The 71,569-nt window shown below is 41.5% G+C and overlaps 2 protein-coding genes and 2 long non-coding RNA genes across 6 annotated transcripts in view; 2 read left to right on the forward strand and 2 right to left on the reverse strand.

The window, feature by feature from the left end:
* The first annotated feature begins 20,998 nt into the window (after positions 1-20,998).
* Positions 20,999-43,660, forward strand: FRG1 (FSHD region gene 1). The gene is made up of 9 exons (XM_065545791.2): positions 20,999-21,225; positions 23,351-23,421; positions 32,310-32,435; positions 33,228-33,285; positions 35,188-35,302; positions 37,584-37,688; positions 40,879-40,970; positions 42,279-42,389; positions 43,550-43,660. The coding sequence occupies exons 1-9, from the start codon at positions 21,164-21,166 to the stop codon at positions 43,584-43,586; spliced, it is 777 nt and encodes a 258-aa protein (XP_065401863.1). The 5' UTR covers positions 20,999-21,163; the 3' UTR covers positions 43,587-43,660.
* On the reverse strand, positions 36,184-56,949 carry LOC135971052 (uncharacterized). 2 transcript variants are annotated; one of them, XR_010587116.2, is made up of 3 exons: positions 54,508-56,949; positions 53,172-53,267; positions 36,184-36,760 (listed from the first exon to the last, which is right to left on the reverse strand). It is a non-coding gene; the product is annotated as an uncharacterized lncRNA (long non-coding RNA). The 2 variants fall into 2 exon arrangements; XR_010587115.2 differs by lacking the exon at positions 36,184-36,760 and adding an exon at positions 46,044-52,352.
* Positions 56,950-66,802: 9,853 nt separating this feature from the next.
* Positions 66,803-70,726, forward strand: LOC135971053 (uncharacterized). Its single transcript, XR_010587117.2, has 4 exons — positions 66,803-67,931; positions 68,032-68,621; positions 69,137-69,253; positions 70,009-70,726. It is a non-coding gene; the product is annotated as an uncharacterized lncRNA (long non-coding RNA).
* LOC102125060 (tubulin beta-8 chain-like) overlaps positions 69,825-71,569 on the reverse strand; it is a 2,432-nt gene continuing 687 nt past the window's right edge. Inside the window, exons 3-5 of one of the 2 annotated variants that reach the window (XM_065545793.1) lie at positions 71,533-71,569; positions 70,023-71,046; positions 69,825-69,991 (exon numbers count right to left, since the gene is read on the reverse strand). The exon at positions 71,533-71,569 is cut by the window's right edge and continues 74 nt beyond it. In XM_065545793.1, coding sequence (XP_065401865.1) covers positions 69,967-69,991; positions 70,023-71,046; positions 71,533-71,569 — 1,086 coding nt within the window. In that variant the 3' untranslated portion in view covers positions 69,825-69,966. Of the gene's footprint in view, positions 71,047-71,532 lie in introns of both variants that reach the window. The other variant, XM_065545792.2, reaches the window with a different exon arrangement.

Raw genomic sequence — 71,569 nt, forward strand, 5'->3', positions numbered from 1 at the left:
CATGACATGAGTTTGGGAGTATTCTCTCTTCTATTTTTTCTAAAGAGTTTAAGAAGTTTTGGTGTTAGTCCTTCTTTGAATGATTGGCAAAAGTTGCCCATGAAAGCATCTGCACCTGGGCTTTTCTTTGTTGGGAAATTTTTGATTACGATTAAATCTCTTTTCTTGCTTTTGGTCTGTTCTATTTCTTTTTTGTTCCATCTTGGTAGATTGTATCTTTCTAAGAATTTATCCATTTCTTCTAGGTTATCCAATTTGTTGGCATATAATTGCTTAATTGTCTTTTATAATCATTTGTATTCCTGTACATTTGTTATAATGTCTCCATTTTCATTTCTGAATATATTTACTTGAGTCTCTCTTTTGTTCTTAGTGTAGCTAAAGGTTTGTTATTTTTGTTTGTATTTCCAAAAATTCAACTCTAGCTTTGTTGATTTTTCTACTGTTTTTTATTTTATAGTTATTTTATTTATATTCTAATCTTTATTATTTACTTCATTATGCTAACTTTGGGTTTAGTTAGTTCTTCTTTTTCTAATTGCTTATCTTCATTATTCTAATTGTAAAGTTAGGTTGTTTGATTGAGATCTTTCTTATTTTTCAAAGTGATAATTATCACTACAACATTTCCCTCTTAGCACTTCTTTTGCTGTATCCCGTAAGTTTTGTTGACTTCTATTTTCATTTTTGTTTGTCTCGAGATATTTTTAAAATTCCCTTTTGATTTCTTCTTTTACTCAATGGTTGTTCAAGGGTGCATTGTTTAGTTTCTGCATTTTTGTAAATGTTTCTGTTTTCTTTGTTATTAATTTCTAATTTTATTCCATTGTGGTCTGAGAGGATACTTGGCATTATATCAAACTTCTTAAATTTGTAGGATGCCTTATGACCTAAGATTTCATCTATCTCAGAGAATGTTCTGTGTGCACTTGAGAAGAATGTATATTCTGCTGCTGTTGGATGGAAAGTTCTGTATATGTCAGTGTTTAATCTACCTTGTTGTTCAAGTCAGCTGTTTCCTCTTTTTATTCCTGCCTAGATGTTCTATCCATTATTGAATTTGGAGTACTGAAGTTGCCTGCTATTATTTTATTGTTACTGATTTCTCCCCTTAGCTTTGTTGATATTAACTTTTTATATTTAGGTGTTCTAATGTTGGTTGGATATATATTTACAATCTTCCTGTTGAACTTTTATCATTATATAATGACCTTCTTAGTCTCCAGTGACAGTTTTTGATTTCAAGTCTATTCTTTCCGATCTAAGTATAGACACCCTTGATCTTTGTGGTTACCATGTGCACAGAGCATCTTTTCCCATCCCTTCACTTTAAGCCTCTATGTATCTTTATATCCAAAGTGACTCCCTTATAAAAACGTACTGATGAGTATCTTTTATGCATTGTGCCACTCTGTGTCTTTTAGATAGTTTATTCCCTTCACATGTAAAGTCATTGTTGATAGGTAAGGAGTGACTGTTGCATTTTGTTAATTGTTTTCCAGATGTTTTGCAGTTCCTTTTTTTTTTTTCCCCTCTCTTGCTGTCTCCTTTTGTGGTTTGGTTTCATTTATTTTTCTTCACATTTTGTGTATCTCCTATAAATTTTTCATTTGTGGTTGTGAATTAACATCTTCTATAAAAAGCTGTCTTAATGTTATCAGCTTTTTTTGGTATCATTTTCTCTGTCTTCCCTCCTCAGACATATTTGCAAATACTCTGTTTTTCAAGACATGAGTAAATAGGGCTGTGGTTAGAGTTATCAATAGGAAAAAAAAATCCTCTGAGTCTTTTGATAAGTTAGAAAATAATGATAGACTGTGGTAGAATGTCATGTATTTCAATTTCTGTCATCTATGTTACTCTGCAATACATTTTCTATGTGTATTAGTCAATGTTATATGTTTATAAGGTAAATCCATAAAGCATACATTCCAGAATGTCCTAACTTAGGTCCTTAAGAGATATGCTCCTTATAGCCTTCTTGGCACTCCTGAAGTGTTAAATATTTCAATTGAAGAAGGTTGCATATGGTTTCTGAGATGAAGTCTAGACAGGTTAGGATTATTTTTTGTTCCCTTTGCCCACACAGCACCCACTGTCCCCTCCCTTTGTTATTAGCCATTATCTGATACCCCAGACAAAGCCACCTTCTGTCCTTCAGTTTTGGGGTGGGGGGCTGATTTCACCCCCAGTTTCAGGAATAAGCACAGGACAGCTACTAACAAGTGTGTTGTTCACTCAAGGAAGAAACCCAGCTAAGGGAGGAAGGGGGGCTGAAATGTAGCCTGTGTGCTCTTCTCCAAACCACATGCCCCGATACAGGGCTGCATCTAACTGGAGAAAGGGGAGCCATTTTCTAATACTTGCAAAGGCACTATGTGGACAGTGGAAACCCTGGATGAGCTCATGACACAGGCCCAGCCAATGAATATACTTCAAATCCTGGCACAGATCAGACTACAGATGGACATGAACTCCAAGCCTCACACCCAAAGTCAATCTCTAGTCTCTTACTGAAACTATTAGAAATGTTTCTGTTTTTGCTTTATTCTGGGGCTGTGGAACTAAGGAAATGTAAACTGAGGAGTGATGATGGCCACATTGCAGCAAAAAGGGAAAACTTGTCTGAGAATAAAGTCAATGGGGAAGAAAAAAGCAAGGAAGCTGAGAGGAGCCAAGTCCTGAGTCCCTACGCTCAGCCATTCTGAAGCTACACCCTGGATTTTTCCATTATATGAGTCCACAAATTAATTTTTTTTTGGCTTAGACCAGTGTGAGTTTGAATTCTATTATTTATAAGCAAAGGCGTCCTACCATATTATCTTAGCAGAATTTTCATAAACAAGATATATATTGATCAACAAAATTCCCAAATGTTTCAAGTTCACTCCAAAGAGTGAGGGGAAAAAAGAAAGAAGCAAGAGAAAATGGTTACTTATCATCTATAGTAGTCAAGGAAGCTACAGAAGCATCAAGCAAAAGCAGCAGAAGTTAGCTTTGTACTCACACAAACCCTGCTCTGAAGTACTCTGCCTAGTGGCCCACAGCAGAAGCTACATATATAAAAAGATAGCTACACTTCTGAAAAGATAGAAAAGGAATTACCACTTACCCTGGGAACCCTAACAGGGGAATATGTCCCATTGGTTTGAGGTAGTTAAGTCCATTTTCAAAGCTGTAGTAATTCCGAAAACAAGAACATACTTATTTTACTTTGATCACACAATGCCTAGTTATATTAAAAGCAAAGAGACATTCAATAAATACCTTTTATGGGACTAAAAACAGACAACTTAGGAGAGAATTAACTATCAATGCATTATTTTCAAAGGTAAAGAAAAAAGAAATTATTCTGAATACACAAAACTATTTATCAAATATCATGGTAAATTATCATTATATACTAGGTTACTTAATAAATTTCCAGAGATGATTGGAAACAGTTTCCACAGAAGATTTTGTTTCACCCCAAGAAGAAGTTTCACAAAAAGTTAGTTACCTATCTCCATTGTTACTAGTGCCAACTAATCCTATCATTCTGAGTCAAATTAAAAATAACGTCCACACTTTTCTCCAGTGAGATCACAGAGAATGCCTAAGTGGAATGTGTTTTAATGTGAGGGGATAATTGGTTTACATTTTTCACTGAAAATAATAAATAAATTCCAGACAACTTAAGTAAATAGGAATTCAATGAAAGGATATTGAATTGTTCACACAATCATTGACAATGCTGGAGAAGCAAGGTAAGAACTGAGGGAAACTCCGCACAGCCAAGTTCATCCTACAGCAGCAGATCTTGGGACGTCACCACTAGGATGTTGCCATTTGACACTCGTCACCATGTAGCTGGGCTCTGCTGAACCTAGGCACCTGCTGCCACATTCCTGGACCTGGGTGTCTGCTCAGTTGCTCAGAATCATCTCTGATTCTTTCAGGTCTTTTGCATCATTTCATCAGGTTCCAAGTTCTAATAAAGACACCTTAGTTGACTGGGCCTAGATATATGCCCACACTTGATTGGCCAAGAAACTGGAGAAAGGATCATGCACTCCCTTTCAGCTTTTGTAATGGAAGGTGAGGCCTGCCCTCATATGTCGCTTGGGGTTCAAAAAACTAGTAAGGGTGTTTTGTTGAAATGAAACCCAAAACTATAGCTATCCATTTATAGCACCTTATTAGTACAGGAAGAAACCATGAGACAAAATGTATAAAAGTGCATGAGAGGTCTAAACATATGAGGGGGTTTCTGAGGAGAGAAAGATCATATTTGATTGGTGCTGTGGTTTCCCGGTGCCTCCTCCGAGATTCAGCATTGGCAACGTGACCGTGTTGAGGTGAGGCCTACAGGAAGTGATGAGGCCATCAGGACTCCTACCTCAGGAGCAGGTTTAGGAGCCCTCATGAAACGGCTTCATCCCTCTTGCCCTCCCGTCTTCCACCATGTGAGGACACAGTGTTCCTTGACTTTGGAGGATGCAGCACCAAGACACCATCCTGAAAGGAGAGAACAGCCCTTACCAGACATCGGACCTGCCAGCGCCTTGATCTTGGACTTCCTAGTCTCCAGAACTGTGAGGGATAAATGTCTGGTTTTCATAAATTGCATAGGCTGTGTTATTTTGTTGTAAGAGCATAAATTGACTAAGAAAATTGGGGATTAGAAAAAGCTATATGAAGCAGCATTTGAGAAGGACCTGATAGATTAGATCCCTACAAACAGAAATAGAGAGATGGTTTCAGATCACCCAGGTGAAGGGAATAACATAGCCATGTTCAGTCTGAATGCAAAATGGAGATAGTGAAAAAGTACATAGGATTCCACCACCAGTGGGAGGACAGAACTGCAGTGTGGCAGCAATCTGTAAATTTAAATGTGTATCACTCATTCACATTTATTTAGAGTCTAGTGTGTTCTATGCTCTGAAATCAAGCAAAGAAAATCTGATTTGAGTAAGTCCAAGACTTTGCCTTTGTGATAGTCAAAATAACGACTCCATAAAGATGTTCGAGTCCCTGGAATCTGTGACCATGTTACTTTACTTGGGGCAAAAGGGACTTTGGAGATGTGATTAACCCTTGATTTAGGGGGATTATCCTTGATTGTCTTGGGGGCCAATCTAATTACATGTGTCTATAAAATCAGAGACTCTTTCCTAACTGCGGTCAGAAGGTGACATGACTACAGAACAGTGGTCACAGCTGTCCCACATCACTGGCTTTGAAGATGGAGGGATGGTCCCATGATCTAAGGAATGGGAACTGCATCTAAAAGTTGGAAAAGGCAAGGAAATGGATTCTTTCTAGAGCCTCCAGAAAGCAATACAGCCCTGACAACACCTTGACTTAAGCCCAGTAAGACCATGGTCAGAGGTTTGCCCTACAGAACTATAGAATCATAAGTCTTTGATGTAAGCCACAAAGTTGTGGTAATTTGTTATGGCAGCAATAGAAAATTAATTTTAAGGAGTTTATTATTTGGAAGATAGGCAGACCAGAAAATCCAAATTATAATATAATTCGATTAAAACTTGTGGAGATTTGGGCCAGGTGTTTTAGAAAATAATTGAGTATTAACAAGACTAACAGAAGAAATTGTCTAAAATTTACACACTAAGTACATCATATTTTTCTAATGATCACGTTGATAGAGCAACTTAGAATCCATGGTTTTGACAAACCAAGAGGGGTGTGTGTGTGTGTGTGTGTGTGTGTGTGTGTGTATTATATGGAATAGCCCCATGGGCACGGGCAGCCCTGGGCCACAGGGTCGCACTGCACTAGCAGCCCGCCAGCACCCCACCTCACCCGCCTACCCTGAGCTGACTTGTCTGCTAAATAAACCTGTCAACCTGTCTGGTTTAACTTAGAAGGGCCTGGACACAACAAGCCTGAGGGCTGTGACTGGGGGAGGAGAGAGCACAGACAGAGCTCCTCCTCCTTCCACCACTGCCCACCAACTGAAAACCACCAACTGAAGTTTGCTTAGATTCTCAGCCTACACATTGTTCTCAGGAAAACTCATGCAATACTTTGGCCCCCACTCCAATCTCTTGAATAAAATATTCTACGAGTCTGCTTTTTGACCTGCAACTTATCTTACTAAATTCCAGGAAGCTCATGTAAGAGAAAATCACCATGTAATACAAGATTTTCAGTGTGATCATCATTGCTACTTTTGACTAGAAATTACCCAGTAAATGTACTGTGAACTGCTTTGTGACTATGCTGATTTATTTAGTCTTTCTGATCCTTGGTGTGATTGTCTCAAACATATGAGTATCACCAATTTTATAAAGTTGCTCTTAAAATTAAATGAGAGAAAAATAATCCTCCTTCTCCATATAGTGAACACTTACAAAATTATAGGCATTGTGTCCAGGATTTTACATACTTACCTGATAGAAGTCTCCTAACAACCCTCTCTATTCAATTACAAGCATTTTGTCATGATTTTTACACATGTACCTTATGGAAGCCTCGTAACAATCACATCTTTTATAGATGAGCAAACTGAGGCTCAGACGAGTTAAAAACACATTCACCGTCAAATCATAATGAGTGATGGAACTGGGATTCAAATCCAGTTCTCTCTGATGCCAGAAATGGTACAATTTAACGAGGACCAAGTTACGCCTAGAATATGGAGGGATCAAAACACGTGGATTCCCTTTCCTACCCCATCATGTGTGAATTTCAATGGCTTTCACTGCCTCGGAGCAATCCTAAACTCCCTCCCAGGTTGCCTTGTAGTGGCCCCCTTATTCATGGGGATGATTAGGAATCTGCATTTTTGGACCACAAGCATCTAGAAAGAGTTGTGTTGATCAAGAAATAAAATTTCCTAGGCCATAAGTTGCTGTGAATTGTCTAGCTTCTCTGCAAAAAAATAAAGGGGCTATTCCATGTAAAAAAATCACAGGATCCACTGAATTTGTGCAGAAAGACTTAGAACTATACTGCAGGAGCATCTTATGACAGCTGCCCGGAAGACCAGCCGAAACACACAAGGCAGGAGCACTTCCAGTGGCCAGGTGTGGTGGTTCTTGCCTGTCATCCCTGCAGTGTGGGAGGCCAAGGCAGGTGAGTCACTTGAGGCCAGGGGTTTGAGACCAACCTGGGCAACACAGTGAGACCTTGTCCCTACAAAAAATCATTTTTTATTATTAAAATCAAGAAGAGTACCTCTAACTCCCTGCCGTTGCTTTAGGATAGAGAGCTCTGGTCTAGAATTCAAGATACGAAGTTGTGAGCCCCAGTGTGGCTACTTAAGTTTAAATACAAGAGCTGTCAGACATTTCCTCTACAGCAATGAAATCTGTAGCATCCGTTATGTATTTTGAAAACTTTGTTTTCAGTCAGCCTCTGGGAGGAAGAAGAGGGCCCAGAACTGGGCATTGGGGTAGGGAGGGGAAAGAAACCGGCTGGATGCAGCAGAGAAAGAAGAAGGGTGGGGACGTGAGACAGAGCCAGTCCTCCTTGGGGAGCCTGGGCCTAGGAAAGCGAACTGGGGGAAGAAGGGAGGCGCCCCAGGCTGTGGATGCCCCTCGGGGAACCCTGGTTCAGCAACGGCCGGAGGAGCTCCTGAGGCCGAGCGGTATCTGTGGCCTCCTACCTTTGGGCTCTTCTGGTCGCCAGGGCGCTGCCAGTCACGGCTCCGGAATCGGACTGGGTGGGCACCAACGCAGTGGAGCCTGGCACTACTCCCACCTGCACCTCATGGATCTCAGAGCTGCAGGAAGGCTCTGCCCACCGCACCCCAGCTGGCCCCGCTTGGGGCTGACATGGGACCAGCGTGTTCTGGGCGTCTCTGCTCCTCTCTGCTGGGGCCTGTGCCTTTGCTGGCCGCCCACTCACAGATGTCAGAGCCACAGGATGGCCCCGCAGAACCCCCCGCCGGCCCTGCCAGGGGCTGGCTTTGGTGCACATGCGACAGGTCAGCGTGGTCCCCATGGGGCACCTCCGCTCTTCTCGGGCAGCTCGGGCCTTCGCTTGCCCCCACGGCTGCAGAGCTAGCACCTGCCGCCTCTCCCCAGCAAAGGCAACCAAATGCCACCACCTTGAGGCACCCACTGAAGGCACTAACTGAAGGCCACCCACTGAAGGCCGGTTGCCAACCAGCTCGCGTCCAGCTTAAGGAAGAACCAGTCAGGCTTTGAGTTCCCTCCGCGCGCTGCCGCTGCGTTTGTGATGTGGGAGTCCAGGCACCGACTCACAAAGCCGCGCCCCCAGCGACCCCGCCCCACCTTTCATTTATTGGTAGCTGGTAGCAACTTTCAGGTTTCCTCACTGAGAATTATGAATATGAATTATGATGAAATTGCTGTATCCTAATGTACCTCATGCACTATCTGACAGTCAAACACCCCCCTTCCCCCATGGCCTCTGAGCTTTTTGGAAACTAGAAAGAAGACACATTTCTGCAGGTGCTTTCAGAAAAAAATATTGCCATGACCTAAGGTTACTCTGTGATGTAAAGTCATATTTCATATGTCAGCACATACTCATATTTATATTCATAATTCAAAATGCAAGTATTCGATCAGATTCACAGGACTAACAAAGGAAATTTTCTAAAATTTATACACTCAGTACATTATATTTTTCTAATGATCACTTTAATAGAGCAACTTAGAATCTATGGTTTCAACAAATGAAGAGGCTGATGTAAAAAAAAACCACCACCTAACACAAGATTTTCCATATGATCATCATTGCTACTTTTCACTAGCACTTATCCAGTCAATATATTGTGAACTGCTTTGTGACTATGGTGATTTATTTAAACTTACTGATCGTTTGTTTATCTCAAAAATATGAATAATACCAATTTTATAAACTTGTTCTAAAAATTAAATGAGAGAAAAATAATCTTCCTTCTCCATATATTGATCAATTACAAAATTAATGGCATTGTGTCTAGATTTTTATACACTTACCTTATTGAAGCCTCATCACAATCCCATCTTTTAAATTACAGGCATTATTCCCAGATTTTTACACACTTACCTTATGCAAGCCTCATAACAACCCCATCTTTTATAGATGAGCAAACTGAGGCTCAGACGAGTTAAAAACACATTTACCATCACGTCATAATGAGTGATGGGACTGGATTCCAATCCAGTTCTCTCTGACACCAAAGGTGGTGCAACGTAATGACGACCAACTTATATCCAGCACATGCAGGGATCAAACCATGTGGACTCCCTTTCACTACCCTCTTACAAGTGAATTTCAGTGGTTTCCAGTGCCTCAGAACAATCCTAAACTCGCTCCCAGGTTACCTTGCAATGGATCACTTCTTGGGGATGATTAGGAATCTGCATTTTTGGACCACGAGCATCATAAAGAGTTGTGTTCATCAAGAAATAAAATTTCCTAGGCCATAAGTTACTGTGAATTGTCTAGCTTCTCTGCAAAAAATAAAGGGGCTAGTCTCTTTATTTTTTATTATTCCACTATTCACAATAGCCTAGAATCAACCTAAGTATCCTAGAAGACTGGGTTTAATCTGGGGATTACTGATGTTTTCACTGCGGTCAGTGTGGTAGATTATATTACCATTCTCCCATTATTTGGTCTTCCTGCTGCAGTGGCCCTGTCTCCTAGAAGATTATACATTTCTGTCCTATTGAAGGAAGGGTCAGATTTAGACATGTGACCTGTTCGGCCAGTGAAATGTAAGTAGAAGTGGCATGTGTAACTTGTAAGCAGAAAATTTCCCTTTTCAAGGATCTGGGAGCCATCACTTTCCAGTGTAATCCTCCAGAAAGATAACACCTTATTTCCCAGTCTCCATGAGAGAGTAAGAGCCTAATCTTGCTCCAAGTTGTAAAAATTACCTTATATCATAAAGATAAAAGGAAGTTTATTTTTCCTTTTAGAAAAGACAGTTAGCAAAAACAGGTGGCCTATGATTGCCCCCTTACCCTCACTTTCAAAACTACCACTGCCCTTTGTATCAGGGGAGTTGAGTTCAGAATAGGTTCCGGCCTCTCTCCCCTGTTGCAATAGCTTGAGTAATATCTTCCTTACTTGTTTAACTTTTTCCAGTGCAATTTTTTCTTTGACTCTTTCCTCCCTCTCTAAAACTTACATTGAAATTTTAGTAGGATTTTCAAGGCAGCCAAACTTGACCTTGAATATATAAAAGAACCCTTTAGGATTAAAAAACCCATGTTCTCTTCCATAAGTTATTTCTTCAGATTATTGCCTTATTAAAAGTTTCTAGTTCTTATTTTTGCATTGAAAAGGAGAATGATGATTTTTAAATAAGTTCCTACTCACTTTCAATTTCTACTATCACAGTTTTATTGCTTTTCATGGCAATAGATTCCTCTGGTTCAACAAGAAGGCCAGAACAAGGAAATACAGAAACATCTCAATATATCTCAAAAAGTTATTTAACATGGACAGTGCCGTTTAATATTTTTAACATCCCTATCAAATGGATGCTATTATTATCCCCCTTTTACAGGATATTAAAACTTACATACTGTAAGTAACCAGTTGAAAGTCATATAGCATGGAAGATACAATAAGCATACAAAGAAGCAATGGCATTAGAAGTGGAGGAGAGTGAAGGATTAAAAGGCTAAACTTAGTCTGGTTAAGAAAAAAAGAAAACTGGGAGGTGGCAAACTTGTTGGAAAAGGGAAGGATTGGGGCAGAATAAGGTAGTGTAGATCTCTCCAGTTATTATGTCCCTATGAACACATCTGTATGAACAACTATCCACATATGAAATTACCTTTACAAGAGCTAATGAACCCTGAATACATGAGTGAGTCTATGAAGCCCCTTTGGACTGCAAAGATCAGTAAAACCATCCTTGGACAGTAAGGGAACCAATACTCTGTGATTGTGATACTCCTCCCCCAGGACATTATGGTATTATATGCAGAAAGTCCTCCTGAACTCACAGTTTTTACACTGAATAAAGTGCGCAGAAGTTGAATATTTTTTTTCCACCATACTGAGTCCCTTCATAGTAGACTCACTCCTGCAGCGGCCCACAAGCAGCACCATGAGTGTCAACAGAGTTGATCCACCTGGGGCATGCTAGGGACATAGAGAGGGGTTGGGTTAGCGATACCCATTATGTGAAACTTAGCAGTGGCTAGCCATTCCTACCAGAGGAAACATTACACCAGAGAGGTGGTTTATGGGCACCACGCTGTGGGAAACATGATACACACACTGTCCAGATTTGATGGCCTGACTTGTTCTCCCCCACAGCCAAGAGCCTTTCTGTGGCTCACCCATGGGCCCATCCAGTTACATTGAATCAGTGGTGAAGTTCCATTGCAAGACTTATGTCTAACGTTTGCTTTGGGCACCTCCTAATGATAAAATGGAATATAATGGAAATCCATACAGAATTTCTAAACAAACCCATGGAGAAACAGTCAAAAACAAACCCAGACTGAGAAGACTGAAATAAATATTTAATTCATCAATGTGTAGACAGATATACATCTACAAAAAATAAGAATAGCTTAGGAAAAACTACCTCACCAAATGGAGAAAACAAGGTGTCAGCAACTGAACCTAAAGACATGTAAATGAATGCTGTGGCAAGACAAAAAATTTCAAATAGCTCTTTTTAAAAAACATCTGTGGACTTCAACACAGTACAGAGAAACAATAGGGAAATTTATAAGAAATTCAACAAAGAATTTAAAGGGAAAAAATCAAATGGATGCCAGCCTTAGTGAAAGAGTGAGACTCTGTCTCAATAAAAAAGAAGAAGAAAGAAAAGTTCATGACCTGATGGTTTTCACTGACAAATTCTACAAAACATTTTTAAAACATGCACAAATTATTTACAAAAAAATGAAAAAGACCCCAAATAGCCAAATAAATCTTAAGCAACAAGAGCAATGCTAGAGGTATTACACTATCTAATTTCAAAATATATTACAAAGCTATCCTAACTAAAACAGCATGGTATTGGCATAAAAACAGGCATATAGACCAGTGGAACAGAAATAGAGAGCCCAGGCATAAATCCACACATTTACAGGCAACTTATTTTTGACAAAGGTACAAACATACAATAGGGAAAAGACAGTCTTTTCAATAAATGGTGCTGGGAAAAGTGAATAGCCACATACAAAAGAATGAAAGTAGACCCCTATCTCTCATCATATACAAAAATCAACTCAAAATAAATTAAACATTTAAATGTAAGACCCCAAACTATGAAACTAGTAGAAGAAAACATAGGTGAAATGTTATATGTCATTTGTCTGGACAAGGACTTTTTAGAAAAGACATCAAAAGACATGCACAAAAAAAAAGCAAAAATAAACAAATGGGATTACACCAAATAAAAACTTCTGCACTGCACAGGAAACAATCACCAAAGTGAAGAGACAACCTACAAAATGGGAGAAAATATCTGCAAACTATTCACTTGATAAGGGGTTAATATCCCAAATTTATAGAAAACTCAAACAACTCAATAGCAAAAATACAAATAATTGGATTAGAAAATAGTCAAGAGAGCTGAATAGACATTTCTCCAAATAAGACATAAAAATCACCAACAAGTATATGAAAAAATGCTCATCATCACTAATAATCAGAGAAATGCGAGTCAAACCCACAGTGCGATATCATCTCACCCTGCTTAGAATGCCTTTTACGGAAAAGTCAAAAAATAACAAATGCTGGCAAGGATGTGAAAAAAGGGGAATGTTCATACACTGTTGGTGGAAATGTAAATTAGAGCAATTGTTATGGAAAACAATATAACTTTTAAAAACAGTAAAAATAGACTGACCACATAATCCAGCAATCCCACTACTGGGTATATATTCAAAGAAAATTAAATCAGTATGTCAAAGAGATTTCTGCACTCTCATGTTTATTACAGCACTATTCACAATAGCCTAGAATCAACCTAAGTGTCCATCAATGAATGAATGAATACAGAAAATGTGACATATTTGCTGTATTTGGCCATTCTTGCATTGCTATAAAGAAATAACTGAGATTGGGTGATTTATAAGAAAAGAGACTTAATTGGCTCCTGGTTCTGTGGGCTGTACAGGAAGCATAGTGCCAACATCTGCTTCTGGGGAGGCCTCTGGAAGCTTGAGAACTCGTTCACTATCATGAGGACAGCACCAAGCCATAAGGGATCCACCTCCATGACCCAAACACCTCCTGCCAGGCCCCATCTCTAACAGTGGGGATTACAATATAACATGAGATATGGGTGAGGACAAATATCCAAACTATATCATGTGCACATTTGACCATAAAAAAAGGATAAAATTGTGTCACTTGTGACAACATGAATGAGCATAGAGGACATTGTGGTAAGTGAAATAAGCTAACCACAGAAAGACAAATAGCACATGATCTCATTAATATGTGAAATCTAAAAACACTGATCTAATAGAAATAGAGAGCAGAAGAGTGGTTTCCGGACTGGGAAAGATAGGGAGGAGAGTTTTTAACAATGTGTCATGCATCAAAATACCACATTGTACCCCATCAACATGTGAAATTACCATGTGTCTACTTGAAAAAAAAAATAGAAAAAAGAAAATGGAAGAATCAAGATACTGGGGCACTCGAAGAGACAGAAGAGAAAGTGAATTGGCAGTAAGGAAGAGAGTCTGAAAGAGCAGGTCACAGAGTGGAACATTAGAGTTTATAACATTAGAAATCAATTTTTAAGTTATTGAAAAGTTAAGTTTACAGCCATGAAAGTGAGTAGCTCAACTGAAGTGAAAGTTAAAGTCAATGAAAGATTAAATTAGAAAATATATTACTTGGCATTTAGTAGTTACTTCAGAAATATTAATAAATCTTAAGAAAAGTAAGAACACCAAAGCATTCATAGTGGGCCATTATCATTATACAAATTTATGTGGTAATATTTTATTCTTTCTAGTGAAGGAAGTAATTCAACAGTCTTGATTACAGGTTGGAAAATGATTTCTCCAGCTGTTACCCACTGACCACATTCATTGTATTTGAATTGCTTGAGCAACTTGTTTCAGGAGAAAATGGAAATCTCAGCCTTGTCTAGAATAACCTGGGTTATCTGTTTCTATAGGATCTCTGTGACTTTTGTTTTCTTTGTTATTTGTAATTCTGTTAGTTGTAGATTACTGATAGTAATGCAAATACTCTCTATAGATATGCAAATGATTGATTTTGGTGGAAGTATAATGAATTTTCCTTTTTCCACCTTCCATCAAGAAGTCAGTTTTGAACCTATCAAGCAAATTTATTTCAGTGTTCCTTAGTACCTAGGTATGTGTGGCTCTTTTAATTTTCCATAAAACTCATTATAACATCTTACTGGCTCCCTCATTAAATAAATGAGTTAAACAAAAATCTTAGACAAGTGTTCATTTTATATTTGTAAGTCATAATTTACCCTATTTTAAGCAATTTTCCTTTAACATTCTTAAAAATACAGATTCCTATGTCCCATGCTAGACGTACTGAATCAAAATCTCAGGCATAAGGCACAAGAATTTGCATTGTTAGTAAGCTTTTCAAGTGATTTTTAGGTATACTAAATTGTATTAATCATTACCATTCTATTACTCATTCATTTTTTTATTTTTATGTATTTATTTTTTTATTTTTTTGAGACAGAGTCTCGCTTTGTCGCCCAGGCTGGAGTTTAGTGGCCGGATCTCAGCTCACTGCAAGCTCCGCCTCCCAGGTTCCCACCATTCTCCTGCCTCAGTCTCCCGAGTAGCTGGGACTACAAGCACTGCCACCACGCCCGGCTAATTTTTTGTATTTTTAGCAGAGACCGGGTTTCACCGTGTTAGTCAGGGTGGTCTCGATCTCCTGACCTCGTGATCCGCCCACCTTGGCCTCCCAACATAATATTTAATTAAATTGCATAACTACAAGAACAAGAACAAACGGTGTAAATATATTTAGGAATGAACACAGGTTCCTCTTAGAAAATATACAATTTCTGTAACGGAAAGAGAAATGTACAGGCATTAAAAGTAACTCAAAGGCTTTCAGTTTGCAGTGGACATCAGTCAGTAAGTTGTACAGGGGTACCAGAAAGTGCTGACTGCAAATCAATTAAATGGAGGTCAGTTAAGGCAGCATCCCCTGTATCTTAATTTGTAAAGTGAATGTTCTCAAACTGGGTTCACCTTTGCTGTAAAGGACTAGATGATAAATATTTTAGGCTTTGCAAACCATACGGTCTCTACAGCAACCATTCAGCTCTACCATTGTAGCAGGAAAGCACCATAGATCCATGGATGTGCTCCAATAAAACTTTATTTATTAAAACAGGCAGCTGGTCTGAGGGCCATGTATATATCTTGCTGTTTTCATACAGTTTTCTAGGTTGGTAGTTCCCTGCCTTTTTAACCATCAAGGATTACTTTTAATCCTCTCTTCTGATTTTATATTTCAAAAGCCTTAAGAAAAACCCACAAAATATATTTATTTTGTAAATTGGGGGGAATTCTTATTTTGTTAATAATTAATCAATGATATATAAAGGTTACCCATTAGATCAGTATGAAATAATCAACATTACTAACTCTAATGACTTAGTTCTGGATAGAAATAAAAAGTGTTCAACTATATATATAACTTAAAACCTGTATAGCTTTTTCTGGTGTAAATATATAACTTTTCGAGATTTTTCAAGTATTAAATACAACTTTTGGGAATCCCCACACCTGGCTCCCCATGATGACATTCAAAAATTCCTCAGGATTCTGGGAATCTTAGAATGAAAGTCACTGCTCTGTAGGAATGAATGAACAAATGAATGAATGAATGAATAAGTGAGAAAGGGAAAGAAGAAGAAACAGTGTGTCTACTAATTGTAAATTAATCATCAATGAAAGTTTATTTTATTAATAAATTTGTCAACTTCGGGTTGCCACATCTAACAAGATCACACCTCTAGTCAAATTTTATTTTAGTTCTTTGACTATACTATTAATATCATCCTGAAATACTCAAAACTTCTGCCTTAATTCTGTGAATAATTCACATATTAATCACCCTATACACTACTTAATGAACAGAATGGTGCTTGGAATAAAGATAATTACAGGGCTAAAAGGTTTTTCTCTGGAGGCAGGGCATAGAATTTTGTTGTTTGACTGGAATAAAACAAAATTAATCAATATTTTCTGCAACCAGTGGCTTTTGACTTAGTTGTCTATTAATATCTATCAATCACTATAACCTCAGTCCTATTTCCTCCATTCTTCTTTTTGCTATCATAAAAATTTGTCCATTCTTTTCCTGTTAGATCTGTATGTTTCTCCTCTTTTCTTTTCATCCAAACAACCAGGCATCAACTTAGTACAGATAGTGCAATTGATCCGAATCCTACAGAACTCACTGTTTCCATTTACATAACTTACATAATTGTCAAGAGGAAATCACTCTCAAATTTTTTAATTCAAATTTTTAATTTTAATTTAATCATATTTTATTCATTTATTAATTTATTTTGAAAATAATTTTAACTTATGTTTTACATTCAGGGGTACATGTGCCAGTTTCTTACATCTCATAATGCTGAGTTTTGGGGTATGAATGATCCCATCATCCAGATGCTGATTTGATACGGTTTGACTCTGTGTCCCCACCTAAATCTCATGTTGAATTGCAATTCCCAATGTAGGGGGAATGACCCGGTGGGAGGTGATTAGCACATGAGGGCAGATTTCCCCCTTGCTGTTCTCATGATAGTACGTGAGTTCTCGTGAGATATGATGGTTTAAACATATGGCACATCCCCCTGGCTCACTTGCTCTTCTGCCACCGTGGTAGAACGTGCCTTGCTTTCCCCTTCACCTTCCGCCATGATTGTAAGTTTCCTGAAGCCTCCCAGCCATGCTTCCTGTACAGCCTGTGGAACTGTGAGTCAGTTAAACCTCTTTTCTTTATAAATTACCCAGTCTCAGGTAGTTCTATATAGCAGTGTGAGCACAGATTAATACATGAGCATAGTACCCAATAGTTTGTCAAACCTTGCCTTCCTCCTTCTCCCCTCCAGTAGTCCCAGTGTCTATTCTTTCCATCTTTATGTCCATGAGTACCCAGTGTTTAGCTCCCACTTATAAGTGAGATCATGTGGTATTTCGTTTTATGTTCCTGCATTAATTCACTTAGGATAATAGCCTTTGTCCGCATCCATGTTGCTTCAAAGGACATGATTTCGTTATTTTTATGGCTGCATAGTATTCCATGGTGTATGAAATGGTTTGGAAGGTGGCCCCTATAAATCTCATGGTGAAATGTAATCCTCATTGTTGGAGGTGGAGCCTGGTAGGAGGTGTTTGGGTCATGGGGGTGGATCTCTCATGGCCTGATGCCATCCTTGTGATGGTGAATTCTTTCAAGCTCTGGTTGTGTAAGGGTGTGTGGTACTTACCCCCCCCTCCCATTCTCTCATGCTCCTGCTCTGGCCATGTGATGTGCCTACTCCCTCTTTGCCTTCCATCATGAGTAAAAGCTCCCTGGGGCCTCCACAGGTGCCATGCAGATGCCATCACCATGCTTCCTGTACAGCCTGCAAAGCTGTGAGCCGATTAAATCTCTTTTCCTTATAAATTACCCAGCCTCAGTTATTTCTTCATAGCAATGCAAGAATGGCCTAATAATACAGTGTAGATGTACCACATTTTATTGATCCAATCCACTGTTGATGGGCACCTAGGCTGACTCCATGTCTTTGCTATTGTGAATAGTGCTGCGATGAACATGAAAGTGCATATGTCTTTTTGGTAGAATAACTGATTTTCTTTGGGTTATACACCAGTAATGGAATTGTTGGCTTGAATGGTAATTCTATTTTAAATTCTTTGAGAAATTTCCAAACTGCTTTCGACAGTGGCTGAGCTAATTTACATTCGCACATACTATGTGTAAATGTTCCCTTTTCTCCACAGCCTCCCAAGATCTGTTGTTGTTTGATTTTTTAATAGTAGCTATTCTGACTGGTGTAAGACGGTATGTCGTTTTGGTTTTGATTTGCATTTCTCTGATGATTAGTGATGTTAAGCCTAATCTTTGCTGCCATAAAACTGGAAAAATACAGTGTCACTTGTCAAAATAAATTGTTTTACTTTGCTTTAAAAATAATCAATTGAGTAGTATATTTCTTCCAGCAAAATTAAGAAGTAAACATTTAGAAATGTATAGTACCTTGCTGTTAAGTCTTTGCACAAGTATACCAATCGAACATAAAGGCCACCTTAAACTTTCATTTGAAATGAAAGACAATTTTTAAGAGGTTAAGGGCTAGTAATTTGTTAAAGTCCTGAAGTTAAATTAGCTCAAGTAAATGCAAAGAATTTCCTTTAATTAAAGCCTTTTAAACGAACACTTTAAAGCATAGTTGGTTTCTCCCTCAAATCTTGTCCGAAGCCACTGTTTACAACTCAGTGTATCAAAGGTTTCAGACATGATTATGAAGCTTCCTCAACTTACAATGTGCTATTTGCGACCTTAGATGGCTATCATTCTGGCTTTTCTGCCTTTTGGCAACAATAAGCACACGCCTCCCATTTCTCCCCCACCCTGACTTACCCCTCTTTTCATTTAATACATACTTTTTCTGAGTGTTCTTACACATCTTTAACTGTAAATATGACAAAAGCACACAGTATAGTACATGTGCCACATGTACAAATGTTGTATCTAGTCATACAATTTTCCTTTTAAAAAAGAAATATTTTATTTTCAAAAAGCAAAGACTCTAGGAACCTTTTCTAGCTGCCAGTCATAAAAACATAAATTCCTGGTTAGCTTCCCAAATTTGCCTGACAATAAGAACCACTTGTGATATATGTCAAACACATGTATTCTGAGTCTCATCCATGATCTCCTGAATCAGAATATCCAGGTGAGAGGCCTGGGACTACACATTTTAAACAAACGTCCACAGTGATTATTATGATTAGTAAAGCCTGAAAAAAATTTCACTAAGATCTTTATGACTGAATAACCTCACAAACATAGGAAAGTTACTGGAAAAAAATATGAGAATTTCAGAATTCTGCCTTTGCCGAAAGTTGTCTGTTCCCTCCTCCTCTACTTATCAAGACCTGACTGCTTATGTAACTCCCCAAAACCACCAACACCTGGGAAGGGTTGAATATGATTTTAATGAAGAAGAAAAGCTGATGTTTAATTTCAAAACTGACAGAATAGAACGGAGAGGCATGAATTTATCTTGATTCTAACACAAAGCATTGTATGAGTCTACACACGAAATTGGTTTCATTTTTATTTTTTGTAAGTTTTCACCAAACTCTGTGCATATACAGAGGCTGAGCAAGAAAGAAAGAAACCCAGAAATATGGCATATTCCATCCCTTATTTATTTCCCCATGCGAGCAGCCAGGGCTTCTTCACCTAGTCGCTGCATCAAGCTCTCTGTCTACTTCTCTATCAGAAATGGAGCTTCCCCAAAGACTGCCTCAATGTCAGTTACCCAAAGGCCTTTTTTTCCATCTTGTGCTCCTAAACTTCTACGATATTAAATATTACCCTTTCTGGAAATTCTCCTGAGCTTTGATTTCTAAAATTTTACTCTAACTCTGTTTCACTTCTTCTTTTATAGACTCTCTTTTCTCTATCCCTTTACTGTAGACATGTTGTATGGCTTTGTTCTTGACTTTCTGATCTCTCCACATTCATTCCCCCAGAGCATGTATCCATTTTCTTGGTGTCGGCCTTCCTGTCTGATTATAACCATCAAGTAACGATGTTGGTGATGAGGATAGCTAACATCTCCTAGGCATTTTCCATGTAGGTTATAATAAACACCCTATATAATTCGTACCATCTAATTCTTCAACCCTAAATGATACTATTACTAACCACAATATAAGAGATGAGGAAGTTGATATTTTCATCAAAACCCTGGAAATCCAACGTGAAGAGCCCCTGTGTGTCTCCTTGCTAATGCCTCCGGGCATCACGGCATGTGGATTGCCGTGGAGTGGGGATTAGGAAGCGCAGCACTGTGAAAACACCGGAAAATACGTTATGATAGCGGGTAAGGACGCTCATCTCTGCACACTGTGACGGTTTTGTTTCTGAGTCAGGTTTGAGATGGGCCAGTCCTGAGTCGATGGTGCCACCAGGGATCACGAGTTTAATAAGATCTTCGTGGATGCTTGGAACCCAACTGGTCTCTGTTTTCTACTTTAGGGCAAGAGCCACAGCTTGAGTGGGGTGGTTCTGGCGTCACATACGCGATTAATAATACCCACCGCTGCAGAGGAATCACCGTGGACGACGCCTCGTTTTACCCCATGCTCTTGCGATTGATCCCTCTCACCTGTTTACTGATTTCAAATTCTTCAGCGACCAAAGGACCCCGACTTGCCCTCTCCATCCAGGTTCCCATCACTCTGCTTTACAGGCCTGGCCTGCTCGCTGCTCCTCACACCAGCGCTGCACGGCTCCCTCCACGCCTCCGCCCTGTTTCCTACATCAGACAGCACTTGCTTCCTCCATCTCCGTCAGGCAAAAGCCTGCCCAGCGTTCAAGACCCTCCTCAGATGCCGCCTCCACGATTAGGCTTCTCCTGACCCCTGGGCCTGTAACACGCGCCACCATAACTCTCCACCTCAGCCCACATTCCCACAGCACTCGCGACGTCCGCGGCCCGCAACGTGGCGCTTAATTCTATTTTAGGGTATTTCCTGCTTGTTTCCTGCACACACCGTCGCGCTACGCACAGCCCCGAGTGACGCGCGCACGAGTGGCCCGTGCTTTCAGCCGCGCCGCCGCAGGACAGCTGGGGTAGCCGGAGCCGCTTCCCGCCCCCGCGGAGACCGTTGCCGGCGCGCCAGCCCGCAGCGCCTCAGGCGGGCTTTCCTCCCCTCGGGAGGCGCGAATCCTCAGGGGCTCCTCGAGAGGGCGCCAGGGAGCAGCTGCGCGCGGACAGTTTTTGGCCCTCTGCGGCCGCCGTAGTTTCCCCGGCAGAAACCCGGAAGTGGAGTTCTCAGCCATTCACCGTTCGGGTGAAGACGGAGGCGGGCTCTGGAGAAACGTACGCTGTCAGGTAGTGTTTGCTTCGCCTCCACTTCTGTTCTTCCCCGCCCAGGTGCTGCTCGGGGTCGCATACTCGTCCTCAGCCGGCTTCAGCCTCTCCGCGCAGAAGTCTCCCGGAGCCATGGCCGAGTACTCCTACGTGAAGTCTACCAAACTCGTGCTCAAGGGAACCAAGGCGAAGAGGTGGGTCCGGCAGCTTGGGCGGGGGCCTCCTGCGTTCTTTTCGGACGCACTCCAGTCCCGCGAGTCCGGTGGAAGCCGTGGCGCGGAGGGCCGGTTTTGTGGCCTCCCAGGCTTCGCCCTGGCCCCTGTCCGAGCTGGACGGAGGCCGGGCCGCGGTTCCCGGCGCCTGTGCAGAGAGGGGCAGCCTCCCGCGCGGACGGCCCTGGAAACAGGGCAGACGGCGGGTGACCCGTGGCCCCTACCCAAGAGTCTGGGTCTCCAGGCCTCTGCCTCGTGGGTCTGCATTAGTCTGATGTCGTAGTTCGTGATAATAACTTCCTTTATTAGAGATTATTATTTTTCTCCATTGTCTCTTTTCTTCCCAGAAAAGTTCTTGGTTAGTTTTTTCTAACCTAATATGTAGAGTGAAACGAGGATGAATCACACAGTGGTTGAGGTGTATATGGGCTTTGATAGGGATATGGGCTCGAACCTGCACTCTGTCATTTACTAATTTTGTGATTTGTTGGCAAATTGGTTAATATGTCTAAACTTCCATTTACTCATTAAAAGATCAAATATCTTTGAACCTCCGTTTACACATTTATACTTTCAGACGATTGTTTATACTTTTAGAAGACTGTGAGGATTAAATGAGAGAACATACATATAGTAAACAAATTGAGCCAAATGTGAGGAGGTGGTCGTAGTGGTAATTTATTAGCTTTTTAGGGAAAAATACCTGTGCACTCATATCCCCGCATCTTTTTTAACTGGCAAATTTGCCCGAGGTTGACTGTACATACAAATGTTGAGCATTTCTCTCTGGTCTCTGTGATAAACAGAGGTTTTGACATTTTTAAGCGAAATGGAAAGAAGGTATCAAGGAGTGAGTTGAAGCCACTGCCCTTGAGAACCCTGTCTGGGAGTCTGGCCTCATGAAGATGCCAGAATAAATGGCAGGTTTATCCGGAATGAATGTGAGATTTTTACTCTGTGAATTTCCTGGGAGGAGAGGAGAGGTATTTTCTGAAAACTTTATGATGAAAATACAGACAAAAGTGTCTTAAGATTGTCGTAATAATCATAATTAATGCTTATGTAGCACTTCCAATGCGCCAAGAAATTGTAGGCACATTTTTTTTCAAATCGCCCTTGTTTTTTTCTTTTTTTATTGAGATGTAATTCATAATTATAAAATTCACCCTTTTGTACAGTCAGTGGTTTTTAGTATATATTCAAGAGGTTCACCACTGTCTAGTTGCTCAGCATTTTCGTCATCCCAGAAGGAAACCTCCTCCCCATTAAAGCAGTCACATCCCATCCTCCCCTTCTCCTAGTCCTTGGCAACCTCTAATCTGCTGACTATGTGAAATTGCCTATTCTGAATATTTCCTAAGAAATCATGCAACATGTGGCCTTTTGTATCTGGCTCCTTTCACTTACGACATTCTTGAGGTTCATCATTGTTGTAGCACTTGTTCCTTGTTATGGCTGTGTAGTATTCCATTGTGTGGATGTAACACAGTTTGTTCATCCATTCATCAGTTGATGAACATTTGGGTTGTTTCTAGTTTTTGGCTGTTGTGACTAATGTTAGTGTGAATATTCTTATGTAAGTATTTTTGGGGGTGTATGTTTTCATTTCCCTTGGGTATACATACTTAGGAGTCAAATTGCTGGGTTGTATGTTAACTCTAACTTTTTGAGGAACCCTAAACTGTTTTCTGCGGATGCTGCACCATTTTACATTTGCACCAGCAATGTATGAAGGTACATATTACCTCCTAATCCTCACAGTAACCTTAAGAGTTAGTTTAAGTTATTATCCTAATTTTCTAAGTGGGGAAACAGTCTCAGAGAGATTCAGTACCTTTTCCAAAAATCACCGAGCTAAGAAGTTACAGAATCAGGATTTAAAATCTGGCCGTGTGGCTCTGCAATCTGCTTTGAACTCTAAAGTAATATGTATAAAGCCTGAAGCAACCTCTCAGTACTGTATTTAAGAGGGCATAGCAATGTAAGTCATCCTAAATCAGTAATTTATAAATGAAACAGTTTAGAAGACTTCCAGGTTTCAATCTTATATTTATTTATCATACAAATCAATATACCTAAACTCATCTGTATAAATTATGTCCGGTAGTAAGAAGAAAAAGAGCAAAGATAAGAAGAGAAAAAGAGAAGAAGATGAAGAAACCCAGCTTGATATTGTTGGTGAGTCAGTTTTCAGTACTCTATTCTGAAAAAAGTTAACATTTCTTGAGATCTCATTGAAAATATTTTCCTAGTTAGAAATTTATGACATATTCATATTTGTCTTAAAGTGCTTAAATATTACCTACAGTTGTAAATTCCATTTATTCTTTAGCACAGTAGATGGTACTGATGCCTTTACTTCATTATCAGAATAAAGCACAGGAGAGAATTATAACTCTCTGACTTAGTAGGCATCATTAGACTGCTTAATAGCCGGAGATTCTGATGCATAATTTTAAAGGCCTAATGTAAATGTTTTTCAACCAAATAATATTTTACAAGTTATTTTCTTTGAACATGTATACATTTTAATTGTAGAAGTCAGTTGTCTCTTAAAGGAAGTATCTTCACAGGAAAAAAATCGTTATTTTGTGAATTCTGAAGTTAATGAAAATTTTAAATACAACAGCAGGGTAGCCTGTAAATGATGCTAGAAATAAACTGACCCAACCACACTTAACCAGCCTGTTTTCTGTTTAGTTCTTTGTATACTTTTTTTTTCTCTTTTAAACCTTGGCAAGTTGCATTTTGAATCTTCATAAATTATGGTAACTTAAAAAATTTATAAAAATATGGAATGGTATAAAGCCAGTGTTCTGGAAGAATCATTGCTTTTGAAATGGCAAATCAATTCTAAAATTAGGGTAAATGTCTAGGGTAGATATGTAGATGTGGAATTGCTGTGTCAAAGGATAGGTGAATGTTTAACTATATAAGAAACTGCCCCAAATTTTCTAAAGTGGTTATGCCATTTTACCCTCCCACCAAGAATGAATTAGTGCTCCAGTTACATCCTTGCCAAGAGTTGATGGTGTTATCAGTCTTTTCTCTCAGTCTGAGTTCTACCTTTTCGGTTTCTTAATGGTGGTTTTTGGATGAGTAGAAGCTTTTATTTTTATTTATTTATTTATTTCTTTTTTTGAGACGGGGTCTCACTCTGTCACCCAGGCTGTAGTGCGGTGGCTCAATCTCGGTTTACTGCAAGCTCCACCTCCCAGGTTCACGCCATTATCCTGCCTCAGCCTCCCGAGTAGCTGGGACTACAGGCACCCGCCACCACACCTGGGTAATTTTTTGTATTTTTAGTAGAGACTAGGTTTCACCATGTTAGCCAGAATGGTCAGAAGCTTTTAATTTTTATAAAGTTCAGTTTATTTTTTTTCCTTTTATGGTTACTGCCTTATCTCTTTGATCTAAGAGATCTTTGCTTACCCAAAGTCAGGAAAATATTCTGCATTTTCTTTTAGAAGCATCATAGTTTTAGTTTTTACATTAAATCTGTCATTCATCTCAAATTAATTTTTGGCATGGTGTGAGTTCGGTTTCAAGATTTACTTTTTTTTTTTTTTTTTAACATCTTGATAGCCAGTTGTTACAGTACCACTGTTGTTTCCTTTTTCCGTTAATCCACTTTGGTATCTTCATAAAAAAATCAATTAACTTTCTATGTATTGGTCTATTTCTGGACTCTGTTCTGTTGATACGTTTGTCTGTTTTTCTGTTGATATATTTCTCTTTATTGCTATAATTTCATGAAGTCTTGAGATCTGGTAGTGTGAGTCCTGCAACTTTGTACTTACTAACTATTAATTTCTACAGTGAAACCTGTTGGATTTTCTCGGAGAATTGTATTGAGTCCAGATCATTTGGGGGAGAAGCAACATCTTAATATTGGGCCTCAATATTTCATAATTTTCAATGTAGCAGTCTTGCATGCCTATTTAAAAATTTATTCTTAAGTATTTTATAATTTTACACTACTGTCAATAGAACTTTTGAATTTGATTTTCCAGTTGTTTGCTGTCAGTATGTAGATATACAATTGATTTTTGTATGGTGACTTTGTAGTCTGATAAGTCTGTTTCACTTATTACTTCTAGAGGTTTGTTTATATAGAAAACTAAGAAATTTGCAATGTTTCCTGTGACTATCGTTTTACCTCTTTCTTTCTAATCCTTATGTCTTGTCTTTCTTTTTTCTGGTTTATTATACTGTCCAGGACTTCCATAGTGTTGAACAGAAGTCATGAAATTGGGCATAATTGCGTTGTTCCCAAGCTTAGGCAGAAAGCTTTCAGTAGTCAACCATATGGTATGATGTCTGTAGGATCTGCAGAGAAAACCTTTATCAAAATGAGGACATTCTTTTTAAACTTTGATTCTTGGGAGTTTTTATCATAATGGTGTTTAATGCTGTCAAATGCCTCTTTCTGTATCTGTTGAGATGATTATACAGCTTTCTTCTTTCTGCCAATGAATTACATTGGTTTCATTTTCAACTTTTAAAGTAACTTTACATCCCTGGGGTAGACCCCACGTGGTTGTGGTGCCTTGTCCTTCGGGATTTTGCTAGATATGATTTTTTTTTTTTAAGCTTTCTTCATTGGTGTTGATGGGAGATATTGACTTCTGTTTCCTTTTCTTGTAATGTCTTTATTTGATTTTGGTGTCAAGGTGATATTGGGTGTCATAAAATGAGATGGGAAGTGCTCTCTCCTTCCCTGTTTTTGGAAATACCTATGTAAGATGGGTATGATTTCTTCTTTACATGTTTGATAGAATTCACTAGTGAAGTCATCTGAACCTAGAGGGTTTTATTTGGTTTGGTTTTAGTTTTTTGTGGGAAAATTAAAAATTTTTAAGAGAGATTTTCAGATTTTTCTGTTGTGTCAGTTTTGGTAATTTGTGTCTTAAGAAAATTTCATCTAAGTTGTTGGATTTATTGGCAGAAAATTCTTCAGAATACTCCTTTAATATCCTTTTAATGTCTGTAGAATCTAATCTGTATTGCAGTCTCTTCATATTGGTAATTTATATTTTTGCCATTTTTTCCTGGATCAGTCAGTCTAGCTGCAGGTTTATCAATTTGTTTATCTTATAAGATCATTTATCATTAATGATCTTTCAGTACAGGGGTATTCAGTCTTTTGACTTCCCGGGGCCACAATGGAGGAAGAAGAATTGTCTTGGACCACACATAAAATACACTAACGATAAGCTGATGAGCCAAAAAAAAAAAAAGGCAAAAACATCTCATAATGTTTCAAGAAAGTTTATGAATTTGTGTTGGGCTGCATTCAGAGCTGGCCTGGGCCACATGCAGCCCTCAGGTTGGACAAGCTTGTTTCTGTATTACTTATTTTCCCTTTTTTTCATTTTCTATTTAATTTTCAATCTTTTTTTTTTCCTCCATTTAACCTATTTTCAGTTTACTTTGCTCTTGTTTTATAGCTTCTTAAGAAGGGAGTTAGAGCTCTTCATTCCACTTTAGTTTTAGTTATAGTCAACACATTTTGTTTTCATTTTCATTCCATTCAAAATATTATCTAGTTTCCCTTGTGATTTTTCTTTTCATGGACCCATGAGTTACTTAAAAGTGTATTGTTTTTAATTTCTACTACATGGAGGTATTATAGATATGTTATTATTGCTGATTTCTAATTCATTCGTAGTATGGTTGGAGAACATACTTTCTTAGTAAATTTCCATGTGCACTTGAAAAGAATGTGTATTCTGCAGATGTTGGTTCAGGGTTTTTTTTTTTTTTTGGAGATGGAGTCTCGCTCTGTTGCCCAGCAGGCTGGAGTGCCGTGGCGCAATCTCAGCCCACTGCATCCTCCGCCTCCCAGGTTCAAGTGATTCTACCTTAGCCTCCAGAGTAGCTGGAATTATAGGCACCTGCCACCAGGCCTGGCTAATTCTTTTTATATTTTTAATAGAGACGGGGTTTCATCACATTGGCCAAGCTAGTCTCAAGCTCCTGATCTCAGGTGATCCGCCTGCCTCGGCCTCCCAAAGTTGTAGGATTACAGGCGTGAGCCACGGTGCCTGGCCGGTTCAGTGTTCTTTAGATGTCAGTTATCCCGTGATTAGCCACATCTTCTGTGTCCTTACTGACTTTACTAATCCTACAATGTATTGAAAGTTATGTTAAAATCTCCAACTGTAATTCTAGATCTGTCTACTTGAGCAGTTTTTGCTTAAAGTATTTTGAAGCTCTCATGTGTACACATTTAGAATTAAGTCTTCCTTATAAATTCAGTCTTTCATTTTCGTAATATTTTAACCTTTATTTCTGTTAAATGTCTTGATGCCTAGTTAAATTATTTGACCACCCTTTTGCTTCTGTCAAGCCTGGGGCTTTGTTTGTTTGTACTTATTTATTAGGGTTTTGCCTGTAGACTTAGACTGTGACTCTTACTCTAGGAAAGGTCCATCCTCATGGGCCTCAACAACATGTGCTTCGTGTACTTGGTGAGTTCTCTCCACTCTGCTGTGTCCCAAATTTGTGTGATCTCTGGTGTCTCCAGTCAGCCCTCAGCAGTGCCAGCCGCTCTGCAGAGGCCTTGTGGAGCCTGCCTTCTGCATGCGCTCCCCCCAGCCCTTGGCCACAGACGTGCAGAGAACTTTTGCATACTCTTTTGAGGCCTCACCTCTGTGTAGTTCCCTCTTCTCCAGTACCTTATTCTATAAACTCCCAACATTTTAGCACTGCGAGATTCTCAGCTCAGTGACATTGCCTCATTCTTGGAGGTCTCTGCCTCTCCGTGTGGTCAAGAAACTGCCATTGGGCAGAAAACAGAAGTGTGTGTGAGATTTGCCTCCTGTGTTTTCCTGTTCTCAGATGTCACAGTCCTGTTCTGCCTGTGTTCCAATCCCTGAAAACAGTTTTCTCAAATGTTCTATCCAGTTTCAGTTTTCTCGTTGGTCATGGTGGGAGGGCAAGTCCATCTTGGCTGGAAGAGGAAGTCTTTCTGCGTCTTTTTCTCTTTGTCCTTCCACCTTCTTTTGCATTGTGGATTTTTCTAAACTTAACATGTAAGTAAGCATGTGCCTATTTGTGAAGGGAAAGAAAACCTTTTAATTTTTTAAAGTTGTTCTATTGGTTCCTCACAAGGATCTGAAGGGATTAGTAAATAGGATGAAAGAAATTATGTCTTCCACATGGAGAAAACCAAGTGTGACATTAATAAAAACGAGCATGTCTGTAAGCAAAGAGTTTCACTGAGCTCTGCTAGATTAAGAAGCAACTGGACTTATAACATCGTAGTTTGCAAAACACATATATTTTATTTACCCAGGAACTAAAGCTAAGTAAACTAAGGGTTAATAGAAGGTCTGTGAAGGGTACTTAGACTACAGTGAGATTGGGGAAGAAAATTCCGTTTCCAAATCTAAGATACATCATTCGTTTGTGCCGAGCACATAATGAAGGTAGAGATTTAAGGGGGCTCTCAGCACAGAAGTCCTGGATTAGTCAGAAGGTGAGGGGAGCTGTCACACGGCCTTGATGCTGGAGTGAGGGTGCCCTGGTCATGTCTCATCAGCCATGACACTGGTGCATCAAGCCTTTGTTTGTTTTTTTTTCTTTTTTTTTTTTTTTTGGTTTTTTTTTTTTTGAGACAGGCTCTTGCTTTGTTGCTCAGGCTGGAGTGCAGTGACGTGATCATGGCTCAGTGCACCCTCGACCTCACGGGCTCACGCAGTCCTCTCACCTCAGACTCCTGAGTAGCTGGGACCACAGGCTTGTACCACCACAGTCGCTAATTTCTTAATTTTTTTGTAGAGATGGGGATGTCCTTTTGTTGCCTAGGCTGATATTGAACTCCTGGGCTTAAGTGATTCTTCTGCTTCCACCTCTCAAAGCGCTGGGATTACAGGCATGCCAGACATGTAAACATCCTAAACTATGTGAAAATATGCGAAAAGCTTTGTTATGCATTGTGAGACAACACAGCAGGGGTATTTGACCATCTGCCTAAGGTTTAAAAGGAAATAACTTCAAGCCTGTGTCTAAATAGCAAGTAATGTTTTAGAGCGGATTCTCAAATTCAGCTTAGGCGTCTGCAGCATATACACAGCTTGAGCTGTGACCTGACGTAGAGACAGGCAACTTCCATGCCCACTGTTCTGAGGGTCCACTGCTCTTTCACAGCTGAAACCCCCAGAGTGGCACTGATGAGTATTATGTTATGTTACTTTAGTCGTTAAACATACAAGCATACTTCCCAGAGTTGAATGTAGGCCACTTGCAGAAAATAAGCAGAACAGCTCACATTTAATTCTTGATGATACTATGTTTAGCTTTCTTATTCTTTGAAATCCCATTGAGAAAAAATACTGGCATCTGCTCAAAGTAATTTCTTTTTCAGTTCACAATATTATAAGTAATGTTACTGTATCATTTCCCTACTTGAACAGAGTGTGAAAATTTTGAGGAGCTTGTCTGCCAGAAATTTCTTCTTCATTTGCAAAACATTAATGAGATACTATATTTAAATGATTTTATTTAATATTAAGTGTATTTGATCAACGTGGCATAGAACATACAAAATAAATAAAATGAACTTAAAATCATTAACTATTACATTTATAAGAAAGACTTGCTAATCATAACACTGTTCATAATGATTCTGAATAAAGCATTATTTCTTTTATTGGAAACAATTGTAGCTATAAGACAACTCAGGCATCTAAATTGCTGGTTAGTTTTACTGCTTTCTAATCATCTTTGGCTGAAATTTTAATTTTGATTTTCTTTTTCTCCATTGGTTTTGTGTATGTGTGGAGGTAAAATATACAGAATATAAGATTTGCCAGTTTTTCTATTTTTAAGTGTACACTTCAGTGGCATTTAAATACATGCACCGTTTTACCTTCCCACCAGCATTGCATCGGGTTTCAGTTTCTCCACATCCTGCCCAACATTTGTTTTTCTGGTTTTCTTGGTTTTTGTTTTTGTTTTTTTTGTTTTTGTTTTGACACTAGCGATTCTCATAGGTGTGAAGTGGTATTTCATTGTGGTTTTGATTTACATTTCCCTGGTGTCTAGTGATGCTGATCATCTTTTCAAGTGCTCATTGGCCATTTGTACATCACGTTTGGAACAATGTCTGTGTACATCCTTTGCCCAGTTTTGAATTGTGATGTTTGTCTTTTTGAAGTTCTCCATATACTTTGGATATTAATTCCTTATAACGTATGCAGTTTACAAATATTTTCTCCATTCTCTGGGATGCCTTTTACTCTGTTGACAGTGGTTCTTGATGCACGAAAGGTTTTAATTCTGATGAAGTCCAGTTTGTCTATGTTTTCTTTTGTTCCTGTGCCTTTGATGTTCTATGCAAGAAATAATTGCCAAATTCATGGTCATGAAGCTTTTCCCATTTTCTTCTAAAAGGTTTCTAACTTCAGCTCTTACATTTAGGTCTTTGGTCTATTTTAAGTTACTTTTTGTATTTGGTATTAGGTAAGGGTCCAACTTCATTTTAGCTAAAATTTTATGTATTTTAAAATTTGTTATGAAAAGCATGAAATGTTTAGTTGAATAGAAAATTTTGTGCAGTGGAATTAACTGAATCTTTAAAACCTTTTTATTATGGAAATATCCAAACTAATCCATACATAGAAGAGTATGAGTCCCCCATGTGCCCAGGGCCCAGCATTAATTGTCAGTATTTTGCCAATCTCATTTCATTTACGCACACACCCACACACACAGTTTTTCCTAGAAATTTTAAGTAAAATCACAGATGATATGTCATTTTACCCATAAGTATGTAAATGTGCATTTCTTAACGTGGTATGTTTTCTCTCATCATCTGTTTTGTTCTTTTATACATCATACTGTGTCATTATCAGACCTTGTAAAATGAACAAGAATTCCTTAATATGTCATATCCAGTTAATGATTGACTTATTTCTGCTGTAGCTAAAGTACAATTTAGGAGGGGGTTTGAGGATATTTTTTAACATTAAGATACAAACTGTTATAACAACTGCTTAACTAATTGTTCCTAGGGTCTAACATTTCTGTTGGCAAATTGGAAATTAGTATACATAGACATAGATTCTGCTCATTTTGCTTTCAATCTAAAATCATAGTTAAGATAACTGGCCAGGTACGGTGGCTGACACCTGTAATTCTAGCACTTGGGAGGCCGAGGCAGGTGGATCACGAGGTCAGGAGTTCAAGACCAGCCTGGCCGAGATGGGGAAACCCCGTCTCTACTAAAAATACAGAAAAATTATCCAGGCATGGTGGCGGGTACCTGTAGCCCCAGCTACTCGGGAAGCTGAGGCAGAAAATTGTTTGAACCTGGGAGGTGGAGGTCGCAGTGAGCTGAGATTGTGCCACTGCACTCCAGCCTGGGCAACAGAGCGAGACTCTGTCTCAAAAAAAAAAAAAAAAAGATTACTATGCTAGAAAATCTTCCTGTAGGGGCATTTCTAAGAAATGTTATGATGGGCATTGCCTCTGGAAAGCAGGCATGAATAGATGGCTGGGGTCTATCATGAGAGAGACCGTTCTCTGTGTATCACTTTGTACCTTCACATGTTGCCTTTTGTTTTGTTTTGGTCTTTTTTTGAGACAGGACCTTGCTCTGTCACTCAGGCTAGAGTGCAGTGGCGAGATCATAGCTCACTATAACCTTGAACTGCTGGGCTCAAGTCATCCTCTTTCCCCAGCTCCCCGAGTAGCTGGGATTACAGGCATGCACCCCCATGCCTGGCTGTATGTTGCTATTTTGTATTTTAAAAACCTATTCCTGACTGTACTGGTAGTCTCATGAATCTGTGCACATACATGCAAACAAGTACATGTAAAACTGGTGAAATCTGAATAAGGTTCATGGATTATACCAATGTCAGTTTCCTGATTCTGACAGTGTGATACTTACGTGAGATGTCATCATTGAGACAAAGTGAGTAAGGGATATGTGAGATCTTTGTATTATTTCTTACAACTGCAAAACAAAAAGTTTTTAAAACTAAGTTATAATAACACAAAAAGAACTCTGTGTCAAAACTAAGATACAAAGTTGAAATATTGATTTTATTTTTTAGGAATCTGGTGGACAGTAACAAACTTTGGTGAAATTTCAGGAACCATAGCCATTGAAATGGATAAGGGAACCTATATACACGCACTCGACAATGGCCTTTTTACCCTGGGAGCTCCACACAAAGAAGGTTTGTGTCTGGAAGGGAAGAGGCTGCCACAAGTGTAGGTTTTAGGACATTCATTCGCTTAGGCCAAACTCTAACTAGTTTCAGACATTTTCCAAAGGAAATTTTTCCAAAATTTTCCAAATTTTCCATTGCATTTGACTCTTCCGTTTTTTTTCTTCCTTAATATTTACCAGCCATTGGCAAGTCCCTCTTTCTAATACAAGCATTTGAAAACATTCTGTATAGTTCCAGAAGAGTATCTTTGGAAATCAAAACAACATGAATAATTAAAATAGTAAGTGAAAAGAAAAAAGAAAACCTACTTGAGTCAAAATGTTTGAATTTCTTTTTTAGTCAGACCTATTGTCAAAACTAACCTGGGTGTGGGTAACAATTTGAAGTTTCCTCATTTTCTTTAGCCCATTGGAGGAAGCACTAATGAGATACGAAGTAATTAGAAGATAAAAAACAGTATCATTTGGTCAGCAAGGCCATCCCTTGAATAAATGAAAGCGTTTAGTTTTTTAAATAAGTGCTTATTTATGGCTGTATTTTAAAACATAATGAGAAGATATCTCAGAAGTTATTAAATAAGCATTATGTTAGCCTGTCCTACTCAATATGTAAAATTAGCGCTGTAGTTAAAAGAAGGTAAAATAGATCTTGATTCCAAAGATGCAGTATTACAGTGACATCAGCATATCTGAATATTCTTACATTTAATTGCAGAAGAAAATAGCCATATTTTTTAAAGCAAAATGATATCTTTATAGCAAATGTCAAATTTATTTTCAAATGTTTTTTCTCCAATAGTTGATGAGGGCCCTAGTCCCCCAGAGCAGTTGACGGCTGTCAAATTATCTGATTCCAGGTGAGCTTATGTTGTAATATAATTAGTAACCAGTTATTTTAAAAATTTAATTGTATTCATTAAAAATTTTAGTGTCTGTCTTAAGCCCACAGAGTAATTTTGATATAAAAAACAAAATAGCTTTTTTGAAAAGTAGATTTTGTGATCTACTTTTAGTGGATTTCCTGTCAATATATAATGCTAGGCTGGAAAAAAAATATGTAAAAAAATGAAGATTAATAATTTCACACACCAAATAAGATAGATTAAAAAAGAAATCAGACAGTACAAAACCTGGTTCACTGTTGCTATGATATTTAAACTCACTGTAGGGAAGTACAAACAGGAAGACTAAAAAAAGGAGTATTGTTGAAACCAGCAGAGAATGTTACAGAATCATAGTGACCAGAAGAATATTTTTACTCACTATTTTTATAGTCATTTTATAAAGTAACCTTTGTTATTCTCACCTTGTGCAGAAGTATAGAATGATTCTTTGGGTAGAAGATACTGAAAGTGAATTTGCATATTTTAGTAATTGGTTACATCAATATGATAATAATTTCTGTTATATAATCATTAATGTATAAAGGAGTAAAAGTCAGTTCTGGCATCCCAGGAGAGTCTCGGTAAGGTAAAAGAAATCAGAATTTTAAAAAATCACATTAAGATGATTATTTTTATACTTTCTTTGAAAGTCTGGTAAGTGTGGTGAAAGATAAAGAATAAAAGCAGAGGAAGAAAAAATTCAATAGTTTTAAACTGCTTTACAATTATAAACTAAAAAGGATTGTAAAGAAAATTAACTGACAAATGAGGAAAATATTTGCAACAATCTTAATAGACAGTGGGTCCTTACTCTTCATATGTATCTTGTACAGAATTCATAGCCCTGATGACCCCAGTAGAAAAACTGCAAACAATCAGATCTCAATGGAAAAATGGACAAGGGACATAACCAGATAATCTAAAAACTAAAAAGGAAAGGAAAAGAAAAACAATTGTTATGCTAGTTAAATACTAAAATGCAAATTAATAGGATACTGTTTTTTCCATATCAGGTTTTCAAGTATTTTTTTAAAGTCATAATGTTTAAAAAAAAATCCATGATACAAAACATACTCTTTTAATTTGAAGTAAGAATGTAAATTGAAACAGCATTTTCTGGTAAACAGTTTGATGACATAAGAACTTTGTAGTTTATACTCTTCGATCCAGTTATTTCTAGGAATTTTTTCTGACGATAAATCAGTTTTATGTACAGAATAGATGTAAATAGAACTATTTGTAATAACAGAAAAAGTAAGTTTTAATAATTTATTATTGAACTTTATAACTAAAGAAGTATAATTGAAGAATGATGAATTTGGAAAATACTTGTTATGTAATATATAAGTACAATGTTTATATTAAAAAAGCAAAATACAAAACTGTAAATTTAAAACTGCGCTGTCCAATATGGCAGCAACTAGTCACATGTAGCTTTTTTTTTTTTTTTAAGGCACAGAGTCTCACTCTGTCACCCAGATTAGAGTGCAGTGATGTGATCATAGCTCACTATAACCTCAAATTTCTGGACTCAAGCAACCCTCCTGTGTCAGCCTCTCCAGTAGCTGGTATCACATGTGCACGCCAGCATGCCCAGCTAATTTTTTAAATTTTTTGTAGAGATGGGGTCTCACTGTGTTGTTCAGGCTGATCTTGAACTTCTTGCCTCAGGCAGTTCTCCCATTGGCTTCCCAAAGCACAGAGATTACAGAGTGAGTCACCACTCAGCCACATGCAGCTTTTGAACACTTGGAGTGTGTCCAGCCTGAAAGTTTAGATATGTACACACCCACACATATGCACATGTCCTGTTTTGATGTTCTATAATTAATTTCCTCTCAGTTTTTAACTTTTATCTATCTTATTAATGTACAGAATTGCCCTGAAATCTGGCTATGGAAAGTATCTTGGTATCAATTCAGATGGGCTTGTTGTTGGGCGTTCAGATGCAATCGGACCAAGAGAACAATGGGAACCAGTCTTTCAAAATGTAAGTGCTGTTATTGTTTATAAAAACTTCCTGTCAGTATAACAGAAAGTCTGTAACAATCATAATATATTTAAAAAAAAAAAGTAGGATGCAATAGTATAATACATTAAATTGGAATCAGTCAATAAGAACATAGAGCCTTAAAGAGATCTCAAAATATAGTGCAACAAAAACAGCATTAGTACTTTTGCCCACAATTATTTCTCTATACCCTACTGCCTAGATACGGATCTCATTTCCGTTAAAGAACCAGTCAATTTTAGGTCTCAGAGTAGTTGCTAAGTATCTTCTTTGTAGCAGAAATCATGGATGCTTTCAGAAACATTAGAGACTGTAAGCGAACAGTGGAGCAAGCTAAGACCAAGTTGTGACAATTTGTGCATAAAATAAATAATAATAGTTCATTGAAGTAAATTATCTCTAAAGGACTTTCAGTTCATAAGCTTCAAATAGTGTACGAAAAGATAGTTTTAATATAAAAGGAGAAAAAAGATAATATACTAATTCTTAATTTTAAGAATCACACCACTGCACTCTAATCTAGACAGTTGTAGTATATGGATGTTTTGTTAAATCTTTGTTGGTACAGAATACATAATTTCCTTTCTCTGTTTGTGTGAGAAGTAAAGATTGAACAAAAGTATGTGAGTGCTAAACAGTCTTTAAAAAGTAGGTAACTATATGAAAACCAGTAAGGACCAGTGGGCACAAGCAAGTGGAAGATAAGCTCAGCCTTTGAGTAGCGCTTTGGTGGTATACAATCAGGAACTGAAAATAGGAACTCAGCAGTGTTTTCTAAGATGACAAATTAAACAGACATCCCCCCAGAAAGAGGTAATCAATTAGACTAATTTCCTCATCCCCTGGGATAAAATCTTAAGTCAGTGACTTGAAAACTATTTTGACCCAACCCATTGAGAAATGCATTTTTACATTGCAGCCCAGCGCAGACATGTGTATAACTGAAGCAAGAGTTGTACTTAACAATACTTACTTGTTCATGTGTTACGCAGCTTGATATTTCTTACTCTCTTTTACCCCTTCCTCTGTGTGTCTGTGTGTATTCCCTTTTCTTTTTCCCCCCAATACCATTCAGGAACCACTACACTGATTTCATGACCCACTAATGTGTTGCAACCCCTTTGAGATGATCCTACTAGTTATGATGAGATACTTCTAATAAAAATTACACCAGTAGAAAAAGCCAATATATCGTGAGGCCAGGATGATGAGCCAGATAGTTCTAATAATACAACACTTTAGGAAAGTTCATTTCATTTTATTTTTAGGAAGGACACTAAGTTTCAAAAATTTAAATGAAAGAGGGTCTTAAAATTCTATTGCAAAAAGACTCAGGTGAATAATCTGCGGCACAGGTTTAAATCGCCTTGGACCACAGCAGCATGTTCCAGGACTCAGCAGGCGCCATCCAGATGAGAGACCACCAGCCCTTGCGACCTTGACGAAGAAATTAAATCCATGTTATGAGCACTTTTTAACTGGATGTGATATAAGTTATATCACATATTTTATATATTTTTATATATATTTATATTAAATACATATTTTTATAATCGTATTTCTAAATATTTTGTCTAAATATTATGGTATTCCAAGTTTTCCAAAAGAATCAACCAAATACAAGTTATAAATAAACATTATATTTGTTAAGGGAATCAAGCTAACCAAATTTATAACCCAGATTTTGATACACAAGAAGATCAGTTTTTAAAGTTTTGTTTAATAGAAAGCAGTATAATACATCAAACATTAAACAACTAAAAAAGCATATAAATATTTATTTTCACACACAAAAGTCCCTCAGACAGTGATTCTTAAATTCAAAACACCAAAGGCATTGTATATGCCTTTTCGTGTTTTCTAATTGTGAGGAAAATAAATTTTACTTAAAATGCTAGTATTTGAATAAAGTGTGCATTCATAATTATGTTCTTTAAAGTTAATTTTTCAAACTGAACTAAATCAGTTGTATCACCGTAGATGTTTTAGAAAGGAAGCAATCCTACTTCATCTAATTAGAATTTAGTCCTACTAGGAAGATACACTAAGAATGTTTATTGTGGTAATATTTGAATAGTAAAATAATAGGTGATTTTGGTTTCCTTTTCTGCATGTTCTTGTATTATATTTTTCAGGTTTTCTCTAAGTTCTTTTCTGTGATTTTTAAATCAGGGAGGAAAAATTAATTCAATCTAAACACAACGTTTCTTCTACAAGAAGTATCCTCATGACTCTTATTTTGTTATTTTGTTTCACTTAGGGGAAAATGGCTTTATTGGCTTCAAATAGCTGCTTTATTAGATGCAATGAAGCTGGGGACATAGAAGCAAAAAGTAAGACAGCAGGAGAAGAAGAAATGATCAAGGTAATTATGACATTCTATACAAATGACCACATTCACACATGCAATGTGACTGTCTCTTTAAAATGTTAAATCATCATTTACTGTCACTTTAAAGATTTAGTTAATAGCTTTTTATAATGTGGTGTTTCAAATGGACTCATTTTTTATTATAAATCCCATAATTGGTGGCTTGTTTATACAATGTGATAGAGAAATCAGTGCATCTAGGAGCTACCTTGCCGTTATCTCCATGGATTACTATCTTTTTTTGAGTAGTTCTGCATGATCTTTTTAGGCTTTCGTTTTCTTGTTTTCTTGCTTGTATTTTAAAATCTAATTTTTAAAAGAGAAAATATGTACACGTGGTTCAACATTTTTAAATAAAAGCCTATGAAGACATCTGCCTGCCATTCTTCTTACTCACCTGTGTCCCAGCTCCGGTTCCTATCTCTTTCCCTTTGTTTTGTTTTTTTATAGCCTCCTAAAATTTCTTTATAAACACATGAATATGTTTATAATTTTCAACTGTTTTACACTAAAGTTTGCCTCCTCTATAGTCTTCTAGACTTTAATTTTTTTTTCCTTAAAATTGTATCTTGGAGAGTTTTCTACTATTAGTTTGAATGTAGAAAGTTTTCTCTTTTTCTTGCTTTTCTTTCCTTTCTCTCTCTTTTTTAACAGCCACATAATATTCATTTTAGGGATGTACCTTAATTTGTTTAGTCTCTTATAGATGGAAATGTAGGCTGTTTCCAGTCTTTTGCTCATATACACAGTGCTGCAATACAAAACATTGAATATGCATCCACTTGTAGATGTGCGGGTGGACCTGAAGATAAATTTCCAGACGCAGAATTACCAGGTCAGGGGTATATGCATTTGTATTTACGTAATGCTTGAGCTTCCATGATGAAAATCACTCTATGAAACATAAAAAATCATAGCAGAACCTCTGGGGCTTTAGCCCTCACATTTTAAAAATATTTTTATTAATAGTACCAGTCTTCTTTGCATTAGGAAAAACATGAATCACATAAAACATGATTTTTATTTTATTTTTACAATTTGTATGTGTCACTAAGCTGGAAATAAAAGTTCCTTATTCCAGGCTAAATTCCCTCATCTGTAGTCAGATACGTTATCCATTGCACCAGGCACTGGCCTGTTTCCTCCCTAATCCTACTCTTTGTTTTATATCATTGTAAAAGTTACACAGACATCTTCATATCAAGGTGAAATTCTAAGTAATACTGTTAGTATAACCTAGATAAATCAGGTAGTTAGCTGGAATTTGATGAAAACATTTAAGGCTTAATTTTTTAGACTCAGCAAAAGCCAGTGATCTTTAATGATATATATGTATCTAAAGAATAACTCCCTCCTTCTTGACACATGGTTTTTCTGTTCCTTGGCATTCCTTCCCGGTAGTGAGCATCCTGAACCTTGCTTTGTTTGTCTCTGTCGGGAATCACAGGTTGCATCCAGTCTGACCCAGATTTGCTCTGTGATGCATTGTAGGGGCCGGAGTGGAAGGCTCTAAGAGATGGGGGAAATGCCTTTTCTAAGATGCCCTTCTTTCTTATAATTAGAGCATAAAAATTTATGTTACATTTTTCTCTACTACCAGTGTAATTTAAAAGCATCTGTCAAATGTCTGTACGTGCTTCATGTTAGATTTCCGGTCATATGTTTGATTTCTTTTTACAATAGTCTTGATTTCAAATAATTTCAAATCTAAAGCTCAAACAATTTCAATCTAAAATGTAGGTATTATTGTTAGAGAAGTGAAATGTTAGTTATGTTTTTTCATTGCATGTACCCGGCACATGTGTTGTAGTCTCAAATCTCCATCAGGCTCCTGTGAGGTGGATGTGAGCTCAGCCTTACAGATAGGAAGACAGCCTCAGACCCTCCTTACATCCTCGTGGTTTTTCACAGTCAGTTCATGGAAATCACATAGTGATTTCAGGGTATGGTAAAGACAGGATGTGTAGCCAGGCCCAGCTGACTCCTAAGCCACTCAATATTTCATAGCGCATTGCTTCTCAGGGAACAGGTCATTGGGGAAATGCAGATGGGTTTGTGAATTACCTTTAATTTTATTTATTTATATTTTATTGTATCATATTTATTTTTCATCTGGATATCATCACAAAAGTGTTATTGAAGGCAACAATTGCAAATATATGTGCAGTGCTTTGCACTTATACAAAGAGACAAAGATACTTATACAAAGATTGTGTGTTTCACTATTTAAAGCAGTTTTCAGATGAAATGCAAAGTTGTCTGGGTCTCTGGTTAGTCAAGTACCTGGAAGCTCTGAACAGTGATTATTTAGGACTCTTTTCCTTTACCATTTAATTGCAGGCTCTCCTAATCTCTGTCAGCCATTCACCTTTATGACCTTGCCTTATCTACCAGAACACAGATCCCTCTTACTAAAGGTAGCATTGTGTTGCAGGCCCTAGCAGGGAATGTTTTCAGGTCTTCTGGGACCCTCTAATCAAAACTGTCACAAAGATGTCATTGGCACAAACACGTTGTTTGTCATCACTTTCTAAGCAGTCCTGGAATTGGACGCTGGCCACAGAGATCCTTAGGAGACATGAGTCCTTACCTCTGCCAATTGCCTGTTCTGTGGGCGATCCTAATTGTTGAATGCAGATCAGTTAACTTATGACATGTGATAGTAAATATCTATCCAAACTTTGGAGGATATAAGAAGTTAGTAAAAGAGGTGGGTTCCAATTAGTTAAAAACAAGTTGTGTAGTGTTAAAAGTTTTAATACATTTGGTAATAGTCTGTGCGACGTAAAATAGTAATCTTAAGCTTTCAATCTGATCAAATGAACGCTTGTCTACTAGGGATAATTTGATCCTAGTGTAAATTAAATTCGTTAATGATTGCTTTATTGCCTAGCAGGATCTGATGTGTAAAATGTTTTTGAAATAATTTTGTCTGTAGTGTTTCTGACCCAAGGGCTGCGGAGGAAGCACGTGGTAGCAGTTACTCATATAGATTATATATATATATATATATATATATGAAGTAAAAACACATAGCCAAAACCTGCCTTTTTCTGAATATAGCTGATCAGTTAATTTTTCCTTCTGCATAAGAAATCATCTCAAATGTTCTTACGTGATACGTAAAGTGGGGAGGGTGGAAGATAAACATATAACCCATTGGATTCTCTTTTCCAATATCTAGATTAGATCCTGTGCTGAAAGAGAAACCAAGAAAAAAGATGACATTCCAGAAGAAGACAAAGGAAATGTAAAACAGTGTGAAATCAATTATGTGTATGTATTCTTTTCCTTTTAGACCTACAGATTTGACAGTGAAGTGCTTCTCAAAGTGCTTTCAAAATAAATTACCTAATTAGTTGGGGATGGTGGTGCATGCCTGTAGGCCAAGCTACTCGGGAGGCTGAGACAGGAGGATTGTTTGAGCCCAGGAGTCCGAGGCTGCAGTGAGCTCTGATGACTACTGCATTCCAGCCTGGGTGACGGAGCAAGACCCTCTCTGACAAAATTAAATTAAAACTGATGGACGGCCGGGCGCGGTGGCTCAAGCCTGTAATCCCTGCACTTTGGGAGGCCGAGATGGGCGGATCACGAGGTCAGGAGATCGAGACCATCCTGGCTAACATGGTGAAACCCCGTCTCTACTAAAAAATACAAAAAATTAGCCGGGCGTGGTGGCGGACGCCTGTAGTCCCAGCTACTCGGGAGGCTGAGACAGGAGAATGGCATAAACTCGGGAGGCGGAGCTTGCAGTGAGCTGAGATCTGGCCACTGCACTCCAGCCTGGGCGACAGAGCGAGACTCCGTCTCAAAAAAATTAAAAAAAGAAAAAAAAAACTGGTGGACAAGAAGAGGCAACACAATGTAGCCTCTGGGACAGAGCCCTGAGCTCAATGCTGTTCTCAAGGCTTCAGTTTTCCTAATCATCATACCAGCTCTCAAAGCTAACGTCATGCGGGTTAGTCCATCTCCCTGTTCATTCACAGAACGGGTGTGATGCCAGTCAAAGGCTGTGCTATGGCCAGGACACGGAGGACTCCAGCCGGCATGCCCTAATAGAAGTGGGGCCTTGTGGTTCTTCCCAGTCAATGAGTGGCCCTCCTTTTGAGGGGTCATGGAGGTCATCTTTGTGGTTGAGAAGCTCCAGCTTATTAAAAAAATACAATTAGACTTTTTTTTTTCCCCTTCCGCAAGATGGAGTCTCACTCTGTTGCCCAGACTGGAGTGCAGTGGCATGATCTCGGCTCATCGCAGCCTTCACCTCCCAGGTTCATGTGATTCTCCTGCCTCAGCCTCCTAACTGGGACTACAGGCACGTGCCACTATGCTCAGCTAATTTTTATATTTTTAGTAGAAACAGGGTTTCACCATGTTGAACAGGCTGTTATCAAACTCCTGACCTCAAGTGATCTGCCTGCCTTGGCCTCCCAAAGTGCTGGGATTGCAGGCATGAGCCACTGCCCCTGGCCTACAGTTAGACTTTTTTAATAAGTGAAAAATAAATTAACAGTATTTATAAATTTAATAGTAAATATGTATAATCAGAGTTTGAGGTATTTTTCAATGAAGACATTTTCTTTGCAGAAAGAAATTTCAGAGCTTCCAAGACCACAAACTTAAAATAAGTAAAGAAGACAGTAAAATTCTTAAAAAGGCTCGGAAAGATGGATTTTTGCATGAGACGCTTCTGGACAGGTAGCTATTATTTCCACTATTTTCAGTATCCAATAGAAATGGCGTGTAGAAAACCTATGTTCTCTTAAATTACTATAGTTTTCACATTTTTGTCTTTATTTCTAATTTATGAATGTGGCAATATTACTTAGAGAGGACATCATAAGTTTGGGAAAAGTCTGTCAAGAAAGAATCTAAAAATTATAACCGATTCTAAGTATATACTTTAAGAAATTCAGGTTTGACTGTATCTACTTCATAAATTTATCATTATCTTTTTATACCTGTTGGAACCAGAGTTAGAAAGAAGCAGTTTGACTAATGTAAAAATTATGTGGATTCTGTTAGAGTAGTTCAGGTTCCTTAAAATAAGAATAGATCAGCTAAAAATCTAAAAGCTAAACAAGTGAAATTGAAGCAGTTTTATTGTAAGATTTGGAAGAGTGCAGGATGTTTGTCATAGCACACTATTAATATTTATTACTCTTCCTATGTGGGTAAGTAATGTCCTAGATTTACAACACAGGAAAACAGGCAGAGACGTTTAGCTGTGAGTGTCCAAGTATAAGTCAATTAAGTGCCAGATTTTGATAATCACCAGCCGCTCATTGAAGTCCTATGTTGCAAAGTTACTCTTACCCTTTTTTTTACATTTCTTGATAAGGCAATCTTTAATTACATATTTCCTGTTAACTAGCTGGTAGACTTCACACCTAAAGTCGTACATAATGTTAAGAATTTTTTCCAGCTGAGCAAATGAATACGTATCCAGATGGAAGAAATCAAGAAGAAGATATAAAATACAATCAGGATGTGGACTCTAAAACGAAATAAGCTCTGTGTCCTGTAACTTTTATCACTTCTAATAAGACAGCATTCTCACCCTGTTGAATGGAAATTTAGAGCACCCTTAAATTCCAGAATAATTAAAATTGCTATTGTGGATTGAAAAAGCCCTTAGGCAACGTTTATTGACTGTTAGGAAATAACTGTTACAAGATTAGAATCCATTTTTTATAGAAACCAAATTTAAAAGTATACATATTTTAATATAAGTGTTGTGGTAATATAATAACCAAAATTGACCACACAGTTTTAAAGCTTTTTACATTTAGTAGCAGTTGAATATATATGGCATGCTTTACACAGATTAATTTTATTACTTTTCTTTGCTTAAACAGGAGAGCCAAATTGAAAGCCGACAGATACTGCAAATGACTGGCATTTTTGTTTCTGCTTTATCTTTTTGTGTTTTTTTTCTGAATAAAATATTCAGAGGAAATGCTTTTAAAGAGTTCTTGAATTGTTGTGAAATTATTGTTTAACTAGTAACTAGTTTAACTAGGATTAAACAAGCTTAATCAAGATTCTTCATGGATGTACTTTTTTTTTTTTAATATTATACTTTAAGTTCTAGGGTACATGTGCATAACGTGCAGGTTTGTTACATATGTATACTTGTGCCATGTTGGTGTGCTGCATCCACCAACTCGTCAGCACCCATCAACTCGTCATTTACATCAGGTATAACTCTCAATGCAATCCCTCCCCCCTCCCCCCTCCCCATGATAGGCCCCGGTGTGTGATGTTCCCCTTCCCGAGTCCAAGTGATCTCATTGTTCAGTTCCCACCTATGAGTGAGAACATGCGGTGTTTGGTTTTCTGTTCTTGTGATAGTTTGCTAAGAATGATGGTTTCCAGCTGCATCCATGTCCCTATAAAGGACACAAATTCATCCTTTTTTATGGCTGCATAGTATTCCATGGTGTATATGTGCCACATTTTCTTAATCCAGTCTGTCACTGATGGACATTTGGGTTGATTCTAAGTCTTTGCTATTGTGAATAGTGCCACGATAAACATACGTGTGCATGTGTCTTTATAGTAGCATGATTTATAATCCTTTGGGTATATACCCAGTAATGGGATGGCTGGGTCATATGGTACATCTAGTTCTAGATCCTTGAGGAATCACCATACTGTTTTCCAAATGGTTGAATTAGTTTACAATCCCACCAACAGTGTAAAAGTGTTCCTATTTCTCCACATCCTCTCCAGCACCTGTTGTTTCCTGACTTTTTAATGATCGCCATTCTAACTGGTGTGAGATGGTATCTCATTGTGGTTTTGATTTGCATTTCTCTGATGGCCAGTGATGATGAGCATTTTTTCATATGTCTGTTGGCTGTATAAATGTCTTCTTTTGAGAAATGTCTGTTCATATCCTTTGCCCACTTTTTGATGGGGTTGTTTGTTTTTTTCTTGTAAATTTGTTTGAGTTCTTTGTAGGTTCTGGATATTAGCCCTTTGTCAGATGAGTAGATTGCAAAAATTTTCTCCCATTCTGTAGGTTGCCTGTTCACTCTGATGGTAGTTTCTTTTGCTGTGCAGAAGCTCTTTAGTTTAATGAGATCCCATTTGTCAATTTTGGCTTTTGCTGCCGTTGCTTTTGGTGTTTTAGACATGAAGTCTTTGCCCATGCCTATGTCCTGAATGGTACTACCTAGGTTTTCCTCTAGGGTTTTTATGGTATTAGGTCTAACATTTAAGTCTCTAATCCATCTTGAATTAATTTTCGTATAAGGAGTAAGGAAAGGATCCAGTTTCAGCTTTCTACTTATGGCTAGCCAATTTTCCCAGCACCATTTATTAAATAGGGAATCCTTTCCCCATTTCTTGTTTCTCTCAGGTTTGTCAAAGATCAGATGGCTGTAGATGTGTGGTATTATTTCTGAGGACTCTGTTCTGTTCCATTGGTCTATATCTCTCTTTTGGTACCAGTACCATGCTGTTTTGGTTACTGTAGCCTTGTAGTATAGTTTGAAGTCAGGTAGCGTGATGCCTCCAGCTTTGTTCTTTTGACTTAGGATTGTCTTGGCAATGCGGGCTCTTTTTTGGTTCCATATGAACTTTAAAGCAGTTTTTTCCAATTCTGTGAAGAAAGTCATTGGTAGCTTGATGGGGATGGCATTGAATCTATAAATAACCTTGGGCAGTATGGCCATTTTCACGATATTGATTCTTCCTATCCATGAGCATGGTATGTTCTTCCATTTGTTTGTGTCCTCTTTTATTTCACTGAGCAGTGGTTTGTAGTTCTCCTTGAAGAGGTCCTTTACATCCCTTGTAAGTTGGATTCCTAGGTATTTCATTCTCTTTGAAGCAATTGTGAATGGAAGTTCATTCATGATTTGGCTCTCTGTTTGTCTGTTATTGGTGTATAAGAATGCTTGTGATTTTTGCACATTAATTTTGTATCCTGAGACTTTGCTGAAGTTGCTTATCAGCTTAAGGAGATTTGGGGCTGAGACAATGGGGTTTTCTAAATATACGATCATGTCATCTGCAAACAGGGACAATTTGACTTCTTCTTTTCCTAACTGAATACCCTTTATTTCTTTCCCTTGCCTGATTGCCCTAGCCAGAACTTCCAACACTATGTTGAATAGGAGTGGCGAGAGAGGGCATCCCTGTCTTGTGCCAATTTTCAAAGGGAATTTTTCCAGTTTTTGCCCATTCAGTATGATATTGGCTGTGGGTTTGTCATAAATAGCTCTTATTATTTTGAGGTACGTTCCATCAATACCGAATTCATTGAGCGTTTTTAGCATGAAGGGCTGTTGAATTTTGTCAAAAGCCTTTTCTGCATCTATTGAGATAATCATGTGGTTCTTGTTTTTGGTTCTGTTTATATGCTGGATTATGTTTATTGATTTGCAAATGTTGAACCAGCCTTGCATCCCAGGGATGAAGCCCACTTGATCATGGTGGATAAGCTTTTTGATGTGCTGCTGAATCCGGTTTGCCAGTATTTTATTGAGGATTTTTGCATCGATGTTCATCAGGGATATTGGTCTAAAATTCTCTTTTTTTGTTGTGTCTCTGCCAGGCTTTGGTATCAGGATGATGTTGGCCTCATAAAATGAGTTAGGGAGGATTCCCTCTTTTTCTATTGATTGGAATAGTTTCAGAAGGAATGGTACCAGCTCCTCCTTGTACCTCTGGTAGAATTCAGCTGTGAATCCATCTGGTCCTGGACTTTTTTTGGTTGGTAGGCTATTAATTATTGCCTCAATTTCAGAGCCTGCTATTGGTCTATTCAGGGATTCAACTTCTTCCTGGTTTAGTCTTGGAAGAGTGTAAGTGTCCAGGAAATTATCCATTTCTTCTAGATTTTCCAGTTTTTTTGTGTAGAGGTGTTTATAGTATTCTCTGATGGTAGTTTGTATTTCTGTGGGGTCGGTGGTGATATCCCCCTTATCATTTTTTATTGCATCTATCTGATTCTTCTCTCTCTTCTTCTTTGTTAGTCTTGCTAGCGGTCTGTCAGTTTTGTTGATCTTTTCAAAAAACCAACTCCTGGATTCATTGATTTTTTTTTTTGGAGGGTTTTTTGTGTCTCTATCTCCTTCAGTTCTGCTCTGATCTTAGTTATTTCTTGCCTTCTGCTAGCTTTTGAATGTGTTTGCTCTTGCTTCTCTAGTTCTTTCAATTTTGATGTTAGAGTGTCAATTTTAGATCTTTCCAGCTTTCTCTTGTGGGCATTTAGTGCTATAAATTTCCCTCTACACACTGCTTTAAATGTGTCCCAGAGATTCTGGTATGTCGTATCTTTGTTCTCATTGGTTTCAAAGAACATCTTTATTTCTGCCTTCATTTCGTTATGTACCCAGTAGTCATTCAGGAGCAGGTTGTTCAGTTTCCATGTAGTTGAGCAGTTTTGATTGAGTGTCTTAGTCCTGAGTTCTAGTTTGATTGCACTGTGGTCTGAGAGACAGTTTGTTATAATTTCTGTTCTTGTACATTTGCTGAGGAGTGCTTTACTTCCAATTATGTGGTCAATTTTGGAGTAAGTGCGATGTGGTGCTGAGAAGAATGTATATTCTGTTGATTTGGGGTGGAGAGTTCTATAGATGTCTATTAGGTCTGCTAACTGCAGAGATGAGTTCAATTCCTGGATATCCTTGTTAACTTTCTGTCTTGGGGATCTGTCTAACGTTGACAGTGGAGTGTTGAAGTCTCCCATTATTATTGTATGGAAGTCTAAGTCTCTTTGTAAGTCTCTAAGGACTTGCTTTATGAATCTGGGTGCTCCTGTATTGGGTGCATATATATTTAGGATAGTTAGCTCTTCCTGTTGAATTGATCCCTTTACCATTATGTAATGGCCTTCTTTGTCTCTTTTGATCTTTGATGGTTTAAAGTCTGTTTTATCAGAGACTAGTATTGCAACCCCTGCTTTTTTTTGTTCTCCATTTGCTTGGTAAATCTTCCTCCATCCCTTTATTTTGAGCCTATGTATGTCTCTGCATGTGAGATGGGTCTCCTGAATACAGCAGACTGATGGGTCTTGACTGTTTATCCAGTTTGCCAGTATGTGTCTTTTAATTGGAGCATTTAGTCCATTTACATTTAAGGTTAATATTGTTATGTGTGAACTTGATCCTGCCATTATGATATTAACTGGTTATTTTGCTCGTTAGTTGATGCAGTTTCTTCCTAGCCTTGATGGTCTTTACGTTTTGGCATGTTTTTGCAATGGCTGGTACCGGTTGTTCCTTTCCATGTTCAGTGCTTCCTTCAGGGTCTCTTGTAAGGCAGGCCTAGTGGTGACAAAATCTCTAAGCATTTGCTTATCTGTAACGGATTTTATTTCTCCTTCACTTATGAAACTTAGTTTGGCTGGATATGAAATTCTAGGTTTAAAATTCTTTTCTTTAAGAATGTTGAATATTGGCCCCCACTCTCTTCTGGCTTGTAGAGTTTCTGCCGAGAGATCTGCTGTTAGTCTGATGGGCTTCCCTTTGTGGGTAACCCGACCTTTCTCTCTGGCTGCCCTTAAGATTTTTTCCTTCATTTCAACTTTGGTGAATCTGGCAATTATGTGTCTTGGAGTTGCTCTTCTCGAGGAGTATCTTTGTGGCGTTCTCTGTATTTCCTGGATTTGAATGTTGGCCTGCCCTACTAGGTTGGGGAAGTTCTCCTAGATGATATCCTGAAGAGTGTTTTCCAACTTGGTTCCATTTTCCCCCTCACTTTCAGGCACCCCAATCAGACGTAGATTTGGTCTTTTTACATAATCCCATACTTCTTGCAGGCTTTGTTCATTTCTTTTTCTTCTTTTTTCTTTTGGTTTCTCTTCTCGCTTCATTTCATTCATTTGATCCTCAATCGCTGATACTTTTTCTTCCAGTTGATCGAGTCAGTTACTGAAGCTTGTGCATTTGTCATGTATTTCTCGTGTCATGGTTTTCATCTCTTTCATTTCGTTTATGACCTTCTCTGCATTAATTACTCTAGCTATCAATTCTTCCACTTTTTTTTCAAGATTTTTAGTTTCTTTGCACTGGGTACGTAATTCCTCCTTTAGCTCTGAGAAGTTTGATGGACTGAAGCCGCCTTCTCTCATCTTGTCAAAGTCATTCTCCGTCCAGCTTTGATCCGTTGCTGGCGATGAGCTGCGCTCCTTTGCCGGGGGAGATGCGCTCTTATTTTTTGAATTTCCAGCTTTTCTGCCCTGCTTTTTCCCCATGTTTGTGGTTTTATCTGCCTCCGGTCTTTGATGATGGTGACGTACTGTTGGGGTTTTGGTGTAGGTGTCCTTCCTGTTTGATAGTTTTCCTTCTAACAGTCAGGACCCTCAGCTGTAGGTCTGTTGGATGAGGTCCACTCCAGACTCTGTTTGCCTGGGTATCAGCAGCAGAGGCTGCAGAAGATAGAATATTGCTGAACAGCGAGTGTACCTGTCTGATTCTTGCTTTGGAAGCTTCCTCTCAGGGGTGTACTCCACCCTGTGAGGTGTGGGGTGTCAGACTGCCCCTAGTGGGGGATGTCTCCCAGTTAGGCTACTCAGGGGTCAGGGACCCACTTGAGCAGGGAGTCTGTCCCTTCTCAGATCTCAACCTCCGTGTTGGGAGATCCACTGCTCTCTTCAAAGCTGTCAGACAGAGTTGTTTGCGTCTGCAGAGGTTTCTGCTGCTTTTGTTGTTGTTTACTGTGCCCTGTCCCCAGAGGTGGAGTCTACAGAGACAGGCAGGTTTCCTTGAGCTGCTGTGAGCTCCACCCAGTTCGAGCTTCCCAGTGGCTTTGTTTACCTACTTAAGCCTCATCAATGGCGGGCGCCTCTCCCCCAGCCTCGCTGCTGCCTTGCAGTTAGATCGCAGACTGCTGTGCAAGCAATGAGGGAGGCTCCGTGGGCGTGGGACCCTCCCGGCCAGGTGTGGGATATAATCTCCTGGTGTGCCCGTTTGCTTAAAGCACAGTATTGGGGTGGGAGTTACCCAATTTTCCAGGTGTTGTGTGTCTCAGTTCCCCTGGCTAGGAAAAGGGATTCCCTTCCCCCTTGCGCTTCCCAGGTGAGGCGATGCCTCGCCCTGCTTCAGCTCTCGCTGGTCGGGCTGCAGCAGCTGACCAGCACCAATTGTCCGGCACTCCCTAGTGAGATGAACCCAGTACCTCAGTTGAAAATGCAGAAATCACCGGTCTTCTGTGTCACTCGCGCTGGGAGTTGGAGACTGAAGCTGTTCCTATTTGGCCATCTTGCTCCGCCTCCTGGATGTACTTTCTAGCTAACTACAATTTTTCGCATGGAAATGAAACCTACAGTACACACTTAATGTACCACAGAATTTTTTTCTGGATTTCCTGTCCTGAAGCATACAGTGTACTAGAAACCAATTCTTCCTACACTGCTTGTGGAATCTGTCTTACTGGATCATAATCTTATACAATAGATGCTTGATCAGTGCCTTTAATAGGAAGTTAGAAATTCCCAATCCAATCAACAAGGCTTTGATTCTGCCTCCGAAGTACTACCCAGATCACAGACAGTCCAAATGTCAGAACTAGGGGCCTGGGTGGAGAGGACAAATCATCTGTTAGGGAGTGGGACCGAAAGTGGAAACATTACAAAAGAGCAAGTAGGCTCAGAGCAGAGGGGAGAGTAGTGCTGGGGAAACTCCCTACTGAGGACGGATTAGCCACAGTGGATATGTATGGGATGCTTTTGTCCTTGTGGGCTGGAATGGAAGCTGAAGAAATTCAAATGCTAAGTGTTGCTTAGGTCTGCTTTGTTGAAGCCTGTCTCTTTCAGAGTTCCTAAACACAATATTCCCATGGCATCTAATCCCAGTGAGTGCTCCACATCCAGGCTGTGGATCAGATGTCATGGGAAATTCTGCTTCAGGTTGGTTCAAGCATCTGGATGTTGTCAAAAGCCCACGTTGTGTGCTGGCCTAACCTGAAAGACCCTATCTAGTTCTAGCCTTTGAATTCCATCAGTCACCAGATCTAGAGTTACATGACATCTGTACAAGCTCGGTAGCTGAGGCACGGGATCAGGCCCAGAAAGGAGCTTTTGGAGCGTTTGTTGTAGGTCTAGCTCCAGCTTGGCCCTCCAGTTCCAATAGCTGCACTTTGTCTCATCTTGGGTTCTGATCCTTGGATTGGAAACAAAGTAACTACTCTGATCCCACAAAGCAGTGGTTCCTGTTCCCAACTGGTGACTATTTTGCCTCCCAGGGGATATTTTTGGTTTTCACATCTGGGATGTGGTGTTAGAGGGTAGAGGCTAGGGATGCTGCGAAGCATGTGGCAAAATCCTGTTCTGCCCAGAACGCTAATAGTGCCAAGGTTATGCAGCCTTCCCACCCAAGGGCTTGGTCTGTTCCTTGCTTTTGCCAGCTCCCTAACCCTGAAACACAGCAGTTCAAATTTATCTGCATAAGCGTCTCCGAGGGACCTGCACGTTTCCAATGTCAACTGCTGAGACCCATCCATGGAGACGCGGGCTTAGCAGGTCTCCAGTGTCGACTGCCGAGACCATCCGTGGAGATGCAGGCTTAGCAGGTCTCCAATGCCGACTGCCGAGACCTTCCGTGGAGACGCGGGCTTAGCAGGTCTCCAATGCCGACTGCCGAGACCATCCGTGGAGACGCGGGCTTAGCAGGTCTCCAATGCCGACTGCCGAGACCATCCGTGGAGACGCGGGCTTAGCAGGTCTCCAATGCCGACTGCCGAGACCATCCGTGGAGACGCGGGCTTAGCAGGTCTCCAATGTCTACTGCCGAGACCATCCGTGGAGACGCGGGCTTAGCAGGTCTCCAATGTCTACTGCCGAGACCATCCGTGGAGACACGGGCTTAGCAGGTCTCCAATGTCAACTGCTGAGACCCATCCGTGGAGACGCAGGCTTAGCAGGTCTCCAGTGTCGACTGCCGAGACCATCCGTGGAGACGCAGGCTTAGCAGGTCTCCAATGTCGACTGCTGAGACCATCCGTGGAGACGCAGGCTTAGCAGGTCTCCAATGTCGACTGCTGAGACCATCCGTGGAGACGCAGGCTTAGCAGGTCTCCAATGTCGACTGCTGAGACCATCCGTGGAGACGCAGGCTTAGCAGGTCTCCAATGTCGACTGCTGAGACCATCCGTGGAGACGCAGGCTTAGCAGGTCTAGGACTGGGCTCCACATTTGCATGTGAACAAGTACTCCAGGTCATTCCGAAGCAAGTGATACGAAGCACACATTGAGGATCACCGCCTTCATGAAACTGAATCTTGCCTCCCACTTGGTATCTGAGACCATCTGCCTGCTGACTGGTTTTCCTGGCACAAACATTCTGCATGCAGGCACAGTGTGTTCTCGGACTCCATGTCACCTCGTTCAGCCTCATGTTCCCTCGGTTCCTGACCCCAGTCCAGTGAGCAGAACTAATTACAGATCTTGACAACAGAAGATACAGATTTAAAATAATACATTACCTGTTCCCACGGACTTTATCCACTAGTGAAGGAGGACAAGTGGACAAATGGAGAGGGTAGGTGGGGTCTCCATCCCTGTTTCTCCCATTCCGCTTTATACAAACCCCAGCTAGACCACCGGGAGAGCAACAGAGGTTAAGAGTGACTGCATCGAAATATTGTCATCTGGTCCACTCTTCTTCCATCTTGAACACAAGGATATCATGAGTTTTGTTTAAAGCAGTGCTGAAACCAAGATAAACTCTGGCTTAGCCCCTGACAGATCAGCCTAATAATCATATCAAAACCAAGATTACCTAAAAGCACTAACCAAAGGAAAAGCTCCCACACTCCAACCTATGACTGCTCACATTTTTCAGATTGAATAATTTCAATTGTATTTTAGGTTCATTGACTCTTTACCGCCTCCAAGCTGCTCCTAAAGACAACTGATTATTATTTTTTAACTTGGAAAACTTTCACTTCTAGAATTTCCACTTGAGCCTTTGTTATTGTAGTTTTTCTTCTCTGCTATGTTTCCTATCCATTTATTTATAAGGGTTTTTGGGGTTTTGATTTTAGTAAGAATTATAATAACTACTTTAAAAATCCACACTAATTCCAACATCTGGATCATCTTGAGGTCAGTCTATATTGGTTGCCTTTTTCTTTGAATATGTTTAATATAAATTAGTATAAATGAATATAACTAGTGATTAAAATAAATTAATGTGTTTGGCTCCACGTTTCTGTCTTCTGCGTTCTGTCACTGATGTTTTATTCCTATCCTTGTTATTTTCTATACTTTATTATGTTTCTGTCTTGCGATTTGAAAACTATATGACACATTGTAATGTTTTAATTTTTCTAATTTTTTGCTTTTAATTTTAACTAATTTTATTTTTAGAGAAGTGCAGGTTCACAGCTAAACAGAGCAGAGAGTACAGACTTCCCATATGTCCCTTTCCCCACACACAGCCTCCCCACGACAGCTTCCTGTCTCACAGGAGTGCACCTGTGACAACCAGGACCTACCTTGACCCTTCATTGTCGCTCAAAGCTTACCGTGCACATTCATGTTTCCTCTTCACGTTGTACGTTCTGAGTCTTGACAAAAGTATAATGGTGACGGGATATTACTCACTGCTAACAGGAGATGATCTGTCAAGCCACAAAACAATATAAGGAGGAAACTTAAATGCATATTGCTAAGAGAAGAAGCCAATCCGAAAAGTCTACATACTGTTCGATTCCAATTATATGACGTTCCGGAAACGGTGAAACCGTGGGAACAGTAGAAACATCAGTGGTTGCCATGAACCAAGTGGAAGGAAGACAAGGAAACAGAGCACAGAGAATCTTCACGGCAGTAAAACCATTCTGTATGATACTATAATGGTAGACATACATTTGTAAAAATCTACCTTAACTTTTAATCTTTTAAATTACGGAGTTTTTTTGTTGTTTTGTTTTTTGTTTTTCTGATGGAGTCTTGCTCTGTTGCCAGGCTGGAGTGCAGTGGCACGATCTCGGCTCACTGCAACATCTGCCTCCTGGGTTCAAGCGATTCTCCTGCCTCAGCTTCCGAGTAGCTGGATCTACAGGTGCCCACCACTGTGCCCGGGTTAGTAGAGACTGGGTTCACCATCTTGTCCAGGCTGGTCTTGAACTCCTGACCTCGTGATCCATCTGCCTCAGCCTCCCAAAGTGCTGGGATTACAGGCGTGAGCCACCGCGCCGGGCCGTTTTTCTTTTAAAAACTGCAGACAAGCTGGGTGCGGTGGCTCAAGCCTGTAATGGCTGCACTTTGGGAGGTTGAAGTGACTGGGTTGCTTGAGCCCAGGAGTTCAAGACCAGTGGGGCAACATAGTGAGACCCCATCTCTACAAAAGAAAAATGATTAAAAAAAATAGCCAGGCATAGTGCTGCATGTGTGTAGTCCCAGCTACTCCGGAGGCTGTGGTAGAAAAATCACTTGACCCAGCAGTTTAAGGCTGCAGTGTGTTATGATCACACCACTGCACTCTGGCCTGGGCGACAGAGCGAAACCCCATCTCAAAACAAAGAACAACCAAAAACCTACAAGCACCCCTCAGAGATAGTGTGGGTTTGGTTCCAGACCACTGCAATAAGGCAAATGTTACAACCAAAAACCTACAAGCACCCCTCAGAGATAGTGTTGGTTTGATTCCAGACCACTGCAATAAGGCAAATCTTACAATCAAGTTAGTCGCACAAACATTTTATTTCCCAGTGCTTACAAAAGTTATGCTTAAACTATATTGTCGTCTAATGACTATTTAATAATTAATTAGTAGTTAATAGCATTATGTCTAAAAAGTATGCACATAACTTAAAATACCTAATTGCTAAAAAATACTAATGAATATCTGAGCCTTACCAAGTCATAATGTTTTTGCTGGTGGGGATCTTGCCTCTGTATTGACGGCTGCTGGCTGATCAGTGTGGGAGTTGCTGAAGGTTGCCCATGTCAATTTCTTAAAATAAAACAATTTCTTAAGAAATTGCCCGTGTCAATTTCTTAAAATAAAACAATGAAGTTTGTTCCTTTTACAAAAGATTTCCCTGTAGCATATGATGCTGTTTGACAGCATTTCATCCACAGTAGAACTTCCTTCAAAACTGGAGTCAACCCTCTCGAACCCTGCTGCTGCTTTCTCAACCAGGTTTATGAAATATCCTAAATCCTTTGCTGTCATTTCAGCAATGTTCATAGCATCTCCACTTGGAGTAGGTTCCATCTCAAGAAAATACTTTTTTTTCTCATCCATAAGAAGCAACTCCCCATTTGTTCAAGTTTTATCATGAGTTTACAGCAATTTCATCTCATCTTAAGGTTCTAATTCTAATTCTAGTCTTGCGATTTCTACTGCATCTGCAGGGACTTCCTCCACTGACATCCTGAGCCCTCAAAGTCATCCAGAAGGGCTGGAATCAACTTCTTCCAAACTCCTGTTAATGTTGATATTTCAACCTCCTCCCATCAATCACAAATGTCCTTAATGGCATTTAAGGGTTGCTATTAAGGACATTTGTGATTCACGGGAGGAGGTTGAAATATCATGAAAGGATTAACGGTGAATCCTTTCCAAAAGGTTTTCAATTAAGTTTATCCAGATTCATCAAAGAAATCACTGTCTGTGACAGCTATACCTTTACAAAATGCATTTACTATTTAATACTAAGACCTGAAAGTCAAAACCACTCCTTGATCCACTCCTTGATCCACAGGCTGAAGGGTAGATACTGTATTAGCAGCCATGAAAATAACATTAATTTCCAAGTACATCTCCATCTAAGCTTCTGGGTAGCTAGGTGAATTGTCAATAAGCAGCAATCTTTTTTTCCTTTTTTCGTTTCGTTTCTTTCTTCTTTTTTTTTTTTTTTTTTTTTTTTTTTTTTTTTTTTTTTTTTTTTTGTTCTTAGTCTCACTCTGTTGCCCAGGCTGGAGTGCAGTGCGCGATCTCGGCCTCCAGGGTTCACGCCATTCTCCTGCCTCGGCGGCGTCTAGAGTAGCTGGGACTACAGGCGCCGCCACCACGCCCGGCTAATTTTTTAAAATATTTTTAGTAGAGACGGGGTTTCACCGTGTTAGCCAGGATGGTCTCCATCTCCTGACCTCATGATCGCCCACCTCGGCCTCCCAAAGTGCTGGGATTACAGGCGTGAGCCGTGCGCTCTGCCCATCCTTTGAAGTTTTGAAGCCAAGCGTTGACTTCTCTCTAGCGATGAAAATTCTACATCTTCACTAAGCTTAATCATTTCTAGCTCTGGACTTAAAGTGAGAGACGTGCAATTCTTCCTTTCATTGGAGCTCTTTGAGGCCACTGTGGTTATTAATTGACACCCCAACAGGTGTCACCCTCCTTCCTCCTCTATCGAGTTCACTTACACCGGGGCGCGGGGAACGGGGCTTCCCGCAGCCCACATGCCCTGCGCGCCTGGGGCTCTCCCACAGGGGGCTTTCGTGAGCCAGGAAGCAGGGACTGTCGCCCTGCTTCAGCCCAGCCAGGCTACGCAGGCAGAAGGAATCTTCCAACCTGCCCCGGCACGCGGGGATTTTGCGTATGCTGCCCTGGCTGCTGTGGAAGTGGGGTTCTCCCACCCTCCGACTCCTCGGTGGCCTCCGCACCCCCAACAAATGACAGGAAGACCAGGATCCGCAGCACAGCAGCCTGCTGGGCGCGTGCTCAGTGGAACAGCCTGGGTCCGCTCCAGCTGAGTCACAGACCAAGGTGTGCTGGCGCCACCCACGTCCCAGCGGAATCGCTGGTGGGGCTGGAGCCCCAGGTCACCAGGGCAGCGTGGGAACCCGAAGATGGGGCAGCTCCACCTCCGGAGCCCGCGACCCCGGAGGCCTCCGCGTCAAGCACAGATGCAAGCCATCCGGGCGCCCTCCCAACCGCTCCAAGAGCCTCAGCGCTAGTCTGCACTTCCCTCCAGCCTGTTAGATGAGCTCCTGTCGCAGAGTTTCAGCAAAATGCACAACCTTTCCTAGATCCGGCGCCACTGGGGGAGCTGAAGGACGTGGAACAGCTCGCTCCGCTGGAATCACTCCTCAACCAGGAGGCACACCCGGCTCTGCTGGAGGAGCTTTAGGACGCGGGGTTGGGAGGGGGTGGGGGCAGGGCTGCGGCCTCTCGTTCGTAGTGAACCTCTGGCTGGGTATGGAGAGGCGTCTCTTTCCTTCCAGCTGACCTGTCTAGGATCCCTGAGTTCCAGGTCCGGCGAGAGACTCTACACAGAGGAGGGCTGTCATTCTTTCCTGAGCATCCCTGGGATCCCAGAGCCTGTCCAGGTACCGGGAGGTGGACTGTCTACTGCTCATGCGCGGGTTTGCAGACAGCCGGCTAGGCTTTGGGACCCGCCCAGGCGGAGCTTTCATCCCATCTCCCCGGCCCGCCCCGCGTTCTTCAGTGGGTTGGGCGGAGACCTGCATCCCAGGAAACACTGGCCCGGACAGCCGCCAGGCCTGCTCTCCTTTCCGTATCTCGCCACCTCTGCCTCCCCCGGCCACCGTCACTCGCCTACCTGTGCATCACCTTGGAGAGCCTGACAGCTAAATGCAGACCCGAGGCCCCGCGCAAACCGGGGTGCTGCCCTTTCTACGCGGGAGGGAACGCAGGCAGAGATGGGGAGAGGAACGGAGACAGGGAGGGAGCGATGGAGGGAGGAAAGAACGGATGGACGGAGGGACCTGAGACGGACGGAGGGATAGAGGGACGGAGGGAGGAACTGAGGGAGGGAAGGAGGGAAACAGGGAGGGAGGGAGCAAGAGACAGTGAGAGGAAGGCAGAGAGAAAAGCCGACTTCTGCCTCCAGGACCGGCAGGACCTCGCACTCCGGGAAAATGTCGGGTGCCCAGTGCGGGCTGAGTGCTCGGCCCACAGCCGCGTCGGCCTGCGGGGCGCTCACCGGCCCTCCGAATGGCCAGCCCGCGTCACTTCATCCTGGAACAATTCAGACGAATTCCGTCTCTCAAGGAATGAGCGAATTGCCCAGAGAGCAATGAGCCTAGACTCCGGTGGTCGTCCGTTTTCCATCCACATGGTTCACAGATGACATAGCTCCAGACTGGGCTTGCAACAGAGCGCGAGGTAGATAGTCCCGTCCACACAGGAGTGGCACTCAGGCCGACTGAAACGGTTTTGTGGTTTCGGGTTCCACGTTCCTCTGCAAGGGGGCCTGTTGCTCACGTGTCTCTGGCCCCCGAAAGCGAGATCATGTTGACTGTTTGTTTCCCAAGCTCTGTGGGGACCCAGAAACCTCCAGGGAAGCGTGGAAAAGCAGCGCCGTGTCTGCGCTCTCCTTTCCAGTTTCCAAACCGGCCACAATGGAGACTCCCCACGTTGCAGGAAACAGGAATCCATCGTCAGGCTGTGATGCACGGGACGTTTCTTTTCTCTGTGGTTTCGCTCTCGTTTTCTACATGAAAATGAACAAGATCCACACACCTGCGTGTGTGAGACTATCACGGCATCGGCGACACCCACCGGCATTGTCGCCTTCACGGAGAGGGCCTGGAAAACTCAAGACTGTCATGGAGGTTCAGTTCCGCACTCCACCCTTCCAGGGTGGTTTCTCCCTGAAATCGTGTGTGAGCCCAGAGAGAAACTTCCAGTTTCCGTAGAATTCTGGAGAATCCAGAGAGCCAGCCCCAGAAGCCCCCCTTTCCCGCCGATCTGGCCCCACCTCCACCTGCCACACAAGGCCCTGGTCCTGTGGTTTCTGGCTTCTGAGGGCGGGCTACCTATGCTATGGTCCTTGGGTGCTCACGCATATTCACGAAGGGGTGAAGCTGGTGGTCTTTATAAGGGGGCTTATGAAAAGGTCTTTATAAGCGCAGAGGCCAACTGAGGTGCACGCGAGCCGCCGGCCTCTCTCCGTCCGTGTCTGTCGGTGAAATTCCGGCCAGGTGCCCCCGCGATGCTCTCCCCACACCTTTCGACAGCCCTTTCCCAGGAAGCCCGAGGACGAGGCCGGCGAAGGAGACTCGTTTGTAACCCGAACGAAAAAGATGCCCTGCCAGCGTGCTTTGAGCGGAACCCCGACCCGAACTGGCCAGAGGGACTTGACCTTTCGAGTCCAGGATTCAGATTTCGAGTCCAGGATTCACCCAGGTGTGAAGCCTAGTATTCATTAGTTATGTTTTTTCTGATTCTCTCCCTCCTCCCACCTCTACTCTCAGGTAATACCCAGTGTCTTTTGTTCCTTTCCATGTGTCCATGTGTTCTCATCATTTAGTTCCAACTTTTAAGTGAGAACATGCAGTATTTGTTTTTCTGTTTCTGTGTTATTTTGCTAAAAATAATGGCCTTCAGCTCCATCCAGGTTCCTGCAAAGGGCATGATCTCATTCTTTTTTATGGCTGCATAGGATTCCATGGTGTATATGTACAACATTTTCTTCATTCAGGCTATGATTGATGGGCATTCAGGTTGATTCTATGTCTTTGCAGTTGTGAATAGTGCTGCAGTGAACTTACACATGCATTTGTCTTTCGAATAGAATGATTTGTATTCCTTCAGGTATATACCCAGTAATGGGATAGCTGGGTCAAATGGTATTTCTGTTTTTAGTTCCTTGAGGAATCACCACACTGTCTTCCACAATAGTTGAACTAATTTACACTCCCACCTATAGTGTATAAGGGCTCTTTTTCTCTGCAACCTTGCCAGCATTTGTTTCTTTTTGACTTTTTGATAATAGCCATTCTGACTGTTGTGAGATGGTATCTCATTGTGGTTTTGATTTGCATTTCTCTAATGATCAGTGATGTTGAGCATTTTAAAATACGATTTTTGGTTACATGGATGTTTTCTTTTGAAAAGTGTCTGTTCATGTACTTTGCCCACTTTTAATGGAGTTTTTTTCTTGTTAATTTGTTAAGTTCTTTATAGATGCTGGATATTAGACCTTTGCCAGGTGCATAGTTTGCAACAGTTTTCTCCCATTCTGTAGGTTGTCTGTTCACTCTGTTGATATTTTTCTTTTCTGTGAAGAAGCTCTTTAGTTAATTAAATCCCATTTGCCTATTTTTGCTTTTGCTGCAATTGCTTTGGTGTCTTCGTCATGAATTCTTGGCCTATTTTCATGTCCTGAATGGTATTGCCTAGGTTGTCTTCTGGGAGTTTTTATAGTTTTGGGTTTTACATGTAAGTGTTCCATTCATCTTAAGTTAATTTTTGTGTATGATGTATGGAAGGGATCCAGTTTCAATCTTCTGCAAATGGCTAACCAGTTATCCCAGTAACATTTAGTAATAGGGAATCTTTTCCCCATTGCTTGTGGGGTGTTTTGTTGTTGTTGTTTTTTGTTTTCTTGAGATGGAGTCTCACTCTGTTGCCCAGACTGGAGTGCAGTGGCATCCATTGCTTATTTTTATCAGGTTTGTGAAAGATCAGATAGCTGTTTAGTTTTAGGTATGCATCCTTATTTCTAAGTTTTCTATTCTGTTCCATTTGTGTTTGTGTCTGTTTTTGTTCCAGTACCATGCTGTTTTGGTTATTGTAGCCCTGTAGTATAGTTTGAAATTGGGTAGCATGATGCCTCCAGCTTTGTTCTTTCTGCTTGGGATTGCCTTGGCTATTCAGGCTATTTTTTGGTTCTATATGAATTTTAAAATAGTTTTTTCTAGTTCTGTGAAGCATGTCATTGGTAGTTTGACAGGAATAGCATTGAATCTATAAATTGTTTTGGGCAGTATGGCCATTTTTACAATATTGATTTTTTTAAATCTTAAGCATGGAATTTTTTTCCATTTGTTTGTATTATCTAGTTTCTTGAGCAGCATTTTATAGTTATCCTTGTAGAGATCTTTCACCTTCCTAGTTAGCTGTATTCCTAGGAATGTTGTCCTTTTCTGTGGCAGTTGTGAGTGGGATTGTGTTCTTTATTTGGCTCTCAGCTTGACTGTTGTTGGTATATGGCAATGTTAGTTATTTTCAAACATTGATTTTGTATCCTGAGACTTTACTGAAGCTGTTTGTCAGCTTAAGAAGCTTTTGGGGCAAGATTACGGGATTTGTTAGGTATAAGATCATGTTATCTTCAAACAGGGATAGTTTGACTTCCTGTCTTTCTATTTGTATGCCCATTTTTTTTTATCTTGCCTGATTGCCCGGCCAGGACTTCCAACACTATGTTGAATAAGAGTGGTGAGAGAAGGCATCCTTGTCTTGTGCCAGTTTTTAAGAGGAATGCTTCCAGCTTTTGCCCATTCAGTATGGTATTGACTGTGAGTTTGTTATATATGGCTCTTATTAATTTGAGGTATGCTCCTTCAATATCTAGGTTATTGAGAGTGTTAATTGTGAATGATTGTTGAATCTTATTGAAGGCCTTTTGTGCATCTATTGAGATAATCATGTTGTTTTTGTCTTTAGTTATGTTTATGTGATAGACCACATTTATTGTTTTCCATACGTTGAACTAACCTTGCATCCCGGGGATAAAGCCTACTTGATCATGGTGGATATGCTTTTTGATGTGCTGCTGGATTTGGTTTGCCAGTATTTTGCTGAGGTTGAAGTTTTTGCATTGATGTTCATGAAAAATATCAGCCTGAAGTTTCCTACTTTTGTTCTGTCTCTGCCGGTTTTGGTATCAGGATGATGCTGGCTTCAGAGAGTGTGTTAGGGAGCAGCCCCTTCTCCCCAAGTTTTTGGAAGAGTTTCAGTAGGAATGGAACCAGCTCTTCTTTGTACATCTGGTAGAATTCAGATGTGAATTCTTCTTGTCCTGTGCTGCTTTTTGGTTGGTAAGATATTACTCAATTTCAGAGCCCATTATTTGTCTGTTCAGGGTTTGAACTTATTCCTGGTTCAGTCACGGGGGGTGTATGTGTCCAGGAATTTATCCATTTCCTGTAGCTTTTCTAGTTTATGTGCATAGAGGCATACATAATGTTCTCTAATTGTTGGTTGTATTTCTGTGGTGTCAGTGGAAATATCCCCCTTGTCATTTCCTATTGTGTTTATCTGAATCTTCTCTCTTTTTTGCTTTATTAGCCTAGCTCATGGTCTATCTATTTTATCAATTTTTTTTAAAAAAAAAAACAACTCCTGGATTTCTTGATCTTTTGAATGGTTTTTCATGTCTCAGATTTCTTTAGTTCCGTTCTGATGTTGGTTATTTCTTGTCTTCTGCTAGCTTTGGGATTTGCTCTTGGTTCTCTAGTCATTTTACTTGTAATGTTAAGTTGTTAACTTGAGATCTTTCTAACTTTTTGATGTTGTCATGTTGTGTTATAAATTTTCATCTTAGCACTGCCTTAGCTGTGTCTTAGAGATTCTGATATGCTATATCTTTGTTCTCATTAGTTTTCAAGAACTTCTTGACTCTGCCTTAATTTTATTATTTGCCCAAAAGTCATTCAGGAGCAGATTATTAAATTTCCTAGTAATTGTATGCTTTTGAGTGATTCCTTAGTCTTGATTTTTAGTTTGATTGTGTTGTGGTCCAAGAGATTGTTACAATTTCAATTCTTTGGCATTTCCTGAGGAGCGCCTTTCTTCTAATTATGTGATTGGTTTGTATGTGCCATGTGGCTTTGAGAAGTATATGTATTTGTTGGTTTGGGGTGTACAGTTCTGTAGATATCTATCAGCTCGATGTGATCCAGTGCTGAATTCAAGTCCTGAATATCTTGTTCATTTTGTCTCAATGATCTCATATTGTCAGGGGGTGTTAAAGCCTCCACTGTTACTGTGTGGGAGTCTAAGATCTCATATTGTCAGGGGGGCATTAATGCCCCCACTATTACCGTGTGGGAGTATCAGTCTCTTAGAAGGTCTCTAAGAACTTGCTTTATGAATTTGGGTTCTTCTGTGTTAGGTGCATATACATTTATGATAGTTATATATTCTTATTGAATTGAATTTTTTACTATTATGTAATGCCCTTCTTTGTCTTTTTTGATCTTTGTTGCTTTAAAATTTGTTTCGTCAGAAACCAGGATTGCAATCCTTGCTTTTTTTCTGTTTGTTATTTGCTTGGTAGATTTTTCCCCCATCCCTTTATTTTTAACCTATATGTGTTGTTGCACGTGAGATGGGTTTTTTGAAGACAGCATACTGATGGGTCTTGGTTCTTTATCCATCTCACCATTCTGTGTCTTTTAATTGGGGCATTTAGCCTATTTCTATTTAAGGTTAGTATTGAAATGTATGGTTTTGATCCTGCCATCATGATGGTAGCTGCAGACTTGTTTATGTGGTTGTTTATAGTGTACTGGTCTGTGTATTTTAGTGTGTTTTTGTAGTGGCTGGTAACAGTCTCTTCTCTCCATATTAAGTGTTTTTCTCAGGAGCTCTTGTAAGGCAGGTCTGGTGGTAGTAAATTCCCTCAGCATTGGCTTGTCTTAAAAGGATCTTCTTATTTCTGTTTTGCTTATGGATCTTAGTTTAGCTGAATATGAAATTCTGGGTTGGAATTTCTTTAAGAATGTTAAATACTGATCCCCAATCTCTTCTGGCTTGTAAGGTTTCTGTTGAGAGGTCCAGTTTTAGTCTGATGGGCTTCCCTTTGTAGGTTACCTGACCTTTCTCTCCAGCTGTCTTTAACATTTTTCCTTTTATTTCAACCTCAGAGAATCTGATGATTATATGTCTTAGGGATGATCTTGTTTCTTATTGGGGCTTTCTGCATTTTTTGAATTTGAATGTTGGCCTCTCTAGCTAGTTGGGAAAGTTCTCATGGATAATATCCTGAAATAACGTTTTCAAAGTTGCTTCCACTCTCTGCATTTCTTTAAGGGACACCAATGAGTCATAGATTCATTCTCTTTATATAATCTTACATTTCTTGGATGTTTTGTTTGTTTCTTTTAATTCTTTTTTTTCACTACTCTTGTCTAACTGTCTTATTTCAGAAAGCCAGTCTTCAAGCTCTGAGATTCTTTTCTCCACGTGGTGTATTCTTCTGTTAATACTTGTGATTGCATTATAAAATTATTGGAATGGGATTTTTAGTTCTATTACATCAGTTACGCGCTTTTCTGTACTGGCTATTTTGTCTGTCAGCTCCTACATTGTTTTGTCATGATTTTTAGCTTCCTTGTATTAGGTTTCAGCATACATGTAGCTCAATGATCTTAATTTCTATCCATATTCTAAATCTTATTTCTGTCATTTCAGTCATCTCAGCTTGGTTCAGAACCCTTCCTGGAGAGGCAACACAGTCGTTTGGAGGAAAGAAAGCAGTCCAGCTTTTGGAGCGTTCAGGGTTCTTGCACTGATTCTTTCTCATCTTTCTCGGTTTATCTACCTTCAATCTTTGAGGTTGCTGACCTTTGGATGGGCTTTTTTTCTCATTTATTGTATTTGATGGCCCTGAGAATTTGATTGTGGTAAAATGTGGATCCAGCCAACTGGTTTTGTGTCTGGAAGATTTTAGGGGGCCAGCACTCAACTCCCAAATCTTGGACTTGGTGCTCTCTGGGAGAATTGTACTGGACACCAGCTTCGTTTTCTGGCTCCTGGAGGTTTGGAATCAGATGGAGGAAGGCATGCATGCAGGCTGAGCTGGAGGTCAGTGTGAGACCTCCCATCCCCTGCTCTGGAATCAGACAGAGGAAGGCATGCATGCAGGCTGAGCTCGAGGTCAGTGTGAGACCTCCCACCCCCTACTCTGGAATCAGACGGAGGAAGGCATGCATGCAGGCTGAGCTGGAGGTCAGTGTGAGACCTCCCATCCCCTGCTCTGGAATCAGATGGAGGAAGGCATGCATGCAGGCTGAGCTGGAGGTCAGTGTGAGACCTCCCATCCCCTGCTCTGGAATCAGACGGAGGAAGGCATGCATGCAGGCTGAGCTCGAGGTCAGTGTGAGACTTCCCATCCCCTGCTCTGGAATCAGATGGAGGAAGGCAGGGATGCAGGCTGAGCTGGAGGTCAGTGTGAGACCTCCCATCCCCTGCTCTGGAATCAGACGGAGGAAGGCACGCATGCAGGCTGAGCTGGAGGTCAGTGTGAGACCTCCCATCCCCTGCTCTGGAATCAGACGGAGGAAGGCATGGATGCAGGCTGAGCTGGAGGTCAGTGTGAGACCTCCCACCCCCTACTCTGGAATCAGATGGAGGAAGGCATGCATGCAGGCTGAGCTGGAGGTCAGCGTGAGACCTCCCATCCCCTGCTCTGGAATCAGATGGAGGAAGGCATGCATGCAGGCTGAGCTGGAGGTCAGTGTGAGACCTCCCACCCCCTACTCTGGAATCAGACAGAGGAAGGCATGCATGCAGGCGGAGCTCGAGGTCAGTGTGAGACCTCCCATCCCCTGCTCTGGAATCAGACGGAGGAAGGCATGCATGCAGGCGGAGCTGGAGGTCAGTGTGAGACCTCCCATCCCCTGCTCTGGAATCAGACGGAGGAAGGCATGCATGCAGGCTGAGCTGGAGGTCAGTGTGAGACCTCCCATCCCCTGCTCTGGAATCAGACGGAGGAAGGCATGCATGCAGGCTGAGCTGGAGGTCAGTGTGAGACCTCCCACCCCCTGCTCTGGAATCAGACGGAGGAAGGCATGCATGCAGGCTGAGCTGGAGGTCAGTGTGAGACCTCCCATCCCCTGCTCTGGAATCAGATGGAGGAAGGCATGCATGCAGGCTGAGCTCGAGGTCAGTGTGAGACCTCCCATCCCCTGCTCTGGAATCAGACGGAGGAAGGCATGCATGCAGGCTGAGCTGGAGAGATGAGCTGGGCTGGGCAGAACAGTCCTCCCATGACCCTAGACCTTAAGTGCTCCCACATGCTCTCAGGCATGTAACAAACCAAGAAAGCAAGCTAGGAGGGTAACACAGTTAAGTGTATACAGGGAGCTAAGAAATACTTGAGCTGAGCAAATGACACACAAGGAGACAGAAGCAGTATGACCTTTACACAGTGACCTGGCTCAAATGATTTCAGGCTCTCATTAACCAGGCGAGCTCCGCCTTCTCTCTGAGGTAAGTAAGCCTGAGGGGTAAAGTGGGAGTTGGGGAAAATGGAAAAGAAAGCCTGGCAGTATTTCTTCTAACTCTGTTATAAATAAAAAGTAAAACATAAATGCCCTGTCTCAGGGCCCAAATGTTAGGTGAAAAAATGTTTGTCATCTCAGTCACATGACATGGACTGTAGCAGAGCATTATATACATGGTCATTATTCCTTTCCCTCTGCATGTTGTGTGCTGTCTCAGTTTTATAACGTACCTGCTCCACTTGTCTCATCACACTAGCTGCAAACAAGGCCACTGAATGTCACACCAGGTGGCCAGCATGTCTGTGAAGGGCGGAAACTGCGGCAGCCAAACAGCTGGCAGAGGCCAGCTAGTACGTCCCCGATGCCCACTCCATAGAGGACTCCACACTTAAAAGACAAGGTAAGCACGTGTCAGGCTGCCTCACTAGTTATCCCCCCAAATGAAAAAATAAAAGTAACCCCTCCAGGGAATGTGTGTGTACACACAAAAGTACGTGCACACAGCTACATGCAAAGGGGAAAGGCTGGGAAGGAACCAAATCCACCTCTGAACACCAGTTACTTGTGGCGAAGGGGCAGGTGAAGCCGCCTGTCAGCATCACTCACCTTTTCAACTGATGAGCTTGCAACACTTTTGGTAATTTCTCATAAAAAGGCAATTTTCACTCCTTGGGTGATCACCCAGGTCCTGCAAAACTGAGCCACCAACAACCACCTGCACCACTTCCCATGAGGCCAAATAACGGCTTCCCTCAAAGCTCAGTCCTCCCACCCACCTCCCAGTCCTGTCCCATGCAGGGGGCTACCGGCCTCCTGGGGTACAGGGGTCCAGGCCAAACCCGAGCCACAGATGGTTGGTGAAACCAGCATGTATCCAAGGGCCTTTCCCCAACCTAGGCCACGTGCCCACTGCATAGATAGGCCTGTGCTCACTCCCCTAGGACAGAGACTCCCTTTTCTTCAGTTGGAACGAGGGATGGGGAGATTCGATGGTGTCCTGTACAGGTTGGTTTCTTCGGCTGGAACGAGGGATGGGGAGATTCGATGGTGTCCTGTACAGGTTGGTTTCTTCGGCTGGAACGAGGGATGGGGGGATTCGATGGTGTCCTGTACAGGTTGGTTTCTTCAGCTGGAACGAGGGATGGGGAGATTCGATGGTGTCCTGTACAGGTTGGTTTCTTCGGCTGGAATGAGGGATGGGGGGATTCGATGGTGTCCTGTACAGGTTGGTTTCTTCGGTTGGAACGAGGGATGGGGGATTCGATGGTGTCCTGTACAGGTTGGTTTCTTCGGTTGGAACGAGGGATGGGGAGATTCGATGGTGTCCTGTACAGGTTGGTTTCTTCGGCTGGAACGAGGGATGGGGGGATTCGATGGTGTCCTGTACAGGTTGGTTTCTTCGGCTGGAACGAGGGATGGGGGGATTCGATGGTGTCCTGTACAGGTTGGTTTCTTCAGTTGGAACGAGGGATGGGGGGATTCGATGGTGTCCTGTACAGGTTGGTTTCTTCGGCTGGAACGAGGGATGGGGGGATTCGATGGTGTCCTGTACAGGTTGGTTTCTTCGGCTGGAACGAGGGATGGGGGGATTCGATGGTGTCCTGTACAGGTTGGTTTCTTCGGCTGGAACGAGGGATGGGGAGATTCGATGGTGTCCTGTACAGGTTGGTTTCTTCAGTTGGAACGAGGGATGGGGGGATTCGATGGTGTCCTGTACAGGTTGGTTTCTTCGGCTGGAACGAGGGATGGGGGGATTTGATGGTGTCCTGTACAGGTTGGATGCTAATCTTGGAGAAGCTTGCCTGAGTTGGGCGCTTTCTCAGCACGTGGTGTGTGCTGCCCCTTTGAGCTGCAGAAGTCCCAGAAGGAAAGTGCTTCTGTAACCCCCATTTACTGGTGAACAGAGGTCAGGTGGTTTGCAGCTGGCCAAGCAGCTGCTAAGTGGCCAACAGGCTGGATCTGCCTCTCACTTGCAGAGGCCCTGCCTGGCTGCTGGGGCTGCCCTGAGACTCCCTCCACCTCCTCCTCTTCCCTTCACAGCTCTCCCAGTTTCTATCCACAGCTGTGCTCCAGGTGGGAAACACCTGTGGGTGCACCAGGGTGCAACTACTCAGACTCCAGCATGCAGAAGAGCCACGGCTCCCTACTGTTTCCATATCCAAGCCCAAGCTCATCTACAGCTTCAGCAAATCCAGGCCTCCCTGAATTTCCTGCAAGACCAAACTGAGCCCTACAACCCCCACTACACTGGTTAGCTGCCAGTCCCAGCCCCTGCTCCCTCCTGGGCCCCTGCCTGTACAGTTCTGAAGTCCTACAAGAATGTCAAGAATCTAAGCCGACTCTCACCCAAAAAGGTAAACAACCAGGGGCCTCCAGGGGTAGAGAACATACCCAGACAGGTTCTGCTGCCTGTCAGCTTGATGTCCTTCCCCTACAACACACCATGCTTGCCAGGCTGGAAGAGGGGCTCCAGAAACTTGGGAAACCTGGGCCTATAGCTGGCATGTGGAAAAGAGGCCTGGAAAAGCACCACTCCTGTCCATGAAGCCCCCAGATGGAACCAGGTAATTGGGAAATACATGGGCACCAAGCCTGACCGCCACTCAGATCCAGGTGGGAACTGCAGCAGTGACTTGCTCCCTCTGCCACTCTGGCTGCACCACTACAGGAGGGAGGAACATCTAGCCCCACGCGTGAGTGGAGACACTAGGTGTGGGCAGGTTCCAGTGGTTGCTGCAGCTGAACCTTCCCAACTAGGTCCATGCAAGGCCATCTCAGATGTGTGCGCACCTGGGTTGGGCAAGGACACCCCTCAGAGTGAGAGCCACTGAGCAGGGCTGTCACAGACGCCCCTTTTCCTGCTCCAAGAGCAGGTTGGGGGAGTATGAGGGACCTCTCCCCCCTCCCAGCTGCTTCTAGGAGCCACTTCTTTCGAGATGAGGCACTCTCCTGCCTGCCCATTCCCATTTGGCTGCAATAGACCATTGCCAACATACAGAGAACAAAAAGGGGCCTCACCTGTTTCCCCGACACGTCGGAGGCAGGTGGGTATGTCCAGGGGACCTGGGGTAGAACCTGAACATCTGTCCACCCCCAGGCCATGCTGGCTTCATCTTATGTGTGTGATGGGGGTGGGGTGGGAATTACCAAGAGGTCATCACACAGGCCATGGACAAGTTCTACAAGAGCCAGGTAGAGGAGCACCATCCGTGCATGCTGCCCGGCACCCAGATCACACACACATCTCTTATTTGACAGCTTCTCCAAAGCAGGCTTTGAAGTCCGGGCTCCCCAAGAAGCCTGGGGAGGAGACTCTGCCAGGCTAAAGGGCCTGTCCCCAAAGGTGCCACCCTCACCAGTCTCATCCTGACGATCTTGGGTTATTTTTGCCCTGAAGTTTTGGAGAGGGGGACAGGGAGACGCAGACAGTACGCATTAGCCACCTTTCCAGAGAGCATCAGGCCTCCAGACTGGGCAGGTCCGACCTCCACTCGGGCGTTTTTCTCACTGGCTGCCAGTTGGGGGAAGCAGCATTGTGAGCACCTGCCTGTCTCCCCAGGTCCTGTTCAGAAACCCCATCTGTGCCTCTGGAGAGACTGCCCCGAGCACACAGGCCCAGCAACCACCATCTATGGCCCCCAGGACCTAATCCTCTTCTGCATAGGGGTCAGTGCATGTGAGTATACGCTGGGCTTGATTTCTGCCCACTAGTCCCTGCCAGATATCCCACGCCCACCTCATGAGGCCACACAAACACACCCAGGCCGTCATGGTGATGGAGTGGCTGGGGTCCTACTTGCCCACCCTCCATTGCTGGTTCAGAGCCAGCTGTCTGACCACATTCCTACCCTGAGATGGGACTTTGGGGACATTGTCCACCAGGGTCACTGACCACTTTTAGGGTTCCAGAAACAGGGCCAGCTGGTCCCCTAGAAGTCTGGAACATGGGATAAGCCAAGGCTTGCCTTCAGAACAGGTTTTCCACCACGTGGCCGCCCAAGGCCCAGGGCATCCCCAGGTTCATGTGAAGCCTGCCTGCCATGTCCACAGCCCATGCCCAACCCTGGAGCCACTGGAATGCTTGTTCCTGGGCACAGCCCATGCCGACCCCTCCTGGAGCCACTGGAATGCTTGTTCCGGGGCACGTGACAAACCCAGACAGCTTCAGCCTTGCAAGACAACCACACAAATCTGGCAGCCGTAGCCGGAGGGGGGGCCCACAGATAGAAGTTGGAGGTGAAGCCAGATGTTATGAGGATACTTTATTAGGCAAAATCGTATACTATAAAAATGCTTTAAAATGCAGGAGGAGGAGGTGAAGACACAAGTGTGTAGTGACACATGGCAGTCAGAACACAGTAAAGAATCCACACTGCTTCCCCCCTTTACCTAGAAAAGGAAAGTTCTAGGCCTCCTCCTCCTCCTCCTCAGCATATTCCTCAAACTCCTCCTCCTCGGCTGTGGCATCCTGATACTGTTGATACTCAGAAACCAGGTCGTTCATGTTGCTCTCCGCCTCCGTAAATTCCATCTCATCCATCCCCTCGCCCGTATACCAATGGAGGAAGGCCTTGCGCCGGAACATTGCTGTAAACTGCTCTGAGACACGCTTGAAGAGCTCCTGGATGGCCGTGTTGTTCCCAATGAAGGTGGCTGACATTTTTAGCCCCCGGGGTGGGATGTCACAGACGGCTGTTTTGACATTGTGGGGGAGCCAGTCAGCAAAGTAGCTGCTGTTCTTATTTTGAATGTTGAACATTTGTTCATCCACCTCCCTCATGGGCATGCGACCCCTGAAAATGGCAGCCGCCGTTAGGTAGCGGCCATGACGGGGGTCACACGCGGCCATCATATTCCTAGCATCAAACATCTGCTGCGTAAGCTCAGCCACCGTCAGGGCCCGGTACTGCTGGCTGCCCCGGCTGGTCAGTGGGGCAAAGCCGGGCATGAAGAAATGCAGCCGGGGAAACGGGACCATGTTCACGGCCAGCTTCCGCAGGTCAGCATTCAGCTGGCCTGGGAAGCGCAGGCACGTGGTGACCCCGCTCATGGTGGCAGACACCAGGTGGTTCAGGTCACCGTAGGTGGGCGTGGGCAGTTTCAGGGTCCTGGAACAGATGTCGTATAACGCTTCGTTGTCTATACAGAAGGTCTCGTCTGCATTTTCTATGAGCTGGTGGACGGAGAGGGTGGCGTTGTAGGGCTCCACCACCGTGTCTGACACCCTGGGCGAGGGCAGGATGCTGAACGTGTTTATGATCCTGTCTGGGTACTCCTCCCGGATCTTACTGAGCAGAAGGGAACCCATCCCAGACCCCGTCCCCCCACCCAGGGAGTGGGTCAGCTGGAAACCCTGCAGGCAGTCACAGCTCTCAGCCTCCTTTCTGACAACGTCCATCACTGACTCCATCAGCTCCGCGCCTTCTGTGTAGTGCCCCTTGGCCCAGTTGTTTCCGGCCCCACACTGACCTGTAAGACAGTACAGCCAGTCACTCGATGGCCAGGTAGACGGTCATCAGTGGTCACCATAATGCAAAAAGGGCCAAGTGTCATGTGAGGTGAGCGCAGCGTTCTCCCTACAGGTGAGCAAATGAAACCCCTCCCCCAGAGTTACAGGACAGCAGCCTCCCCTGTTAGAAATTAAGTCAGGAGTCAAACCTGAGACAGGCTGACAGACCTCCCTGCAGGTGGCTCCTGCCCATTTTCAGGGAAGGCAGTAGCCGTGGCCCCAGCTCAGCTCCCTGCAGGGAGTTGACATCAGTAGCTCTTCACCTTGAGGAGACACCTGGGCCTTCCTCCCAAAGCCCGTTTAGGAGGCAGTTGGGGCGACTCCACTGGGAGGATAGGAGGGTGTTCAGGGGCCCTGGCTCCGCAGTTCCCAGGGCGATGACCTTGGGGCACTCCTAGATTTTGAGCGACTAAGGAATCTCACCCCAGTCCTGGCCCACAGCTCACCAAAGATGAAGCTGTCCGGCCTGAAGATCTGCCCGAA

Source organism: Macaca fascicularis, chromosome 5 (assembly GCF_037993035.2).
Source record: "Macaca fascicularis isolate 582-1 chromosome 5, T2T-MFA8v1.1".
NCBI lineage: Eukaryota > Metazoa > Chordata > Mammalia > Primates > Cercopithecidae > Macaca > Macaca fascicularis.

Bases quoted from the DNA above. Each gene is read 5' to 3' on its own strand.
- FRG1 (XM_065545791.2), top strand. From the start codon at position 21,164: ATGGCCGAGTACTCCTACGTGAAGTCTACCAAACTCGTGCTCAAGGGA. The intron at 32,436-33,227 runs GTTTGTGTCTGG...TTTCTCCAATAG, and splicing joins GGGAGCTCCACACAAAGAAG to TTGATGAGGGCCCTAGTCCC. The intron at 40,971-42,278 runs GTATGTATTCTT...TTTTCTTTGCAG, and splicing joins CAGTGTGAAATCAATTATGT to AAAGAAATTTCAGAGCTTCC.